Consider the following 72,089-nt stretch of genomic DNA (forward strand, 5'->3'; position numbering starts at 1 on the left):
CTGAGTAAGTTAAACAATAGAAATTTATTTCTCACAGTTCTAGAGACTGAAAAGACTGAGATCAAGATGCAGGCATATTCAGCTCTTTGTAAGGACTCACTTCCTGGCATACAGATAACCACCTTCTTGAGGAATCCTCACATGATGGAGAGAAAAGCTCTCCTGTCTCTTTTTCATCCTATAAGGGAACTAATCCCATTATGGAGTGTACTAGCCCATTCTCACACTACTATGCAGAAATACCTGAGACTGGTATTCGTAAAGAAAAGAGGTTTCAGTGGCTCACAGTTCCACAGTTCTATGCTCACAGGTGTGGCAGCATCTGCTTCGGGGGAGACCTCAGGAAACTTACAGTCGTGGTGAGAGGCACAGTGGGAGCAGGCATCTTCACATAGCCAGAGAAAGAAAAAGAGAGAGAAGCTGGAGGTGCTACACTCCTTGAAACAGCTAGATCTTGTGAGAACTCACTCACTCACTCACTATCAGGAGAATAGGACCAAGAATATGGTGCTATGCCATTCATGTAGGATCCACACCATGATCCAGTCACCTCTGACCAGGCCCCAGCTCCAACACTGAGAAGTATATTTCAATATAAGGTTGGGGCAGGGACACAGATCCAACCCATATCCCAGGTGTACCACCCTTGTGACCTCATCTAAACTTAATTTGCTTCCAAAGGCCCCATGTTTGAATACCATTACACTGAGGATTAGGGCTTCAGCATATGAATTTTGGGGGACACAGGCATCCAGTACGTAACAGAGCCTAAGGCTGAGAGAGTCCTGTGCTGCTGTTGCTGTGAGGGAAAAAAAGACAGCAGGGTGGCTGGGTTTGAAATTCCATCTCCACGTTTCCATAACCCACATACATCAATATTTCAAATCCAAGTCTCATTTACCTCCCTTCTTCATAGATGTGACAGGCTAAACAAAATGTCTCTTTAAGAATAAAAAAGGCATATATGTATTGCCTAGCTTATGATAAAAACATACGAGTTTGCAAAGAGCAATACAGAAGTAAAGCCATAAATACTATATTTGTGTTTAAATGTAACATCCGATTAAGAAAAATTTCTATAATACTAATTTTTAAGCTGTTGTATGTTAAAATACGAAAACTCCATATTGCTTTTACTATAGGGAAAAGAAGAAACTTACCCATGGAACAAAACTGGGTAACTAAAATTAGAGTAAGTAGTGATTAGTGATCCAATCTGTTCAAAAGCTTATTATACTTTCTTACTCTGTTTCTTTAAATCTTTCTTTCAATTTTATTCTGACCTGCATTTATTAAACAATTATGAGTAATCATAATTGATTAATATTTATGAATTAACTAACATTATAGTAATCATAATTGTTTAATATGTATGAATTAACTAACAATTATCATATATGAATATACTAATTTTATAAAGATGGGGTGATGAGGCTAAATTGTGAACTATATTTTTGTTTAGCAAATAGAGTTGTATGGAATTATTTTAGTTCTCTGTGCTTGGACTAAATCCTGAGTGGGTTTCATTATTTCAGTTAAGAAATAAAAGCTGTGCATCATATGCACATGTTTGCAAGTACTCACATCAAGAACCTGATTCCTGGGAGAAAATAATCGTGGCAATTTTCTACCTTTAAACTCAAGCATTTGATGGCAAACATCACACATAAATTGTGTGAGATTTTAAACTATATTTATTATTTGCAATTTAAAAATTGATAATGTTTTGTTTAACTGTATTTGGGAAGCACATTTATATTAATTTTCTTAAAAAAATTAATGGGTCTATATCAAATAATAATTAAAACCTGTTTTAATTAAAGACTGCCCCCTCTTTGTCTCTAAACATGAAAATAATTAGATAATGATTATAGTGCTTATATGATCATCTTGTTTAATAAGCATAATAATCTTGAGAAAAAGGTGATGTACCCATTTTGCACCTGCCAAAACAAATAGTAAAAGAGGTTAATTAACATGGCCCTGCTTAAACAGATGGTAAACAGCTGGGATTTAAACCTAGGCCCCAGTAGTCCCAATCATGGTAAACATATGATGTTGCCCCTCTGGTTTAGGTAGTTATTATTCAAAAGAGAGAACTATTTGTTTTTATGCCTTTAAACATTTTGTTTTTTAAAACTGTAGGACATACCCATTTTGGAATCAAATAAATAATACACTCCAAATCTTACTTTCCATAAAATGCTCATATAAGCAATTAGGAATTTCAAAAATTCTAATTTCATAAAACAGCTTATATGGTTTGGCTCAGTGTCCTCACCAAAATATCATGCCTAATTATAATCTCCATGTGTCAGAGGAAGGACCTGGTGGGAGGTGCTGGATCATGGGGGCAGATTTCCCCAAAGCTGTTCTTGTGATAGTGAGTAGGTTCTCACGAGGTCTGATGGTTTAAAAGTGTGGCACTTCCCCCCTCACTCTCCTTCTCCTGCAGCCTTTTGAAAATGGTGCTTGATTCTCCTTCACTTTCTGTCATGATTGTAAGTTTCCTGAGGCCTCCCCAGCAATGCAGAACTGTGAGTCAATTAAACCCCTTTTCTTTATAAATTACCCAGTCTCAGGTAGTTCTTTATAGTACTGTGATAGTAGACCAATACAATGGCTAATTTCAAATCCATTCAATTTTGCTGTCCCCAGTATTAACTGTATAACTGACTCATAGGAGGAAGTAGATTCAAATTAAGCAGAAAATTTTTCCTGACCCCTTTGTATGCAGGAACTGGAGTGCACGGGCACTAGAACTAGCCAGCACTTTGGTGCCAGCAGAGGTGGACTCCACTCACTCTATCCTCTTGTGCTCAACCCCTCATGGGAGGGAGCACACAGGTGAGTGGGTGCAGGAGCCAGGGAGAGTGCTTTTGGGTGCTGGCAGGAGCAAAACTCCATGCAGGCCCCACAGCAGCATCTAGGGAGGAGTACTCATGATCTCCAAAGCTCCCTAAGTAGTATTGCCGTCAGTGCTCTTTTAGGTTTGCCATTCAAAGACGGCTCAAGAATTAACAACTCAGTGGAGGATCAGTGTGACAGCCTTTTGCATCCATACTTTTGGTACCCAAGCTCTTGTTGGATATCCAGGAACAATCAGGTCACACAAATGAATTGAAGGGTGGTGAATGTGGAGAATTTTATTGCTGATGAAAGTGGCTCTTGGTGGGAAAGGGAGTTAGAAAGGGGCTGGAGCAGGTAAGTGATCTTCCCCTGGAGTTTGGCCAGCACATTCCCTTCAAAAGCCACACCACAAAGCCATCCCTCTGAAATCAAGCTGCCTCTCTTTGATGTCCAACTGTACTCTCCAACATCCAGCTGCTTTTCCTCTTTTCTTCCTCTCCTCCTTCTGCTGGCAGAGCCTGGGGTTTTTATGGGCACAGGATGAGGGATGGGGCAGGCCATGGGTGGTTTTGGAAAAGGCAACATTCAAGTGGGAAAACAGGGATACAAAATTCTCAATTTGGGCCATGATTCCAGGTGTGAGGGTGGAGTTCTTTCCCAAGGACCCACCCTCTTCTGCCCAGAATTTCCCTGCCTCCTCTCTCTATGATATACATCTCAACAATCTGTTTTGGATTTTTTTAACACCATGTATAAGGCAGTATGTATGCTGATAGTGACAATGACTTTGCTCCCTATGAAGATGTAAGGGAAGTCATTAAGACACTAGCATAGGGAGTTTAATGGGAGTGTCAGATAGTGATAGTAGAAGTAATAAGAGCAGACAACCAATGGCAATTGTGATAAGAGGTAAGCGGGGCAAGAGGATATTAAAAGGAGGTGAAGAAAAAAGGAAAAATGCAGGAGAAGAAACATTTCAATCTCTAGTGGCCTAAGGCAGGAAGTGGTTAAATATGAGGCCACATAAAATTTCTTCATTTTCTTCTATACTTACTGGCGTTTTCTAATCCAAAGTAACTGGTTAAGCACCTTTACTCTAGGGCAGTGGTTTCCAAACCCGGTTGCTGCACAGTATTATCTGGGAATATAATGCTAAAAAATGTTAATACCTAGGATGTACGCCTCACATTTTGATTTAGTCCAATTTGGGATGAAGCAGAGAAATCCACTTTCTGATTATAATTAGGAATTTAATTTTTCTTCCAATGGCATAGGGAGCTTCAATTGTATGTTTAATAATTTGGTGACTGAGAAAGCCATCATTTTATTAACCCAAGATACTGTATTTTACGGCCTATAATCAAAAAACTCTATCCAGGCTATATTGTGATAGTAGAGCAAATTTGAGGTATTGTTTGCAGATTAAAGTTATAATTTAATGCTTACAAATTTGATATATAAATGGTTTGGGTTTAATTACATTAACTACATTTGTTAAATGTGGCAAATAATATTGACTACCAACAGGCATTTCTCTCCCTTTTCTACTTTGCTAACAGGACCTCAGTTTTGTTATGTATGATGTGATAGTGTTGTCAGGGAAGTTAGATGCTGGGGTTGATCCATGAATCAACCAATTATGTAGACCAATTACAGTATTCCTATTCCCTTTTTCCAGTGACTGGCTTACAGTTGTGCTTCTGGCCAATGAGATTAAAGAAGAAATCTTCCAGGGTTTCTGGAAAAGATTTTCCTCTATGATAAAAAGCTGGGGTTCTACAAGGATTTCATTTACTGGTTTTAGATGCTGTTTTGTGAGTCTCATCATGCCTAGAGTTTGTGATGCTTGCAACTGCTGCCACCTTCTTGAAATTATGGAATTAAAAGCAGCCAATACAATGGAGGCACAAAGAAGAAAAATTAAATGAGCTATGGTTCTTGTGGATATCTTTTGTCTTATTAACCAGCCCTGCTTCTGCTTATCTCTGAACACTTTATGAGGATAGATCACATATGTTTTCATTGTTCAAGTCACTGTTAAAAAGGTATTATTTTATTGCACCTGATACATTGATTTATGCCTTTTCCTTTCTAGCAAGATGTTTTTTACTTAATTCTGGCTCATAGTTTTCAAGCTGGAGGGTACTGCTCTGATTACTCCTGTGCCACATGAGTTCCTTTGTCTTTCTTTTAGCATTTCAGCATTATCATGCTCACCTTACAGCACATTTTCCCCCAAGGGTCTCAATGCTTTCAACTGATGATTTCAGCAAGGTTATTTAAATTTTTGTCAAGAGGAGTAGATTTTTAAAAATAAGATTCCTGGTGTTTTCCATATGTGCTGATTAAATGAGCAGCAGACTAAGGTAAGTTTATTAAAAACAACAAGAATTTTAGCATGGAAGAAAAAGGCCAACAGTAGGGAGCACCACAAAATTAAAATTACAACTTAGCCAAGCTGTGCTGTCAAAATCCAGTGATTTCTGTCTCTTAACTCCAGTGTGGGAAAGTGAGGAAGCTGAAGTGGAAAATATTATTTCTGGGGTCTGGAGACCAAAAGAGGCAAAGTAATTCCTGGCTAGAGGAAATTAGTTCTGTTCAGCAGGATCTGTATGCAAGCTTCTAGGGGCAGCAAGAGAGGGAGAGACCACAGAGCTGATTAAAAAGATCCATCATTCTGTATTCATGAAGCTTACTGTTGTAGGGAGAAACACGAGTGTATGATCAGTGAAACTCAAGATAAAAATGTAGCCAATTCTTAAACAGTACCAGCTTTAGTACAAACCTGTGTTCTGCCATGAAGAACCTTGAGACCTTATCAAAGATAATTCATTTCAGGCCTTCAGTTGCATTCCAAATTAGAGGACATAATGAAGAGTGATAATGGGGAGTCTTTAATATAATAACACATGTAGATCTCTTAGCATATTCCCTGGCCCATAATAAATGGCAATACACGTCATATATTTAAAGTAAAAAAAATCATAAACTATATGTGTATTTATCTAACTAGAAATAAAGAAGGAGAATGGCTATTTGAGTTTCATAAATGATTGAATAATTGATTATTGGGGGCTTAAAACACTGATGAAAGGGGTCAAAATTGTGTCATACTGCTTAATTCCATAAAGATAAAAAGCAAAACCAGAAAAAAAGAAAAGGATGGTAAGTCAGGTAGATATTAATGTATTAGTAAAGATTTTGTGCAATTAAAGTACAAGGTGTTGTAAGGCTTATGATATTTTTATCTTCATCATAAAGTTTCTAATTTTTTCTCTTACGGCAGAATATTTTATAGACAATACTCTTGAATCAGTAATTATTTTTGCTCCCTCGGGGAAATTTGACAATGTCTGGAAACACTTTTAGTTGTCATAACTGGCCAGAATTTGCCACTGCTGTCTAGAGGGTAGAGACCAGAAATGCTACTAAACATTCTACCATAAACCAGAAAGCCTCACTACTACCCTCATCAAAGAATTACCTGGCCCCAAATATCAACAGTGTCACTGCTAAGAAACTCTGTTTCTTTTTCATTGTAGATTCAAGATGTACACGTGCAGGTTTGTTCCATGCATATATTGCATAATGCTGGGGTTTGGGCTTCTAGTGACCCCACTACTGAAATGATGAACATAGTACCCAATAGGTAGTTTTTCCAACCCTTGCCTTCCCCACTCGCACCACTACCTTTTTTGGAGTTCCTAGTGTCTCTTGAAGAAACTCATTTTAAATTAATCCAGTTTTTTTAAATAATAAGTGTTACTGAGATAGGAGTGTGTCTGCATGTGTTTATGTGTGCACAAGCAGGTGTTCGAATGCAAGAATAGAGGTATTCCACAAATATATAAATCTTCTACAAGCAAGCAAAGAGAAAGAGGAAAAAAGGAGCTTTGATAATCGTTCAGTGTCATCTAGACTACAAGCCCATTATTTGCATAGGATTATGTATTGTATTTAAATGGCAGATTCAGAGCTAAAATCCAGAGTTTTCAACTGCTAAATCAAGGCATACTTCCTGAAATTATCTCCTAAATATCAGTATTAAGATTAGCTATTTTTGTTTCATTAGAGTCATGATAAACACATTCAATGTTTCTAAGATTTCATGAATACAATAATGATATTTCTTATATTATGTTGTTTCATATCAGAAGCCATTGTTTCCATTTATGCATATTTTTATTGACTTTGGGATTCCCCATAAGATATAAATACATTTACAAATGTTCTAGAATCTAGCCACTGTTTAATTTATAATGTAAATGACACAAGCATATAATTTTAAGCATAACAAAACTTTTTTTTTGTTCTTCCTACTCGTGTAACAAAAGATTTTGTGCTAATTCTTTGTACCTTACTTATTGACTGTGTTTGCAAGTATGGTCATTCTGAAAGAGAGTAGGTATTTTTTGTAACTGTGCAAGTTCTGACTCAGAAACAAAATTTATCAGTAGAGGTAATATAACCTTGGCCTTCTTTTAAAATATGTATTTGTGTAAAGTATGTTTCTTCAAACAATACAAAAGGGTAAGAAAGTGCCTATGCTGTACAGTAATACACAGCTTTATTAATTCAAGCTGTTTGTACTGCAGGGAAAGAACGCCTACTCCTGAACTCCTCTGCATTCTCCTCTTGAACCAAAGCAAAGAATTACAGAGGCAGAGCTAGTGATGCTGCAGCCTCTTAGTGAGACCATGTTTCTCATGGGCTTCCAGGGCTGCAGTCAGCTGTGACTGTGAGAAATTGAATACAAGCTTTGAATATCGGTCTCCCTTTCCCTGTCTGTTAGCAAAGATTACAAACCATGCAGAGCCAACAGGAGCAGAGTCATAAGGGCATTCTTGAATGCCCACAGATTTGGCTATTTATTAAACTCTTTGATAATGGGGTCTCCATCACTGGAAATATTCAATATGGAGTAATGTGTTTTTAAAGGGAATCAATCATTGCATAAGTAGCAGTCATAGAAAATATCTAGCATTTCTTCCATGACTGACATTTTTAATCAGGGTTTTACTCAACATACCTTCCATATTATGTATAAGAAAACAAATATCACTAGCAAAAATACACAGACATAGAGAAAACAAAATGCACCTAAACATTTTATTTTTAAAAAATGGCTAATGTGAATGCTTACAATTGTTTTGTAACAATGAATTATATAAATTTTTCTTATTTATCTTAAATATTAACATGTTGAATAAATTGCTATTGTTCAGGCTAGAATTATATATATGCAAATCATGTTTTATCTTACATTCCCTCTATTTTTTGATGCTTTGTGCCATGGCAGGCACTGCCCTTCAAAAGAAGTTCATGTCCTCATCCCTGCAATCTTTGAAAATTTTATATTACATGACAAAGGGGAATTTAAGTAGCAGATGGAATTAAGGTTAATAATTGTGCGACCTTGAAATGGGGAGATTATCCTGGATTAGTTGAGTGAGCCCAACTTAATCACGTGTTCTTAATTGTGGAAGAGGCAGGCAAAAGTGTCAGAGGGATGCTATGTGAGAAAGACTCAATCAGCCATTGTTCACTTTGAAGATGCAATAGGGCAACAAGCCAAGAGATGTGAGCAGCATCTGGTAACTGGAAAAGGCAAGAAAACAAACTCTTTGTAGAGCCTTCAGAAAGGAACATAGCACTGCCAAGTCCTTGTTTTTAGCCAGGTGAGCCCTATTTCAGACATCTGACCTACAGAACTGTGAGATAATAAATTTGTGTTCTTTTAAGCAATTAAGTATATTTTACTTTATAACAGCAGCAATGGGCAACTAATACAGTGCTAAATAAAAACCTCAACCCTGTTGAATCTGTTTGGTTGTATTTTTGGTTGCAAGTAAAATACAACTCAAACTAACTGAGGCAGAAGCTCAGAAAGGACAAATGCTCGTGCGATTTGGGAATAACTGGAATCATGAATTCAACAAACATCCGTGAGCTTTTCTCTCCTATAGTCTCTACTTCTCTATGTGTTGTCTTCATTATTTCAAGCAGCCTTTCCGGACACGTGATCACAGTCAGCAGGCAGATCCCAGAGACAAAGCACCTTAGCTTCATCTCTAATTAGGATTTTCAACTGAAAAAGAAAAACCCCAGTTAAGAGCCCAAATGGATCACTATATTCTCTTGTCCAGGTGGCCAATCTATCACTTCAAGCCTTTCAATAGAAAAACAAGAATGGATGGAGTGAGGGGAGTTTCCTAAAAGAATGTTGGTGTTTTACAATAAGGGAAGTGGTGCCTGCAGATAAAAGTAGAATCTACAACACAGGGTTTCGTGTATCCTCAATACACAGAATGGAAATCAGATCAATACTGCCTTCCAAATTGTAACAATGATAGAGAGAAACCAGTGATTACATAAACTAGTAGAAATAAGAAAAGAAATATATACGTTAGTTCCAGGCACCCAAATTATCTTTGAAGATTGATTTCAGTGTTGGAAGAAATAAAAGTAATTGGAAAGTCAAGCTTTAACACTTTGAGCTTTAGGCTATTATAGGTTTTGTGTTTCGAAGTATTTCATATAAAGAGTAGCTAGATTTTTGGAAACATTAGGTTACCTACCATAATGGTTTCAGGAATGATTGCAAAGAAGCAAATGTAATTTAGACAGTCTAATGTGCTCCATTCCATTACCAAAATGAATTTCATTAGATTTACATTTGATTACCTTCAGTTTTAGCTTAAATTTTTATTACATGAACTATTCCAATGGTTGGGTCTTCTAAAAATATTAGAATTGTGCATTTAAAAATATTGTTTTTCAAGACCTTATTTTGAAGTCCTCTGTCCCTCTGGCAGCTGTTCTACTTATCTGTCAAACAACCCTCAGGGTATTACAACTCTTTAGTATATTGATAGGTAAAGAAAGATCATCTCTTTTAGTAGATTTTTAAAGTTCTTTTTAAGTTCTTTGGAAACCCAATATTAATTTATGCAACATTAAACCACAAATAAAATTGAGAAAGTCTCATTTAATGACAATTTAAAAGTCTACATATTATTTTGTTAAGATCTTTAGGAAAACATAATAAACTATAATTCCTTTTACAAAATTCTGAAAGTGCTCACTATTTCAGATATAAAGTAGCTCTCCAGAAATTTCAAATGAGTTTTACAAGAAATTATTGTTGAAAAGTAAATGTCACATGTCTTTAGCACAAATCAGTTTTCATGACCAATAATTATATATTCATCTTGTTCATTTTCAGTTTTTTATTTATAAGCATATATCTAGAAGCTTCATGTTAACTCCCCTAAATCAATGGAATATTTTAGCTTTATCTAATGTTTGACTTTTATGTCACAAAATTAATTATGAGCTTCATAATTTTTTCATGATAAAACAATATCAGCTTGGAAAATCAGAATATTTTCTGGTAATCAATCAAAATCTTGCCTAGATATAGTTTGGACTCTTTGAAAGACTAACACTTAACACCAATGTACTGCCAAATTTAAATATCAGAGTTCTAAGAGAGTTCAAGGGCAAAGTTGATACCTCTGCAGTAAGAAGAACTGAAGAAAAACATGGCTGGGCACGGCGGTTCACACCTGTAAACCCAGCACTTTGGGAGGCTGAGGCGGGTGGATCACGAGGTCAGGAGATCGAGACCATCCTGACCAACATGGTAAAACCCTGTCTCTACTAAAAATACAAAAATTAGCTGGGCATGGTGGTGCGAGCCTGTAGTCCCAGCTACTCAGGAGGCTGAGGCAGCAGAATCACTTGAACCAGGGAGGCAGAGGTTGTAGTGAGCCAAGATAGCACCACTGCACTCCAGCCTGGCAACAGAGCAAGACTCAGTCTCAAGAAAAAAAAAAGGGAAAAAGAAAAAGAAAAGAAAAACATAAAGGTATTCGTTGCTTTATTAATATTGTGAAGAAATGCACATTAGATATATGTGGGGACATTTTCTAAAGAGACATATTATTTTATCTAGTGCTATTTTATGGACACAGGAGCAATTTATTCAGAATTAAATAAAGCCTCTCTTCAATAGAACTGTCAAGTTGGTGTACTGTTTGTCAAGTAGTAAGCAGTATGATTTGAACCACAGGGATTGTGGGTGTGAATAATTGGACACTGGATCCTCAGAAATTTTTTTAAAATAGGCTGAGTGTGGTGGCTCACACTTGTAATCCCAGCAACTTGGGAGACTGGGGCAGGAGGACCGCTTGAGGCCAGGAATTTGAGACCAGACTAGGCAACATAGTGAAACCTGGTCTCTATGAAAATATAAATTAAAATATTAGCCAGGTGTAGTGATACATTCCTGTAGTCATAACTACTTGGGAGAATCATTTGAGCCCAGGAATTCAGGGCTGCAGTGAGCTATGATCAAGACAATGCATTCTAGTCCTCCAGCCTGGGTTACAGAGCAAGACACTATCTCAAATAAATAAATAAATAGATAGATAATAAAATAGATAGCCTATGAAAGTAATATTTTATCTATACAACATAAAAAATTACTTCCTTCTTAAAAACTTCAAATCAAAAGCCAATAGCTTTTTCCCAGTTGCTAAATTTGAAGAAATTCATAGACTCAGAACCCCATTAACTAAAGGCAGGTTTGATTTTCTTAAGCAGTTGTTATGAAAATATGGTCCTTTGTTCAAGAACATTAGCATCACTTGGAAATGGACTAGAGAAATTCTCGTGAAATATTACACCCCCGACTACATCAGCAACTCAGAGTTTGGGCCCAGTAATCTTTTTAAAATCCCTTTAGGTGATCTTGAAGTGTGCTACAGTTTGAGAACCACTGTTCTTAAGGATGAACAATGTGATTTACAAAACCTGCCCTAAAGAGAACTGTGCCCATTTGTCAGGATGACTATATACTAGGAAATTAATATACACACATCTTGGGAAGATGTTTAGATATTGGTTCTAACTAGTTCTTTTTGGTCAGAAAGGGAGTTTACAAAGCTGAGATCATAAAGTTTGGGCTCAGGTTTATCTTTCAAAAGGCCCAGGAATTCCACAAATACTATGCGAAACTATTTCTTGAGTTATTGAAGGAAAAGTTAAAATAGATACATTTGTCAAATGGCATAATCTATAGCTTGGTTCTCTGACTCTTAAAGTGAGGGCTATTATTCCTGAAGGATCCAGTGGAAACTGGTATGGATGAGACCATCCACGCATACTAAAATGTTAAACCAAAGAAATGCCACATTTCTGGAAATTTTCGGAGATCTGTGAGACTGTTAAAGATTTGAAAGATGCAAAAGTGATGTTCTTATCACACTGCTCTTTTACATGATCTGTTTGGTAAAAAATCAGATGACTCCTACAGTGAGATCCTAACTATAACCATCTTTGAGGCCAGAGATATGGCATCCTTGCTAAAGTAATTCAACACTGTTCCTGGCACCTAGTAGCTATTGGGATCTGTCAAATTTATTATTTTCGTGCCAGTCAAAAATTATATCACAAACAGTGGTAGGGATAGAAATCCACCTTAATCCTCATTTCCCAGGAATAGTTCAACTATATTGTTGTCTATCTCACTATTGTACCTAATAACATTTTACTACTTTTTTTAACTTTTTTATTTTTTACATTGACAGATAATGATGTATGTATTTACCTTGTACAACATGACGCATTATCTAACATGGTTGTTACTTTTGTGGTAACATAACTTTTTATTCACTCTCTTATTTTTCAATATGAAAAATTATTAACTATAATTACCAGGTTATAAAATAAATCTCTTGAAATTATTTCTCTTGTTAATTATATTTATTTTTCTTTGAGCATCATCTCTTCACTCCCACTACCAAACATTCCAGCCACTGAGATCAACTTGTTTGTATTCTCCAAATATGTGAGATCATGCATGATTTATGTTTCTGCAACTGACTCATTTCATAAATTCCTCCAACTTCATCCATTTTGACATAAACAACAAGATTTTCTTATTTTTTATGGCTTAATAGTACACAGTATTTCATTGTGTATACATCCTACATTATCCGTTCATTCATTTATGGAAAATTAGATTAATTTCGTCTACTTGCAATTGTGAATAGTGCTGCAATAAACATATGTATAAGTCCTACTACTAATAGTGGGATTGATGTATTATATGGTAGTTCTAATATTAATTTTTTGAGGAAAGTCCATACTATTTTTCATAATGGCTGTACTAATTTACATTCCCACCAACAATGTGCAAAGATGTTTTTCCCACATCCTCACCAATACTTGATTTTTGTCTTTTCGATGATAGGCATTCTAATAAATATAAGGATATCTCATTGCAGCTGTGACTTCCGTTACCCTGATGATTAATGATGCTGAGCATTTATTCATATACTTGTTGTGCATTTATGTGTCTTTTTTTGAGAAATATCTTTTTAGGTCCTAACCCGTGTTTTAATCAGATTACTTGTTTTCTTGCTATTAATTTGTTTGAATTACTTATATATTTTGGATATTAACTGCTTATCAGTTGTAGAGTTTGCTAAAATTTTCTCCCATTCTGTAGATTGTCTCTTCACTCGGTTGTTTTCTTTGCTAGGCTGAAGGTATTTAGTTTGATGTAATACCATTTATTTACTTTTGCTTTTGTTGCCTGTGTTTTTAGGGTTGTATTAAAAAAATCATTGCCCAGCAAACATCATGGAGCTTTTCCTCTATGTATTCTTCTAGCATTTTATCATTTTAGGCTTTACATTACATTTTTAAACCATTTCAGTTTATTTTTGTATATGGTGTGAGATAGGGGTCTAATTTCATTCTTCTGCATGAGTATATCCAGTTTCTCTAAAACAATTTATTAAAGAGATTGTCCTGTCTCCATTGTGTATTCTTGGCTCCTTTGCCAAAAATCAGTTAGTTGAAGATATGTGGATTTATTTCTAGGCTTTTTATTCTGTTTTGTTGTTCTCAGTGGCTTTCTCACCTATGGCAGTTGTCCTCACACATTTTGGCCCTGGAGCACATAAGGCAAATGGGAGAGCCCCTAGCAAGAGCCAGAGAAAGAGTCCTTTGCATATTGCAAAAGCCTTAGGCAGAGGAGAGGAAGACCCAGCAATGCCTAGACTTCACTGGCTGCTACTCTGTGTCCGTTTTTATATCAGTACCATGCTGGTTTAGTTACTGCATTTTTGTAGTATATTTTGAAGACAGGTACTATAATGTCTCCATCTTTGTTCTTTATGTTCAGATTATTTTTGGCTGTTCAGGGTATTTTGTGGTTCTATACAAATTGCAGAATTGTTGTTTCCATTTCTGAGAAGAATGTCCTTGGTACTTTGAGAGAGATTTTATTGAATCTGTAGATTGCTTTGGGTGGTATGGACATTTTAACAATATTAATTATTCCAATCCATAAACAATGTATATCTTTCCATTTATTTGTGTCTTAATTACTTTTATCCATGTTTTATAGTTTTTAGTGCAGAGATCTTCCATCTCATTAGTTAAATTTATTCCTATCTATCATTTTAGTTATCATAAATATAATTTTTGTGAATTTCTTTTCATATAGTCCACTGTCATATAGAAACACTACTGATTTTTACATATGTATTTTGTATCCTGCAACTTTACCAAAATCACTTTTTGGTTTTAACAGATTTTTGATGAAGTCTTTAGAGTTTTCTATTCATATTATCATCTTGCCAGCAAACAGGGACAATTTAACATGTTCCTTTAAAATTGAGTGACTTTGTGAAAGGAAAATAAAATCTTGGGACCCCAATTCACTATAAAGAAGGAAAAAATTAAGCTGAAAGCTGAGTCAAGCAAGAAACTGCCTTTTGTTCCTAAGCAGAGAGCTATATATAAAAGGTTAAATATCTCCACAGGTAGTTACCCTATGATCAGCTTATCTTATGTAAAGTGCTGATTTATTGAGCACTAAACACTAGATGGATATATAATTGGTTATTCCCCTACTTGTTCCTTTTCCCTTATAACATGTAAATTACTACACATTTCCTCTTTCCCTTCCAGCCTACTTTTCCTCTTTAAATATTGAGGCCCTCAAAATCATCTTTGGAGAGAGGCACAGATCTCTTTCCTGGGCATGTCCTTAACCTTGGCTAAATAAACTTCTCAATTGATTGAGACTTGCCTCCAGTTCTTTTTGCTTTACAACTCTTATTTCTTCCTCTTGCTTACCTTTTCTGGCTAAGACCTCCAGTACCATATAGCATAGAAGTGGTGAGAGTGGGCATCTTTGTCTCATTCTGGATCTTAAAAGAAAAGCTTTCAACTTTTTCTCATTGAATATGATGTTATATGCGGATTTGTCATATATGATCTTTATTATCTTGAGGTACATTCCTTCTATATGTAATTTGTTGAGAGGTTATTGAAAGAGTGTTGAATTTTATCAAATGTGATTTTTGCATCTATTAAAATGATCATATGATTTTTGTCCTTCAGTGTGTTAATGAGATGTATTACATATGTTGTTTTACAAATATTGAACAATTCCTTGCATACCTGAAATTCATACATTGTGATCTTATGTGAATGGTCTTTTTATGTCCTTCCAAATTTGTTTTGGCAATATTCTGTTGAAGATTGTTGCATCTATGTTCATTAGCAACATTGACCTGTGTATTACTCTGCTTTCATGCTGCTGATAAAGACATACTTGAGGCTGGGCAACTTACAGAAGAAAGAGGTTTATTGGACTTACAGTTCCATGTGGCTGGGGAGGCCTCACAATCATGGCAGAAGATGAAAGGCATGTCTCCCATGGTGGCAGACAAGAGAAGAAAACTTGTGCATGAAAACTCCCCTTTTTTTAAAACATCAAAACTTGTGAGACTCATTCACTATCATGAGAACAGCCCAGTAAAGACCCACCCCCATAATTCAATCACCTCCCTCTGGGTTCCTCCCATGACACTTGGGAATTGTGGGAGTTACAATTTAAGATGAGATTTGGGTGGACACAGCCAAACCATATCATTCCACCCCTGGCCATCCCAAATGTCATGTCTTCACATTTCAAAACCTGTCATGCCTTCCCAACAGTCCCCCCGAAGTTTTAACTCATTTCAGCATTAACTCAAAAGTCCACAGTCCAAAGTCTCATCAGAAACAAGGCAAGTCCCTTCCACCTATAAGCCTGTCAAATCAAAAGCAATTTAGTTACTTCCTAGATATACCAGGGGTACAGGCATTGGGTAAATACAGATATTCCAAGGGGAAAATTGGCCAAAACAAAGGGTCTACAGGCTCCATGCAAGTCCAAAATCCAGCACATCAGCCAAATCTCAAAGGTCCAAAATGTTCTCCTTTGACTCCAGGTCTCAAATCTAGGTCACACTAATTTAAGAGGTGAGCCCCCACAGCCTTGGGAAGCTCCACCCCTGTGGCTTTTCAGGGTGTAGCCCTCCTCCAGGCTGCTTTCACAGGCTGGTGTTGAGTGTCTGTGGCTTTTCCAGGTGCATGGTGCAAGCTTCTGGTAGATCTAACATTCTGGGGTCTGGAGGATAGTGGCCCTCTTCTCACAGCTCCACTAGGCAGCACTCCAGTAGAGACTCTGTGTGGGGACTCTGATCCCACATAATCCTTCTGCACTGCCCTAGCAGAGGTTTTCCATAATGGCCCCACCCCTGAAGCAAACTTCTGTGTGGGCATCCAGGCATTTCCATAAATCCTCTGAAATCTAGGCAGAGGTTCCCAAACCTCAATTCTTGATTTCTGTGCACCCAAAGGCTCAACACCACATGGAAGCTGCCAAGGCTTTGGGCTTGCACCCCCTGAAATCATGGCCCGAGCTCTATGTTGGCCCCTTTCAGCCATGGCTGGAGCAGCTGAGACACCGGGCACCAAGTCCCTAGGCTTCACACAGCACAGGGACCCTGGACCTAGCCCAGGAAACTACTTTTTCCTCCTAGCCCTCTAGGCCTGTGATTGGAGGGGCTGCCTTGAAGACCACTGACATGCCCTGGAGACATTCTCCCCATTATCTTGGGGATTAACATTTGGCTACTCATTGTTCATGCAAATTTCTGCAGCTGGCTTGAATTTCTCCTATGAAAATGGGATTTTCTTTTCCATTCCATTGTCAGGCTGCAAATTTTCTGAACTTTTATGCTTTGCTTTCCTTACAAAACTGAATGTCTTTAACAACACCCAAGTCACCTGTTGAATGCTTTGCTGCTTAGAAATTTTTTTCACCAGATACTCTAAATCATCTCTCTCAAATTTAAAGTTCCACAAATCTCTAGGGCAGAGGCAAAATGCCAACAGTCTCTTTGCTAAAACATAACAAGAGTCACCTTTGCTCCAGTTCCCAACAAGTTCCTCATTTCCATCTGAGACCACCTCAGCCTGGGCCTCACTCCCAGTATCAATTTACTGTATTAGTCTCTTTCACCCCGCTGATAAAGACATACCCAGGACTGGGTAATTTACAAAAGAAAGAGATTTATTGGACTTACAATTCCACATGACTGGGGAGGCCTCACAATCATGGCATAAAGTAAAAGGCATGTCTCACATAGTGGCAGACAAGAGAAGAGAGCTTCTGTAGAGAAACTCCCATTTTTAAAACCACCTCATGAGGCTTATTCAATATCACAAGAATGGTGAAGGAAAGACCCACCCCCATAATTTAATCACCTCCCACCAGGTTCCTCCCATTATGTGTGGGAATTGTGGAAGTTACAATTCAAGATGATATTTGAGTGGGGACACAGCCAAACCATATTTTTGGCAATGTCTTTGTCTGGCTTTGGTGTCAAGGTGATGCTAGTCTTGTAAAATGAGTTTGGACACATTCCTACCTTTTATATATATATTTTGGAAGACCTTTAGAAAAATTGTTATTTGCTCTTTAAATATTTGATAGAATTCAGCAGTGAAGCCACCAGGCGCTGGGCTTTTTTTTTTTTTTTTTAGGAAACTCCTTTTATTACTTATCCAATCTTCTCACTCATTATTGATGTATTAAGATTTTATATTTCTCTCTAATTCAGTCCTGATAGGTTTTATTTTCTATAAATGTATCTCTTCCAGGTTATTCAAATTTTTGACATATTATTAAAAATAGTCTCATAACCTTTCATATTTCTGTCATATTAGCTGTAATATCTCCTTTGTATTTCTGATGTTAGCTAGGCCAGCTAAAGTTTTGTCAATTTTGTTTATTTTTCAAAAGCCAACTGTTAGTTTCATTGATATTTTCTATTTTTTTCTGTTCTCTATTTCTTTTTTTTTTCTGTGATCTTTTTGTTTTGTTTTGTTTTGTTTTTTTGAGACAGAGTCTCACTCTGTAACCCAGCCTGGAGTGCAATGGCACAATCTAGGCTCACTGCAACCTCCATCTCCTGAGTTCAAGCAATTCCTCTGTCTCAGCCTCCAGAGTAGCTGGGATTACAGGCACCAGCCACCATACCAGGCTAATGTTTTGTATCTTTAGTAGAGACAGGGTTTCACCATGTTTGCCAGGCTGGTCACAAACTCCTGACCTTGTGATCTGCCCGCCTCGGCCTCCCAAAGTGCTGGGATTACAGATGTGAGCCACCGCACCTGGCCCTTGCTGTGATCTTTATTAATTTCTTTCTTTTACTAACTTTGGGCTTAGTTTGTTCTTTTTTTTCTAGTTTCTTGAGGTGCACCATTAGATTGTTTCTTTGAGATCTTTTTTTCTTTTTTGATGTAGGTGTTTATGGCTATAAACTTCCCACTTAGAACTGTTTTTGCTGTATTTCTTAGGTTTGTGTATGTTGTGTTTCCATTTTCATTTGTCTCAAGAACCTTTAAAATTTTCCTTTTAACTTCTTCATTGACCCATTGGTTGTTCAAGAGCCCATCATTTATTTTCTGGGTTTTTTGAATTTCCAGTGTTCCTATTTGGGATTAATTAATACAAAATTATTAATTTTTAGTTTTGTACCATGGTGGTCGAAAAGATACTTAATGTATTTTCAATCTTTACAATTCTTTTAAAACTCTTACACCTGTTTTATATCCTAACACATGATCTTTCCTGGAGAATGCTCCATGTGCTGTTGAAAAAAATACAAATTCTGTAGTGGTTGGATAGAATGTTCTGTATATGTAGTTGAAGTCTGATTTTCTTGTATTGATTTTTTTATCTGGATGATCTGTCCACTACTGGAAGTGGGGTGTTGAAGTCTCCTACTATAATTGTATTTTAGTCTATCTTTCTCTTCAGTCCTATTTGTGTTTTCTTTATATATTAGGTTCTGATGAGTTCACATATATTTATAATTATTATATCCACTTGATGAATGGACCTCTTTATATCTTTATATAATGATGCTTTTGGGTTTTTTTTTACAATGTTTGACTTAAAGCCTATTTTATCTAATACATATAGCTATCCTGATCTCTTTTGATATCTACTTGCATGAAATATCTTTTATCATCTCTTCACTTTCAGTCTATGTGTGTCCCTATAGGCATATATGCTCTTGTAAGCAGCATACAGTTATTTTATTGCTATCTTTAAAATTCATTCAGTTTCTCTATGTCTTTTGATTGGTGAATTTAATCTATTTACATTCAAGATTATTGCTAATAGATAAGGACTTGCTACTGCCATTTTATCTATTATTTCTATTTCTTTTGTATATTTTACTATTCTTTCTACTTTTCTGTCTTTCTTTGTAGATAAGTGATTTTCTCTAGTGGTATGTTTTGATTCAACATTGTGTGTGTGTGTGTATCTACTACAGGTTTTTGTTTTGTGGTTACCATGAGTCTTAAAATAAACATCTTATAGTAATAACATGCTTTTTTCAGCTAATAATAACTTAACTTTGATTGAAAAAAACACTACACTTTTACTTCATTCCTCCCAACATTTTGAAATTTTGATATTACATTTTACATCTTTTTATATTGTATATCCCTAAAAAATACTGTAACTAATAGTATTTTAACAGTTTTGTCTTGTAGTATTAATACAAAAGATATAAGTAATTTATATACTATGATTTCAGTGTTAGATAATTCTGTATTTGCCTGTGTACTTTATCAGTGAGTTTTATACTTTAAGATGTTTTTGTGTTTCTCATTAGCAACCTTTTCTTACAACTCAAATAACTCCCTTTAGCATTTCTTGTAAGATGATTTTGGTTGTGATAAATTCTCTCAACTTAAGTTTCATAGTAAATTATTTCTCTCTCCTTAATTTCTGAAGAGTATAATATTCTTGGTTGGTATTTACCTTCAGCACTTCTGAATATATTATTCCACTCTCTCCAGGCCTATAAGGTTTTGGCTGAGAAATCATCAGCTACTCATATTGAAACTCCCTTATATGTTATCTTTTGTTTTGCTGCCTTCCAGATCCTCTCTTTGTCTTTGATGTTTGACAGTTTGATTATAGGTCATTTCTTAGAGTACTCTTATTTGGATGGAATAGGATTAGAGAACTTTGACCTTTCTATATCTGGATAGTTACACCTTTCTCCAGGTTTGGAAAATTTTCTGCAACTGTTTCTTTAGATAAGCTTTCTATACCTTTGTCTATTTCTTCTTCAACTTCTATGACTCAAAAAAAAAATTACTCTTTTATGCTGCCCCATTAATCCTGTAAGATTTCTTTATTATTATTATTTTTTCTTTTTTTCTCTTGTCTCCTCTGACTATATTCTCAAACATCCTTTCTTCAGGTTCACAGATATTTTTCTTGTACTTGATAAATTTTGCTATTGATGCTCTCTATTGCACTTTGCATTTCATTTATTGTATTTCTTAGGCCCAACATTTTTGGGATTTTAGTTATTATCACAACCTCTCTATTAAAGTTCTCATTCTGGTCACATTGTTTTCCTTATTTTGGTTAATTTTTTTCTGTGTATTTTCTTGAAGTTTGCTAAGCTTCCTAATAATATTTATTTTGAATTCTTTTTCAAGATGTTAATACATCTCTGTCTCTAACTCAGTTACTTGTACTTTACTTTGCTGGTTTAGTGATATCGTATTTCCCTAATTGTTCTTGATCCTCATGGTTATCCATCAGTGTTTGCATATTTGAAGAAGCAGATACTTATTCCAGTCTCCACAAACTAGCCTTGTCTGCGGCAGATTAGAAACTTAGGACGGATTCAGTCAGCATGGTGCCACCTGAGCCTGGGATTCACTAAGGCAGGCGTGATGCTGGGACACTAAGTCATGAAGCTGGGAGCCACTAAGAGCTGCCTGTTGCTTAGGGCTGTCTGGGGCCCAGGGCCACTGACATTGGTTCAGCAATGGTACAGATCAGAGGCTGAGTTCTCAAAAAATGCCTGGCACCTGGGGCTGTGTGATCCCACCTGGCACCAAGTCAGTTCTAAACAGTTAGTCCATTTGTACTCACCTGAAATGTAGGGTCATGAGTGTCTGCCCAGTGCTGGGTTTTACTGTGGTGGGCCTAGTGTTGAGTCCAAGACAAAGTCCTATGCTTCCTTCTCTCTCTCTCTCACAAGTGGATGGTATCTCTTCCCATGCTGTGCTCCCTATGGTTGGGGGAGGGGTGACACATACGATGTCATACTGTTCTTCTTACTCTCTTCAATGCATATTTTCTTAATATTGTGCTATAATCAGGTACTGTGATCTCTTATCTGTGTTCCTTCGCTATTGGGAAAGTATTTTTGCATGTAGACAGTTGTTTAAGTTGATTTTTATGCAGAGCAATGATTGCTGGAGAGTCTTCTCTGCCATCTTTCTTCAATTCCCATCACAAATTCCAATAACCTGCTTTTAGCACTTTTGCTTCCAACCCAGTCAAACCTGATCTCTGCTGTTCCAGGTTTATTGGCTCCCAAAATGGTCCTATTAAACTTGAAATTGAAAAGACTTCCTGGATACTTTGGACACTTCTGTCTCACTGACAAAAGGAAAATGTATGCAAGGGTCTTTCTTTGCTTCTTTGCTGGTTAGAGTAAATGGCCTTAAAAAAAAAGGCTAAATATATCAGATAGCTTCCTGACCAGTTAAAGAAATAAGAACTGTGGATTCTATGCATAATTTTATTAGGTAGCTATTTATAGCCACATTTATTATCAATTATGAGTATTGCTTTTTTCTTTTTTCTCTTTTCTTATTATTTTAGATAAAACTTATTAGAAATTACTGATTTTATAAGTTCATAGATTATGAAAATGAAAGAAGATACATCTGGGCCTTGTGCTAGAGATCTTGAGTTTCTTGCAATGACTAATGGAGTTTTGCTGTTCTCATTATTGATTGGGGAGAGAAGAAGAAAAAGAAGAAAGAAGAAGAAGGAGGAGGAAGAGAAGGAGGAGAAAAGGAGAAGAGGAGAAGGAAAAAGGAGAAGGAGGGGAAAGAAAAGGGCAAGCTGATTATATCTATTTTTATTTGATAAATAGTTGACTCATGTCAAATGAAAGAATATTGTTTCTTTCTTTTTCTTTTTCTTTTTCTTTTTTTTTTTAGATGGAATCTCACTCTGTCCCCAGGCTGGAGTGCAGTGGCACAATCTCGGCTCACTGCAACCTCTGCCTCCTGGGTTCAAGCGATTCTCCTGCGTCAGCCTCCCGAGTAGCTGGGACTACAGGCATGTGCCACCAATCCCAGCTAATTTTATTTTTTATTTTTAGTACAGATGGGCTTTTACCATGTTGGTCAAGATGGTCTCGATCTCTTGACCTCGTGATCCACCCGCCTTGGCCTCCCAAAGTGCTGGGATTACAGGCCTGAGCCACTGTGTGCCAGGGCAGAATACTGTTTCTTAATGTGAGTAAAATGATGAGCATAGATACCAAAGAGTAAAAGAGGAGAGAGCATTTCCATTGTTAGACTTTGGCTCCTCTCTTCCCTAATCTGCTTGTTATAATGGAGAGGGAGATGTTTTCAACTACTGAATATTTTATTTCCCAGACTCCAGTATCAACTTAATTTTTACTGGAGGATGTCAGCAAAATATTGAAGGCCAATGTATCCCATTTCCCTTTTTACATCAGCTAACTTTTCTGGCAGCCTTTATTTGTCCTTTATAATTTCAACTCCCACTCTCATCAGCAGATTAAGCTTCTTTCAGTTGATCAAGACTTCTGGGACACAGAAACACCATTATTTTCATTTGCCTCTCATGAAGGGGCAAAACTAGTAGGGTCTTGTGTCTTTTTTCTTCTGGATTATTTTATCAGCTCTTATATAGCTCTCAAGCTCTTCACCACCTATTTAAATGCAGAAATTCCCTCTGTGACAATTTTTTAAAAATTGTTTAGCTAGACAATGACTGATATAAAACTTGAGAAAAATGGCCATTTCCCTATAATGCAACAGCTTTGGGAAATTTCAGTACAGGATTTATTTTGTTTTGTTTCTTTTTCAACTTTTATTTTTAGGATGAGGGGGTTGTTTTGTGCAGGTTTGCTACATAAGTAAATTGTGTGTCACTGGAGTTTGGTGTACAAATGATTTCATCACGCAGGTAGTGAGCATAGTACCCAATAGGTATCTTTTCCACCCTCACCCTTCTCCCACCCTTCTCTCTCAAGTAGACCCCTGTGTCTGTTGTTCTTTTTGTGTGTGTCCATCTGTACTCAATGTTTAGCTTCCACTTATAAGTGAGATCGTGTGGCATTTGTATTTCAGATAAGAAAAGGTTAACCAATATAGACACAGACATACTTTAAAAGGGATTTGGGTACCATTAAATCTTTAGTGGCAGTTCTTTGTGCTTCTTCATGTAACTGCTGCCTTCATTCTGGTGATAGTTATTTGAGGGGTACAGGTAAACCTTCTGATTGGGACAAGAATTAGTACATAATACCTTTCTATTTTAAATTCATATATAAGTTCACAGTAAGAAAATTTATGAGCTTTACCGATTGTTATAGCTTTATTAGATACATTTCTAAAATTTATCTAATAGTATTTTCCTTTAGGATAGGAACTCAATCTGCTCTTATGATAGTTGATACATATACTTATTTGGATTATTTTCTTATCCCCTGTGTGTAATGCCATATTAGTTTGCCAGAGTCATCATATAAAAGTTCCACAAGCTGAATGGCTTAAACAACAGAAATTTATTTTCTCACAGTTCTTGAGGCTGGAAGTCTGAGATCAAGGTTTCGGCAGGGTTGGTTCCTTATGCGAGACTGTGAAAGAAGAATGTTTCAGGCCCTTCTCCTTGACTTTATGTAAACCCTGTCTCCTCCCTGTGTCTTCACGTGTTCTTCCCCGCGTGAGTGTGTCTCTTGATGCCTAAACTTGCAATTCTCATAAAGACATCAGTTGTACTGAATTAGAATTAGGGCCCACCCTAATGACCTCATTTTACCATAATTACCCTTTTTTTTTTTTTTTTTTTTTTTTTTGAGACGGTGTCTCTCTCTGTCGCCCAGGCTGGAGTACCCAGGCTGCAGTGATCTCGGCTCACTGCAAGCACCGCCTCCAGGGTTCACGCCATTCTCCTGTCTCAGCCTCCCAAGTAGCTGGGACCACAGGCACCCACCACCACGCCCAGCTAATTTTTTTTTTTTTTTTGGTATTTTTAGTAGAGATGGGATTTTACCGTGTTAGCCAGGATGGTCTCAATCTCCTGACCTCATGATCTGCCCGCCTCGGCCTCCCAAAGTGCTGGGATTGCAGGCGTGAGCCACCGCACCCAGCCCATAATTACCTCTTAAAGATTGTATCTTCAGATACAGTCACATTCTAAGTACTCAAAATTTGTATTTCAATATATGAATTTTGGGGAAACATAATTCAGTCCATAAAAAATGGAGTCAGCAATTGTTCCAGAGTCATATCCCTTTCCATAGAAAAGACACATAATCTGGGATTATGTTATCTAGCCTACCTTTTCCTTACCTATATGTGTGGCCTTATTACTAGTCCTTAGCAAAGAATGCTATGAGAAAGGCAAGTATCACTCCTGTCCAAGGTTTTAAGGAATCATCGGTACCTCCTTTGTTTCCTTTTTCTCTTCTGAGATTTTCATAGTTAGAATGAAGAGGCCCTAACCTAGGGGAATTGGAGCCCCCAAAAAAGAGCTAGAGGAAATTATGCATTGCATGGAGAAAAACCAGCCAATCTACAAGCAGATATATTAGCATTGAATGTTATAAGGCTATCATATAGACTTGCCTGTAGTCTGCTATGCCTCAAAAATGTTGGGATTTAATATCAGATAGCTTTCACCTAATTCATAAATATGTAGAACAAATGATTGGGGGAGCAGTGGTCTCATTAGTTTAGCAGGTATGTTGCACAAGATTAGGGATTAGCAACTTCAGATTTAAAAGTTGAAGACCTTTATTACTTAGTGGCAAAATATCTGAGAAAACTATAGCTATCTGTAATAATTCTGAAGACAAACCATGTCCTACTTAAGTCTGTAGCTTTAGGGAAGAAGTTGGAAAAGGTAACAAGGTTCATGTTTGTTAACTTTTATTTAATGTTTCAGAAAGGTGTTATTAAGAAAGAGAAAAGAGTCTCCAAAGTCTATTATTCTATACTCTATGACCATGTGTATGCATTATTTAGCTCCCATTTATAAATGAGAATATGTAGTGAAATTAAAAATAAAATTAAAAAGATAATAATTGACTAATTCAGAACAGAGGTAGAAAAAAATAGTGGTGAGAAATTTGAAGCCACACAGTTTTGGGAAAGCCTAAAGCTTCCAGTTACTAAACAGTAAGAGGTATTACTAGAAAAGGGATTTGCATGGCAAAGATCCACTAAGATATCTTAAAGAGAGCATATCAATCTTTTGGTAAATATTAAATTAGGAAACTTTTCTTCCCATCCATGCTAATTATTTCAGTTTGCATGAGAATTAAAAAAAGCCAGACTTGAAATTTAAACTAGAAGAAAATTTTGGTATGTTTACTCACATGTAATTGACTAATAGCAACTGGATCAGAAGTCTATTAAGCTCTGCAGAGAATAAAAATTGGCAAAGAAAAAAAGAAACAAAAACCTCATCTAAATGTCCTGCAGTTCTAGAACCTTCCTAGGTACCTAAATCTTTGGAACAGAAGGAAGTACCCCTCTCCCACACAGGATATATTCCTCAGTGCCCAATTCAGAAGTAATCATCAAGGATATTGTGACACGAAGAAACTCCTAAAGATTGGAATCAAATGCCTACAAAGAATGCCAGAGATCCTGAGGCTAATCAAATAAATCCCTCCTTTCTTAGCACAGGGACTCAGAAGGAGTTCATTATTGCCAGGGACCAGTATGTATGTATGACTACTGTATGTCTCTTATTCTTCTATTTTAACATAGGCTATTTTTACCAAGATTATGTTGTCCTTAGTTTACCATTGCACATTGTGGGAGTTGGGTAAGGGGCAGGTCATTTATTTTTAGTGTATAAGTTTCCAAACCATGTGATACCAAATTTGATCATAAATAGTATGCTCTAACTGAAATACTGCACTTTGAGATATAGGAGTACCTGGGATAGACATTGGTTTTCTTTTTCGAGGTAACAAGAGAATATAGTGTGTGAGTTTAAATAAGACTGCAAATGATTTTTTATTGACCAGGAGGACAGACTGTGGAAGAAATGCTGATTGTTCCTCTTTAAATTCATCTCCTCTCTATTCTGAAAACATAGCTAGATTATATCTCTCAGGATTCCTTGCAGTTAGGGGAGACCATGTTGCAGCGTTTCTGCAATGGAATTTTGGCGGAAGTGATAAGTACAGCTTCCAGGTCTTGTGCAAACGTCTTCTATGCAATCGTATCCAGTATCTCTCTCATTCCACCAATTGGATGTGGATTTACAGAGCTTCTGTCAGCTGGGTCCTTGGTTTTTTATTATTTTTATAGCAATGCCAGTCCCCGTTCCCCTTACTGATCAGAAATAACCATATCGTACTTTGATATGAGTAAGATGTAACTTTGATTTTGTTAAGCTACTGAAATGCAGACATTCACTACAAGCAGAGTAGGTAGCATAGCTTCTCTATTAGGCTCCACTCATTTTAGTTCAATGCCCACTTTTACCAGTATAAAAGTAGTGTTCTGGGAAAAAAGTATTCATTTCTTGAATATTATTCATTTTTATAATTTTCTTCTAAGAATTTTCATTTCATTGATCAAAATTCACAGTCTTCAATGTGAATTTTTGTGACTAATGATGGTTTTAAGTTATAAGAAAATGTAAATGGAAAACTTAGGAAGGAGGAACAGGTAAATGAGATAAGAAATGTGGACAACAAATTCTGGGTTTATTTAGGGTTCACGTGGTCACTAGCTATAGGTTATGGTAGCAACAGAGTAAATTCAATCTACTCAACAACTCATTTAAGAAGTTATCCTTACATTATACTGTATCTGAGGATGAAATGACTAGATATGAAGTAGTAACTGTCTACATTGTATTTTCCTGACTGCCTTTTATAGGCAATATAGTGCACACATTTCCTTAAATAAATAGATGGAACATATTAAGGTTAGGAATAGGACTCATTTCTCTCTAGGTGTATTCAGCTTAGCATATTTCTGGCAGGTGGATAAATATAGTAAGTGTTCAGTAATGACAACATATTAGAAAGGCATTCTGCTTTATTTTTCAGTAAGCCTATCCTCCAGTGATTTTTATGTTAGACTATCTTCAATACTTCTTTCACCAATATTTTGAAACTGGTTTGCCTTTGCAAACTGATTTCTCCATTGTCAAAGTACTATTTAAGGGATTGAGTAGCTGGGAAAATAAATTTTAAGTCTAATACTTATTCCTTTACCTGTAATGCAGGATCCTGGTCTTATTGAATTCTCTTTATTCGTGGTATGCTTCATTATGTGTCTGAACTGTGGGTATAAAAATTAGATCTTCTTACATTTGAAGACATTACTTTCCTTTTCTCCTATTCTCTCCATCTTTTATTATTTTCTCGTTACCTGAGCAATATACAGGTTTTGCTGCGTGTTACCAATGCTTTTCCTCTGTGGGATATCGCTAATGATGCTGCAACAGAGGTGTTGTCATTCTCACAGTAACACAAGAGAGCTGTGTGGTCTGGAGAGACGCAATGTACAGAAACGAGTTGGAAGCCACTGGAAAGTAAGGAGAAGGTCACATCAACCAATGCAAATGTTACATTTTCCAAAGGAGAACCAGGAGTATGTCCTTATGTGCTACCTAACAGAGACTTAAGAGAAATATTTCTTCAAATATTAATTCATATTCATCTTTTTTCTCCAATGTGGTAACCCAGAGATGAAGAAACAATACTACATTTGTTTTCTTTACCTTGGTAGTAAACTAAAATATTAATTCATTCATATGTTTTTAGTTAAAGTATTTATGAAATATATTACTCTTTTGTCATAGATCCACAGGCAATCAGATTTTTCATTTTAAAGATTAAAATAGGCCGAGCACGGTGGCTCACGACTGTAATCCCAGCACTTTGGGAGGCCGAGGCGGGCGGATCATGTCAGGAGATGGAGACCATCCTGGATAACACGGTGAAACCCCGTCTCTACTAAAAATACAAAAAATTAGCTGGGTGTGGTGGCGGGTGCCTGTAGTCCCAGCTACTCGAGAGGCTGAGGCAGGAGAATGGCGTGAACCCGGAAGGCGGAGCTTGCAGTGAGCCGAGATCGCGCCACTGCACTCCAGCCTGGGCGACAGCGAGACTCCGTCTCAAAAAAAAAAAAAAAAAAAAAAAAAGATTTAAATATTGGTTAATTCATGTTTAATGATAACGTGCACATGGAATATATCACTATTTGTCATAGATCCATATGTAATATATTTTATTTTTGATTTTGAAGATGAAAATATTGAGGCTAGAAAAGTTGTTTAACTGTGCCAAGACAACAGCCTGAGTTAGAGGTAGACAGAGAATTGGAAGGCAAGTCTTTGGCATTTGTGTTTACTAGTGTGTGCATCCAGAAAACTTATTTAAAATCTATTTAGTGCCAGGGGCAGTGGCTCACACCTGTAATCCCAGCACTTTGGGAGGCCAACGTGGGTGGATCACTTGAGGTTAGGAGTTTGAGAACAGCCTGGACAACATGGTGAAACCCCATCTCTACTAAAAATATAAAAATTAGCCGGGCGTGGTGGCATGCCCCTGTGGTCCCAGCTACTCAGGATGCTGAGGCAGGAGAATAGCTTGAACCTGGGAGGCAGAGCTTGCAGAGAGCTGAGATCGCGTCCTACTGCCCTCCAGCCTGGGCAACAGAGTGAGACTGCATCTCAAAAATAAAAAATAAAAAAATAATAAAATTAAAAAAAATATATATATATATTTAAGCGATGACTACAAAAAAGCTCAAAAAGCTCATTTCAAATGTGACTTCTTTCAGTGGTATTTTTTCTTCTTTCTAATATTAATGCAATCAAATGTACCATAACAATACTTGCCTTTTCTCTGCAAATAACAAAATGTTGTCCGAATGAGTGTAGCATAAATCTCTATTCAAAGAGTATATGCCAACACAAAGGCATTCATACAATGAAAAAATTCTCTGGAGCATAGGTTGACATAGCAAAGATTATATGGAAGTAGAAATTGCCTGAATGAAACAGCTTTAGGATTTTGCAAAATGAAGTATTTTTGGTTATTTTTATATTGTGTTTGTATATAAGTGTTTATTATATTTTACACATTTCTATTTGCAATCAGTAAATGTGGCTGAATTATAATCAAGACTTTGACATTCACTGACAAGATTTGTTTAAAAGTGTGACTTTATACTGTTATTTAGCCTAAGAAATTTAGGTATCCATTGTTTTATTTTGAACAAAACTAGATTTAAGTGAAGCAGCTCTGAATTGAAAGAACTAAAACACTGCTAACGTTTTTCCTTTCCACATATTTACTTATCATCGATGAAGAAACACATTTAAACTTAGAGAATCTAATACTAACAACAATAAAATCTTATCTTCTCAGAGGCACAATCAATTCACCTTGTTAACTTTTTCTAAGACCAACAGTAAATTTCAATAAGGTTCTATTTTGTTTCCTCTAAACTAAAAGCAAATAGGTTTTCAAATTTTATTCATGGATGTTGAGAGAATCATACAAAAAAATCCTGTAATTTGCATGTAGAATACACAAAGCAGTTACATAAAATTTTAAAGGAAAATAACACTAAGCCATAGTTCTTAGTTTATTTAGACTTTATATTTTCAAAGTTTTAGTGGGAAGAATAGGGAAAACAGAAAAGTTACCATAAAGATAAGATCTTTAAATTTAGTGTGCATGGAGGTAAGCATGAGGCCGCTATTAGTTTCTTCTCATGCTGCTAATAAAGACATACCCAAGAATGGGTAATTTATAAAGAGATTTAATTGACTCAGAGTTCAGCATGGCTGGGTAAGTCTCAGGAAACTTACAATTATTGCAGAAGGTGAAGCAAACATGTCCTTCTTCACATAATGGCAGGACGGAGAAGTGCCAAGCAAATGGGGAAAAGCCCCTTATAAACCATCAGATCTTGTGAGAACTTGCTCACTATCACAAGAACAGCATGAGGGTAACCACCCCCATGATTCAATGAACTCCTACAACACCTGGAGATTATGGGAACTACAATTCATGATGAGATTTGGGTGGGGACACAGCCAAACCATATCAAGGTCCTTTGACATATGTTGACATACAGTATTTCTAAGAATTATTTTCAGAGGTTATTCTGCATATTTATAAATAACAACATCCATTTTCAGTGAGAAGAGCTCAATTACTCTGAAGGATGATCTTTTTAATTTCAGTGAAAGAATATATAAGAGGATATTCCCCATGTATTCAATAGTGCCGTTATGTTTTATTTGTTATCATCTATATAATGCAAAAAGAATAACATGCAAAGTTTATTTTTACCTTCTACTGCAATTTATTATATTCCTTTATGTAGATGGTTTCCAACAATCTTCTAGGTCTTCCGACAATGTGTACCTTCAAGTCTAGCTCAATATTAATGTTGTAAAGAAATGGTTATGGAAGACAAATAGAAATATCAACTTGGAAAATGAATTTTAAAATCATGAAGTGAGGAAGAGGGAAATGAATGAGGTAGGCCTCCCCAGGATCATGCTACCATTTTGTTTATCTCTATCCATGTCAAATAAAGCCCACTTTCCAAATCCTTCATTGCTTTACTTGTAATTTTTTGTCTTCAATATTTTCTTCAAAGGATCAAAGCCAATGCATGTCTGCTTTGCCTGCAAGATAAATTTACCCTCACTTGTCTGGAAGGATTTGCATTTTTAAAAACTTGTGCAATGTAAGAATTATTTCATTTGGCTTGGGAGAATTGAAGATGAACTGGCTGTAAACCAGACGACCATTCCTTTGAATTTTTCATCTTGTTGATGAAAAATATAGTCAAAATACAAGATGATACGTAAAGCAAAAAAGTTCCTTATGAACTTTTTATATTTGGTTAAATATAAACTAAAACAAAGATTCAAGCAATGCAGCCTAAATGAGTATTACATACATGGATTCTGAAGCCAGTCCTCCATGGTTTAAATCTTTATTTTGCCACCTGCTAGCTCTGTACCGTGAAATAATTTGCATAATATTTGTCTACCTCAGTTTCCTCACATGCAAAATAAAAATAATAATATGACTAAAGTACAAATTGAATATGGAAAATCATAAGCACTGTTTAGATGTAAGCTGTGTGTCTTCAAAAATAATGTCCTGCATAATATGTTAATGTAAATTATGCAAAACATATTAAATTATATTAAGCACAAGAAGCATTTTAATTAGTTGTAATTAAGACATGCATCAGTGTAAACCTATGTGATATTTAATATACTGTATGTTCCAGTACAAATTGAGATAAAAAATAATTAAATGTATGGTTTACTGTCCAACATTTAAAAATCATATTTTTTTATATTATATAATTATGTTTTTCTTAGTTTTTCCCAACTCAAATGATTATCATCTTAATTCAGGTGAAACAGTTTGAGTTTTCAGGACAAGCATTTACAGAAATTACAAAACTCTCTTGAATGGCAACTTACTTTTTCCTTCTTAATTAGGAATGCTGCTCCCTTGTCTATGAATAGCTTCTTACCTCTGTGCATGTCAGCTTAAAAATCTCCTCAAAGAGACCTTTTTATGACCTTAGCTGAGCAACTATCATTCTTTGGTTTTGTTTAAAATGCTTTTAACACTGAAATCATCATATACATTCCACTGCACATTTGTTTTTTATGTTTACCACTATAAGCATATGGCAGTTTTGATCTTTCATCCTTCTATTCCCAGGGGCTAGCATAATGCCAAGCACAGAGTAAATGCTCAACAAATATTTGTTGAATGAATGAATACTCTCAGCTAATTATGATTGCTATTCTTAAATTGCAACATTTGGTTTTGGCTGTTTGCTTCTCTTAGATTCCATCCAGAAAAATATTTTATCTTATATACAGCATTTTTATCTAAGACTGAACTGCCATTTCTCTCTTCCTCTTTGGTATTTTTTGGGTTGTTGTTGTTTTGTTTTACTGCACTGAACTTAGGTTCAGTGCTGCTGATCTAAGTTAATTGATGTTCCTACTTCCGAATGACCTAGAATTCAAAATAATTTATATGTAGTAGAGAAAAGCCTTTTATTTTTATCCAGAAGAATAAAAGTTAGATACAAAAACAGAATGCTCGTTTTATGGAAAAACTAGAAAATAGTTTTTTAAAAATATAACACTATCTGCATTCTTATGACAGCTTTCATTAATCTTAAAAACCTCTGCCAATGGCTGCCACTTTTTATTGAACTGTTGCCTATTATAACTCAATGTTTAATTATATACATTTTACCAAGTGATGGTTAATCAATCTATAACTGTATATGAGTTCCATGCCTAAACAACAACAATAATGATCTGTTCTATTGTTTCTACAGTTTTCTAAGTATTTCATTAGGGAAAAATATTGTCTTTTAATGTGCTTCTGTGGCTTTCCTTCTATTGCTTATTTTTACTTAACTAGATGCAATATGCATATCTAATTACCATCACTAAGCACAAGGTCAATCCAAGGTTGTCTTCATTCTCTTCATCTATATCTATTTATATGCCACCTTTTCAGACATCCATGCTAATACACAGAAGTAGTGATGCAGAGACATTATGTATTAATTTGCTAGGGATGTCATAACAACGTACCACAAACTGGATAGATTAAACAACAAAACATCATCTCACAGTTCTGGAGGCTAGATCAAGGTGTTTTCAGGCTTGGTTGCTTCTGAGAAATATGATGGAGAATCTGTTATATGCCTCTCTCCCGGCTTCTGATAATTTTTTAGAAATCTTTGATGTTCCTGGGCTTGTAGTTACATCATCTCATCTCTTCTTTCATGTTATTATGGCATTCTCTTTGTGTACATGTTTGTCTCTTCAAATTTCTCATTTTCATAAGGCCATCAGTCATATTGGATTAACAGCTTACCCTACTCCAATGAAACCTCACCTTATTACATCTATAACGACCCTATTTCCAAACAAATTCATATTTTGCAATATTGGAGGTTAGAACTTTATCATATGAATTTTTAGGTGAAACAATTTAACCCATAAAACATTGTGCAATTCTATAACTGATATGTAAATATAGGACACTCAGATTGACTTTATCTGATAAAAGGATGCTCTTTAAAGAGTGCAAAAATGTTAAACAGTCATCAGTCATTTAATCAGACTGATCAAAAATCAGTATGTTTTTGGCTAAAATGCTTTTCTGTCTTCAAATAAATAAAAAACCTTAACACTGCCTACTTACCTTTTGGACACAGTCTTTTTAAGTTATACATTTGTTTATGGGTTGACATATATCTATGACACACAGGCTTATATTTCCCACTCCTTTTTCCTACTCTGTAGCTGTAAGGAAGGAAAATGTCAGAAGCTTCATGTTGTTGGTATAATTGTACTATGAAGTCATTCTTTACATTTTCATAATTAATATTTCTTATTTATAATCCTCTTACACTACCACTTTTGTTTCCGTTTTTAACTTCTGCTCCTCCAGTTTTAACTTTATTTTCCTTCTGATTTTTTTCTTCCCAGTGGCATGTACTGCTATGTAAATTCAATTAGTAAATAGTATGTGGCTACACAACTCAAGAGGTAAGAAACTCTTAAAACCTAATTATAATGCACTTATCATATACACACAAAAAATAAAAATTTTAATTAAAAAAACATAACTGTGACATATTACTCTCAGGTAACTGTTAGCAGTAGCTGGCCTTTAAAAAAAGACTCATAAGCAAGACTTTGATAATTCATTTACCTTAATCATATACAAAATAGTCAAGAAGATGGCTGGCCTTGACATGTGAAAATCATTGATTTAATGAAGCTAGAAAACGTCTCTTTTTAATGTTATGAATTCTTTATTCAAATAAAGAACTAGAGTTGTGTGTTTCAATACTAAAGAAAAAACCTCTGTAATTTACTAAAAATGAAAAAAATAGTGATGAAATCACTCAAGCACTTAGAAACCAGATGTCTAAAAAGTTATAGATTTATGAAATATGCTATATTTTAGAAGAAATAGGCCCTAATCTCTTGCTTGAAAACAATATACTGTACAGTTACACTGTGTTTTTTTTCCTACCTGTGCGAATATAACCTATCAAGTTAATCAACTGGCAATGCTTTGTGATATGGTTTGGCTCTGTGTCTTCACCCAAATCTCATCTCGAGTTGCAATCCTCATAATCCCCATGTGTCTAGAGAGGAACCTGGAGGGAAGTGATTGGATCGTGGGGGCGGTTACCCCCATGCTATTCTGGTGATAGTGATGAGTTCTCATGAGATCTGGGGGTTTTATAAGGGTTTCTTCCCTCTTCATTCCTCACTCTTCTCTCTCCTGCCACCATGTGAAGAAGGTTGTTGCTCTCCCCTTCGCCTTCTCCCATGATTGTAAGTTTCCTAAAGCCTCCCCAGCCGTGTAGAACTATGAGTCAATTAAACCTCTTTCCTCTATAAATTGCCCAGTCTCGGGTAATATCTTTATAGCAGGGTGAAAACAGACTAATACACTTTGGTAAAGATCGGTAAAATGAGAATCTGCACTTCTGTTAATATATCTGTTCACCAATTTTTTTTTTCCTTTGGAACACCATAGGGATAGTTAATACATAACAATCAACATTCTTTAGGTTAACAGTGGTAAGTTACGTGGTAGTTTAATTTGAAGTCTCCAACCTTTTTAGATTTTAAGCACTATTTTATAAGTGCACTTAATGAAGTCAACAATCATCAAATAGAGAACCGAAATGTCAGCATGGACTAAATCTGAAAAATTGCTCATTATTCACTGTCAAAGTAGCTTATGAACTTTTAATAGATAAGCCCTCAAAATCTGAGAATAAAATAATTAGAACAGATGAGACTGGTCTAAGTGATGGGGTGATGTATTTCAATTCTATGCCTTTATAATTTTATAAAATAATATATATAAATTTCAAAATAATCTGTTTATAATAAGGTCTTTGACCTTTAGTATTTGTATCTTTTATTATCTATGCTTATTTATGTCACCAATTTATAGATCAAGATGAGTCAGTCTTTTGTCTTTTCAGAACTAAAGGTATAATATTAAGTGTAAATATTGAAACCTTTACAGAAGACAGGTGTTATTTATTAAATATGCTTATTTTTCAAATTTTCTGCTCCTTTTCAACTCTGTATAACCTTTCATTTACCCCTGCTGATGCTCTGATGTTCCAGGGGTCACACCTGTTCTTAAGGAAGTGTGGGAGGGAGTGGGTTGGGAATTTGAGAGAAACACCTGGGTGAACTTTGCTGTAAGGGATCTTTATATGTTGCTCAGTCTTTTCACCTCCTGCCCCATTGCCTTCTCTGTTGACAACAGCAGCATGCCTCTTGCTGCCCCATGGGTTAGAATTCTTCCTTACAGGCAAAATAACAGCAAACAGCTCTACTCTAAGAATACTGAGCAGTTTTTGCTTTCAATAAAAAGCTCAACACTAAGAATACAAACATAAGGAAGGGATTTTGTTATAAAATGATACATAAACATTGAAACATAAAGTATGCATTTTTAGGAGAAGGAACATCAAGGATTTATTCTTAGCATCCGAAGTAGTATAATCTTCAGCATGTTATTTAAGATATTGGAACTCATTATCTTTATACATAAAATGCTGTTCAACTAGATGATGTATTGTATCCAGTTCCTCTAGTCTGTTTCTAACTCCATGGCATTTCAAGATGTGTGGGCAGTTATTAGTTTCCAAGTGATGATTCTTCATCCCACCTTCCCCAAAACAAAACTCAATGGCTTTACCATTAAAACTCTGCTGCCTTTGATACTAAAGCCATTGGAGGAGTATGGTATAATATTGCTACAGAACTGAAGGTGAGGAATTGATTTCAAAAAATAAGTAGTGGTGAATTGATTAAGCTTAAGTAAACAGATGCTAAGGAACCAAAATACCTGCTTGTATGATGATACCTGCTTTAACACTTTAACACTTTCCCTCTTCTCTGGTACTCTGTCTGACATTTTGTCAATTAGATATGCACTGGAGTTACCCAAACTTTTCATTTAAATACATCCATTAAAAATGATTTTAATACTAAAGTGGGAAGAATGTTTAATGTAACTGTTTTCTTGATCTTATGAAATAGATGGAATAAAGGCTATGAACAATGGTTTTACCACCAACTAACCATCTGTCCAGTGTGTATAATGTGCCAGTGTTTACTAAGCTGTGTGTATCATCTCACTAAAAACTCACAAAGGTCATATGGAGTAGAAATAATTATCCCCATTTTACAGATGGTCAGATAGCTAAGCCAAAGATCATCATGTTTATATAGTTAATCGGTGGCCACAAGAGCTAATAAATAAAACAAATGATATTCAAATAAAAGTATAACTCTAAATCTTATGTTTTGGCTGCTATTAAATGTTAATATATTCAGATAGCAAGGGTTTACAATACTGCAGGAAGTTTGAACAATATCATATTTATTTAATATGATATATATTTTTTCTTGAATTGAATTCTTGAATTTTAGCCTGATTACATAAACATAGTTTCTACATCATTAGAGTCTTTCTAAACATAATTTAATTGATGCCTGTATTAGCTTTCTGTTGCTTCTGTAACAAATGGTCACAAATTTAGTGGCTTAAAACAATACAACTTTCTTATCTTACAGTTTTGAGAGTCAGAAATTCGTGTTGCTGAGATAAAGTGAAGATGTTGGCAGGGCTGCATTTATTTCTGGCGGCTCTGGAGAGAATGTCTTTCCTTGCCTATTCCATCTTCTAGAGATGGCCTGCATTGCTTGCCTCATTATCACTTCCCTCATCTTGAAATCCAGTGGGTTAAGTCCTTCTCATATTGCATTACCCTGACTTACACTGCTGTCTCCATCTTCCACTTTTAAAAACGCTTGTGAATACATGGAGGTCACCTGGAGAAAATATAAAATTTTAGCATCCGATGATTAACAGCCTTAATTCTGTCTGCAACTTTAATCCCCCTTTGCCATGAAACCTAATATGGTCATAGGTTCTGGCAATTAGGACATGGGCATATTTGGAGAGTGGGGTGTTATTCTGCCTTCCACAATGGCTAAAATGATATTTTCAACCTCTATCCTAATAATTTATACTGCCATTGTCCTATGTCTGAATAAATTTTATTAATGTTGAGATTGTTACCTTATGATATATACCTAAAAGAAGATAAAATTTCAAACACATATACATACGTTATATATTACTTGCCTGACACAAATTTCCCATTTCTTGAGGTCATAATTGTGTCTCATAGGTTAGTCTTTAGAACATGTTGTAATTTTTAATTTTGATGTATTTTTCAAGATCTCTGTAAATTTGTAAATATATTTATGTTGATTTGCTACAAGAGAGCTTAAATACTAAGTGCACATAGTTATAATGAACTTAGATTTGTAAGAATACCATATTTCCCAATCCCAATGGATTGGCCATTGATGGTGTTTTCCATTCTGGTTTCGTAGTCCTGCTTTTTGATGTTGTATGCATTTTACTTTCCAAGTGTCTTCATGGGCATGTTAGTTAAAAGCTAATAGACGCTTATTAGTTGTTACTAACCACCCTGTACTCTGAAATGTGTCCTAATTCAGAACAGGAAAATTTATTTGTGTTTTTGAATTGTGTACAACATGTAGCTCATTCAAATTAAGTATATCCTGTTATAAATGAGAGTTAAACATGGCATAATGTTCATCTTACCTGAACTGCCTACTTTTGGTTCCAGAATCAAGTCAACTGTAGTAGTAGTCAGGTGAAGTCCATGCAGACATATTCCTACTCTGTAATAATAACTCAGAGATTTATTAGCTTTATGTTTTGTGAACAAAATACAAATATTAGTTTTAAATCATAAACTCCCAACAAGGAATAAAATATATGTATTTATTTATCTGATATGTTATTGATCATGAAAACTAAATTTTTGATGAGAATTGCCATTAACATTCAGTTGTAATTTACCAAAACACATGAAAGGCATTTGGCTAACATATTTTTTGTTATTGTTCTGGTTTATTCATATTTCTCTTCTTGATTTGTTTTTGTTCTGTTGATCTTGTGTTCTTGTACAACACTAATGAGATTTGGGATATCACTTTCCTATATGAGTATTCTTATTACTCTTTAATTAAAATTTAGATTTCTATATCTACATTGCTTAAAATTCACTTTGAGTTTGTATCTTCAGAAATTATTCTCTTAGGAGAATAAACTTCTCTCTAATATGAGCTGCAAAGTCATTGCCTCTAGTTACTCATTAGTAGAAAAGAATTCCTTATTCACATTGTCTTGACGTTGCCTGTGTATCTCTGAATCTTCTCTACCAGCTGGATCCGTGCTCTACATGCATTTTGTTGCTAGTAATTGTCTTGCAAATTCATCGCCTTTTAGAAGAAAGAGTAACTTTGTTGAAAATTCGTTCTTTTTGTTTAAATGTGTTCATTCTGACTATTCTTTGGAAACTACCAATCTTATTGACAAAATGCTGCAGCTAAAAATGAAAAGTTAGTGTCCACCATCAGGGCTGCAATATGCCGTTGTTCCAACTGTAACACTCTGTAACACAAAGGGGAACTACTGGACACACAGACATCATTGTTTATATATTTATTGGAACAATTTTTGGGATGGCATTCATGTATCTTTGTACCAAAATCAATATTTTCTGACAATGATTTGATATATGGAAGTGTCTTAGGGAAGATATATTTTTTGAAATTTTTGATCGAAGAATCATATGAGTTAACATTGGCCCTCACTATTATAGCAAGGATGTTGGGACTGCATTTATTCAAATACATTTAGGCAGAAAGCACAACAAAGTAGTTGAGAGCATGGTCTCATTTGGAATCAGAAAGACTGGGTTCAAATAATGTTTCTTTTTGTTTGTTTGTTTTGTTTTCCCTACAGTTATGTAACCTTGGAATATATATTTAACCATTGAGAAATTTGGTTTTCTCATCTGGAAAAATGGGAACAGATAAGAAAATTGTTATAAGGCAAGACAAAATCAATGGATCATGAAATATGGGCATATGTTGGTAAAAATGGGAGGTAAGTATATGCTGCTAGGCCAGCAACCTGGGAGACTAAGGGAAAGAGTTGCATTTTGAATGTGTATCATGTGCATGCATATCATATTTAAATAAATAAATAAATAAAAATAGCATCATTTTTAAATGATGCTGTAGGTAGAATACTTATCAAAGTGGTTAGCATGCAGTAAACATGCAATGGCAACTCCTAGACATGCATCCATGGCAATTAGAAACATTGACCCAAATGGCCAGAACTGCTGGATGATTAGAGAAATAGGATTTGATAACTGAAAACTACGGGGAGAAGTCTCAGAAGCGGAGGCTTTGAGTGCATTCTATAGAATGAGGTATTATAGATATGAGTAAAGTCCACTGCTTCCTCTGATCTTTTTCCTCTGACCTAAAGACCTTTGATATTTTGGTGCCCAGAAAAAAAAAAGTAGAAAATACATCTACCTAACACCAGTTTAATCTCAAACGATCCACAGAAGTTTTTGAGACAGAATACCTGATTGAGAGCAGATGTGGAAGTCTGGAAAAATAAACTGAATGAGTCATAACTTGGATGTGACTATTGTGTATAAAACTACATCTTTCAAGCATTTTGTTGCTTTAAGTTTTTAGTGTTTTAATATTATGCACTTTTTAATCCTCTTTTCTCAAAGCAGTTTCCATGGATCATCAGAGATGGGATGTAGCCCAGGAAAAATGTTTAGTCACAGCCTAATGTGGGTCTCGGGGAACCTTTATAATTAAACATGTAGGAATATTTGTGTGGCATGTTGGATTTTCCACAAGCAGCTGGGTTTGAGATGGATTTGGGGCATAAAATATTTATTAAGGATTGGCACCTGTGAAATAAAAGCGGGAGAAAAGGATTGAGCAGAGGGAGAAATTAAATAGTGATGTAGCTCTGACAAAGCTTTAACCAGCCAAGTAGGTAGCTGTGAATTGAGTGCTGCCCGACAGTTTCTCCAGATTGGGTTAAAATGGCTGGGCCTTTATAACCCACCTTGCTCATTCAGTGGATATAAGCAGCTCACTCTCTCCTTTTCAACCCCACACACGAAGGCCTCAGGCAAAGGCAGTTAAGTTAGACTTGAAGAAGCTGATAACTGGATACTGATGACTGCACTTCAGCAGCCAGGCATCAAGTGTGGATGGATGCTGTGGGAACACATCTCTGTGACTTTCACTCTCATATTAGAATTCTAAAATGACTTTGATAAACAAAAACTCAACCAAATGCTGTACTTCCACAAGTCTTGAGTGTTTATTTCAATTGTTCATTATCCTCATGGAAACCTTATTCATTTTCATTTGTAAACCCAAGAAAGATATCATAATAATAAAGATATAATAATAATAATAAACTATGTATGTTTTTAAATACCTGCCAGGTGTGTGTGATCCATGTTTTCAACCCAATATTTAGACAGACACTCCAGAATGTCTCTTTATTTCTCTTGATAAAATTGTTTCTCATTTTTTGCAGTTTCTCTTTTATTTCCTTTTATTATATAGATATATAATCTTGATCCCATACTTTTTCGAGTAAAACTAAGAAAGGTAATGCACTTTTATTTAAGTATATTTGAAAGAATAACAGAATTTACTATATAGAAAAAATCTATAGTAATATGATCAATTATCCTGGTCCAGAGAAATGTTTTAAGTTTATAAACTTGAAATCTAAGGCTAAAATAAGCTCTTTAAAATTATATGCATTAGGTTTTATATTTGAATAAATTATTTTTAAATAACATGTGAAGAGCTTATTTTTCAGAATGAGAGCCTGTTTCCCTGGAGGAAGAGAGAAGTTCTCTTTTTTCATATTTTAATAAACAAAAGTTTACACCTAACATTGGCAGCAAATATCCCCAGTGATATGGTTTGGTTTTGTCCCCACCCTAATCTCATCTTGAATTATAGTCCACATAATCCCCACATGTTGTGGGAGGGACCCCATGGGAGGTAATTGAATCATGCGGGTGGTTTACCCCATGCTGTTCTCCTGATAGTGAGTGAGTTATCCTGAGATCTGATGTTTTTTCTAAGCATCTGGCATTTCCCCTGCTGGCACTCCTTTCTCCTGCTGCCCTGTGAAGAGGTGCCTTCCGCCATGATTGTAAGTTTTCTGAGGCCTCCCCAGTCATGCAGAACTGTGAGTCAATTAGACCCTTTTCTTTATAAATTAACCAATTTCAGCTGTTTCTTCATAGAAGCATGAGAATGGACTAATACAGTAAATTGGTACCGGGATAGTGGAGAGAGGATGATATGGTTAGGCCTTGTGTCCCCACCTAAATCTCATCTTGAACTGTAATTCCTATAAACCCCGAAATCCCCACATGTCAATGGAAAGACCAGGTATAGATAATTGAATCACGGGAATGGTTTCCCCTATGCTGTTCTTGTGATAATGAGTGAGTTCTCACAAGATCTGATGGTTTTATAAGGGGTTCTTTTCCCTGTGCTCAGCACTTCTCCTTCCTGCCACCTTGCTTTCACTTTGCCTTCTGCCATGATTATAAATTTCCTGAGGCCTCCCTAGCCATAGTGAATTATGAGTCTATTAAACCTTTTTCCTTCAGAAATTATCCAGTCTTGGGCAGTTTTCTTAGCAGTATGAAAATAGGCTAATACAGTACATTGGTACCAGGTGTAGGGCACTGCTGTAAAGATACTCAAAAATGTGGAAGTGACTTTGGAACTAGGTAATAGGCACAGATTGGAACAGTTCCAAAAGCTCAGAAGAAGACAGGAAAATATGGGAATGCTTGGAACTTCCTACAGACTTGGAGGACTCAGAACACAGGAAGATGTGGGAAAGTTTGGAACTGCCTAGAAACCTGTTGAATGGCTTTGACCAAAATGCTGATAGTGATATGGACAATGAAGTACATGCAAAGGTGGTCTCAGATGGAGATGAGGAAGTTATTGGGAACTGGAGCAAAGGTCACTCTTGCTAAGCTTTAGCAAAGAGACTGGTGGCATTTTGCTCCTACCCTAGAGATCTTTGGAAACTTGAACTTGAGAGAAACTGAAATTGGAATTTATGTTTAAAAGGGAAGCAGAACATAAGTGTTTGGAAAATTCGCAGCCTGACAATGCAATAGAAGATAAAAATTTATTTTCTGGGGAGTAATTCAAGCCCACTGCAGAAATTTCCATAAGTAAGGAGGAGCCAAATGTTAATTACCAAGACAATGGGGAAAATGTCTCCAGGGCATGTCAGAGGTCTTCATGGCAGACCCTCCCATCACAGGCCCAGAGACTTAGGAGGGAAAAATGGTTTCCTGTGCTGGGCCAAGGGCCCTTCTGCTGTGTGCAGCCTCAGGACTTGGTGCCCTCGTCCCAGCCCCTCCAGCCATGGCAAAAAGGGGCGAAGGTACAGCTCAGGCTGTTGCTTCAGAGGGTGCCAGCCCCAAGCCTTGTCAGCTTCAATGTGGTGTTGGTCCTGTGCACAGAAGACAAGAATTGAGGTTTGGAAAACTCTATCTAGATTTCAGAGGATGTATGGAAATGCCTGGATGTCCAGGCAGAATTTTGTTGCAGGGGTGGGACCCTCATGGGGAACCTCTGCTAGCACAGTGCAAAAGGGAAATGTGGGGTCGGAGCCCTTACAGAGAGTCCCTACTAGGGCACTGCCTAGTGGAGCTGTGAGAAGAGGGCCACCATCCTCCAGACCCTAGAAGAGTAGATCCACTGACAGCTTGCAACCTGCACCTGGAAAAGCCACAGATAATTAATGCCAGCCTGTGATAGCTGCCTGCTGGGAGGGGGCCAGTACCCTGCAAAGCCATAGGGGCAGAGCTGCCCAAGTCCATGGGAGCCCACTTCTTGCATCAGCATGACCTGGATGTGGGGCATGAAGGCAAAGGAGATCATTTGGGAACTTTAAGGTTTAATGACTGCGCTCTTGGATTTTGGACTTGCATGGGGCCTGTAGCCCCTTTGTTTTGGCCAATTTCTCTCATTTGGAACAGGTGTATTTACCCAATGCCTGTACCCCTATTCTGTCTGGGAAGTAACTAACTTGCTTTTGATTTTACAAGCTCATAGGTGGAAGGGACTTGCCTTGTCTCAGATGAGACTTTGGACTTGGACTTTTGGATTAATGCTGGAATGAGTTAAGACTTTGGCGGATTGTCGAGGAGACATGATTGTATTTTGAAATGTGAGGATCTGAGATTTGAGAGAGGCCAGAAGTGGAATTATATGGTTTGGCTGTGTCCCCACCCAAATCTCATCTTGAATTATGATCCCCATGATCCCCACATGTTGGGGGAGGGAACCAGTTGGAGGTAATTGAATCATGGGGGCATTTTCCCCCATGCTGTTCTTGTGATAGTGAGTCCTCATGAGATCTTATGGTTTTATAAGCATCTGATATTTCCCCTGCTGGCACTCCTTCTCTCTTCTGCTGCTCTGTGATAGGTTTCTTCCACCATGATTGTATGTTTCCTGGGGCCTCCCCAGCCATGCAGAACTGTGAATCAATTAAACCTCTTTTCTTTGTAAATTACACAGTCTTGGTTATTTCTTCATAGCAGTATGAGAACCGACTAATACACCTAGTTGAGCATATATAGTTTATTTTTGGGGGAAAAAAGAAAAAAAGAAAAAAAAGATAATTGACTGCTCAGATGGTGACAGCTTTTTCTTTGGCTTTCTTCAGTAACATTTCTGACATTTCTTTGACCATTCCAAAACTTCATGAGACCCTTCAGTCAGGAGTTTCACAGGAGTAGGCAAGCATGAAATTAATTTCCCAAAATGAAGTAGCTTACAGGTGCCAGAAGATCCCATAACTCAGTAATACTGGTAAATCCCTAAATTAGTTATTTCGCTTCTTGGGTTTTTGTTGCTATCGTTGTTATTGCTCTTGTGATTTAACTGGGTGAATTTCTTCAATTTTTGGTTTCTTATATCAAAAGAGTGGATTACATATTTTTAGAACAAGGAAACCACTGTTTATCGGTGTGTGTGCATGTATGTGTGTGTTTTAATTTTCTGGCAAAAATCCTTCTCAGTAAGACCTACTTATTCAGGTATATACCTATTTTTTAATGTTACTAAGGGATATTGTCCCTTCATATTGCATTCAAAATTGTTCTAATCCTTTCATTATAATCCTGCAGGAAGGGTAGTATGCAGAGTTGTTGCCCTATAGCTGTAATTCCTATTCTGAGGAATATAAATTCTGATCTCTGTATAAAATCTTGAAGGAATTCCACAAGAAGGATTGTACTATGCTATACCGGTTTCTCATTTACAGATAAAAGTATCAGATTAACTATGTTAAAAATATGTAATTTTTAGTAATGCAATCATTTAAACCTAAATTTTAGTATATGTTTATTGACCTAAATATAATATTTTATCTTAGCTCTTGCTAAGTAACTGTCACCAATTATTTTAAATGAGTCACAATCAAGTATTTAGAATAGTGAGTGTGTGCGTGTGTGTGTGTGTGTGTGTGTATAGAGGATTCTCTATTGATTTGGGGCCATGATGGATAATTTGGAGGTCATTTGTTAAGATTCTTCCTGTGAGTTTCATCTCTCATCTTCATTTACATATTATCAGCTATAAAACACTGACAGATATTTTGCATAATGTAGTGAATTATTGTGGCCACAAATCAGAAATTAAAACAAATTGTGAATATAAGACTTTCTGAACTAATCATGTGTAATGACTCACTCTTCTATTCTGATTAAGCACTAACAGTTTCCTTTGTCAGCATGAAAGGATATGAAACCTCAGAGATAAATGGTAACCCAGTCTAAGTCCATCTCTCAAAGAGACCAATGGGCCATCAACCCATCCTCTGTTCATTTCTCTAAAACCTTAGTATATAATTGGGATGGACATTGAGTTGGAACAGTCTTTACATTTATACCAAGACCAGTGGAATAAAAAGAAAATGGAAGATCCAAGTGGAAGCCCTAATACTACACTTCCTCCACCTAGATCTAGGTAATAAATCAGAAGCAATATTGTATTTAGACAGATGGCAGAAGTTAGTGCCATTCTTATAGATTTATAAGATGCAGTGTTAATGGTCCGTCATATCCCAGTTTCCTATATAAAGAATAAGTTATTGTACCTTGCATCTGCTACTACAAAGAAATAGGTAACAGTACTTGGCATATTTCTGTGAATTCTGAAGACTGCACATGCTACATGCAGGAATATGGCTCCAATCTATTTATTAGTGCCTTGAAGAGTTGTCGGTTCTGAGTAGCGTGAAGCGGAAGAAAGGATTCTGCAAGAGATTCAAGACATTTGCGGCCCTGCCAATTAAACCATATGGCCCAGGAGATCTCAAGTTGCTGGAACTGTCCATATTAAATAGGAATGCTTTTTCGTGTGCCGTGCAAGTTTAGTCTCCTATGAAGAACAGGACCATAGTTTCCGTAAGTTTGTACCATGTTTTCTAAGGAAGTCCATACCATCAGCAGCAGAAAACTGTTCCTTATGTGAAAAGCACCTCCTGATATGCTACTGGACTCTAGTAGAGACTGAATGTCTAGATATGAGACAACAAGTAACTACAGTTAGAGTTGGTCATGTGCTGGGTACTGAGTATAGCAGACCAGTCATGTCCAAGTCTTTGGAAAAAAGCATTAACTCACTGTATAAAGCAAACAGTGCATAGATATTTGGTCCTGCAACGATTAAGTGTACACAAGTTAGTTTAACAAACAAGTGGCTTGTGCACCCATATCACCAGCCTCTGTTACAAGTCTCCCCAAAATCAGATTATATTATGGTCTGTGATGTCTTATGTATGACCAGATAATTGAAAAAGGAGAAGAAAGAAAGGTCTGGTCTGGTTTAGAGATAGCTTGGCTCAATACTATGCTACAGGAGAAAAAGTATCTGTTGCTGCCCAAAGCATTACTTAGAGGTGGCCCTGCAAGACCATGTTGAAGAAAAAAATCCCAGTATATAGAGTTCTGAGCAACACACCTGCGCATAAACTTGATATAGCTGTAGAATAGCTTGAGGCAATTCCTAAGCTGTAACTGTCTTGGCTGGTTAGTCAGGAGCCAGGAAGGAAGAGTAATAGAAATCAGAGGCAATGTATCCTGGAAAGGAAACAAGTGGATGGTCTACAGGAGTGCGCACAGACTGTAAAAATGTTTTATTTCTCATCAGCACCCACCAGGGAGAATCTCTCCCACAGAATACCCTACAAACCATCCAGTAGAGTTCAGCCAGCCACTGTCCTCAGCCATCCCAGGACTGAAAAATAAACTGATAATGTTATAGCTATTATAATAAGGGATGAAAATTTGGCATGGTCTGATGGGAAGCATTTCTCTTACCAAGGCTTCTTCTGTAGCATTTACCTCTGTTTATTGTTTCAAATACTTGGCGACAAGTTAATTGTGTTAAATCCCTTCCTTACTGGGGTCAGGAATTCATTTTGACTTAGATTAAGACTTTATATAGGTTTATCTTTGCCTTTTTTGCCTTCAGGCTTTAGTATTACAATAATATCCAAGGGTTCATAAAATGCCTCATTTATCATTATATGATCCCATATAACATTGTCTTTCATAGGAAAACGTTCTTTTCAAAGGAAAACATTCTACTTAAAAAGAGATGCAACAGTTGACCAATTACTATGGTTATATATTTGAAGCAGTCAGCCCTGGAGAATCCACCAGCTTTAGGAAGGTACCCTGCAGTTTAGACTGATGTTCTTCAAGTCTGTTATTTCATGGCGATCTGTCCCATATAAGTATAACATACATGTCCAGGGCACAATAAAAGGATGTAGCAATGGCCCCCTATTGCCATAAGTCCTACTGGGAAATTTTTAATTCCCATTCACAATATTAGTATTTGCTGGGCTAGAATCCATTTCCCAAGGAGGATATTTGTAGGAGGAAACAAAATAAGATTTTACCTAGAAGTAAAATTATACCTGTCACCTGAATTTCTTTTTTTTTTTTTAGATGGAGTCTCACACTGTTCACTGTCTCCCGGACTGGAGCGCAGTGGCAAGATCTTGGCTCACTGCAACCTCCTCCTTCCAGGTTCAAGCGATTCTCCTACCTCAGCCTCCTGAATAGCTGGGATTACAGGCACCCGCCACCATGCCCGGCTAATTTTTTGTATTTTTAGTAGATACAGGCTTGTCTTGAACGCCTGACCTCATGATCCACCTGCCTTGGCCTCCCAAAGTGCTGGGATTACAGGCGTGAGCCGCTGTGCCTGGCCTGTCACCTGAATTTCTAATACCTGCAGAAAAGTAGGTGAAGAAGGGTGTCACTATACTGGCAATAATGACCCTGCTTATCATAAGGAGATAATCATAATGAGGGCAAGGTTATGCCTGAAGTTCCGAGAATTCACTGGGGTAAATCTTGATGTTTCCACGCTTGTTGATCATTGTAAATGTGCAATTGTAGTGACTAAAGTTAGACAAGAGATAGTGTTGGGGCAAGCAACAAGGAGCAGCTAAAGTGGTAGGCAAGCGTATGGGGAATCAAGAATGGATAGTGGAGGAAGGAGACTGGGAATCATCAGTTGCAACTTCAGAACATTGTATCAATGCAGACTCTTGTTCTATTTACTGCACTATAACTGGTTGAAGATTGTTGTAAAAGGTTGGTTGCAAGTCAGTTTTTTTCCTCACTTCCTCTTTCCTTACTTCCATCCCTCCCTTCCTCAATTCTTTTCTTCCGATGTATATAGAGTTCCTTCCCTCCCTGTCTCACTCTTATGTTCTTTCTTCCTTTATTGTTAATTGTGAATAGTTACTACCTTGGAAGAATCAATAATAGGATGAACTGAATTTATTTATTTATTTATTTTTGAGACAGAGTCTCGCTCTGTCACCCAGGCTGAAGTGCAATGGCACAATCCTGGCTCACTGCAACCTCTGTCTCCCAGGTTCAAGCAATTCTTCCACCTCAGCCTCCCAAGTAGCTGGGATTACACGTGCACGCCACCACACCCAGCTAATTTTTTTGTATTTTTGTAGAGACAGGGTTTCACCATGTTGGCCAAATGGTCTTGAATTCCTGACCTTGTGATCCGCCCGCCTCGGCCTCCCAAAGTGCTGGGATTACAGGCGTGAGCCACCGTGCCCGGCCAAGATGAACTGAATTTAATACGAGGTATGTACATGTTCTGTGCAGTGTAGCAGGTGATGTCAATGTCCTTTTGGTAACTATCATCTTTATCATTCCAACTGCCATCACTGGCATGCTACTGCTCGGGGTTTTTCTTGCTGCTAGAGACCGCTTTTCCACTTTGCCACCACTATGACACACTGGGAGTGCTGGGATCTTGCAGACACGTTGAAATAGCTCGGAAGCAATGACAGATGGGAGTTGGTATATAAATAGCCTGCTTTCTTGCTGCTCAGGCGGGATAATTTGGAATCAGGTGTCTTAGGCCAGCTGCTAGTTTCCCCAGTGGAATTAAGTTCAAATTGCTAACTTTATAATACTTACTTTATAGGGTACCTTCTTTTTGCTTTCTGGTTCCATTTCTTCACAAGTGTTCTCTTTACTTTAAAAGTAAACCGTTAACATTCAGTTGGTTGTCTCTAGTTCTAGGTCTTGAAAAACTTCAATGAAGACATTACCTTTCTGTAGGGTCCGGCCCTATGGGGCTTAACGGATGTTCTCCCCATGTGCAGAGACGAGAGATTGTAATAAATAAAGACACAAGACAAAGAGATAAAGAGAAAGCAGCTGGGCCCGGGAGACCACTACCATCAAGACACGGAGACCGGTAGTGGCCCCGAACGACTGGGCGCACTGATATTTATTGCGTACAAGACAAGGGGGGCAGGATAAGGAGGGCGAATCTTCTAAGTGATTGACAAGGTGAAGCAAGTCACGTGATCACAGGACAGGGGGCCCTTCCCTTTTAGGTAGCCGAATCAGAGAGAGAAGGCAGCATACATCAGCGTTTTCTTCTATGCACTTATAAGAAAGATCAAAGACTTTAACACTTTCACTATTTCTTCTACCGCTATCTACTACGAACTTCAAAGAGGAACCAGGAGTACCGGAGGAACATGAAAGTGGACAAGCAGCGTGACTATTGAAGCACAGCACCGCAGGGAGGGGTTTAGGCCTCCGGATGACTGTGGGCAGGCCTGGATAATATCCAGCCTCGCACAAGAATTTGGTGGAGCAAAGTGTTCCCTGACTCCTCCAAGGAAAGGAGACTCCCTTTCACGGTCTGCTAAGTAATGGGTGTCTTCCCAGACACTGGCATTACCGCTTGACCAAGGAGCCCTCAAGCGGCTCTTATGCCGTCGTGAGAGAGGGCTCACCTCTTGCCTTCTAGGTCACTTCTCACAATGTCCTTTCAGCACCTGACCCTATACCCGCCGGTTATTCCTAGATTATATTAGTAATGCAACAAAGAGTACTATTAAAAGTTAATAATTAATAATGTTTATACTAATGATTGATAATTGTCCATGATCTTCTCTATATTTAATTTGTATTATGACTATTCTTATTCTAACTATTTTCTTTATTATACTGAAACAGTTTGTGCTTTCAGTCTCTTGCCTCGGCACCTAGGTAATCTTTCGCCCGCCCCTTCCTGGCATTCAACTTGGATGAAGCTTTCTCTTTATCCCAGGCTTTGTCATTCTTTGTGCTAGTCTCTGCTGAGGCATCTGCATTGATTTCTAGTTCCTGGTTGCACAACCCAACATACTCCTGAAACCTCCCTACTTTCCAGCCAGAAGGTTCTGTGGTTACAGTAACTCTTGTGTCCATCCACACCACTTTCAATCATATGGGAATATCTTTCAGCAACCTTGGGCTCACAGGCTTCCTACAGGTGGCTCAGTCCTGGTTATTCATGTACTTATGCTCAGCCTCTACTTTTTGTGAAATTGCTGCCTATCAAAAAACTTTCTGCCTGGAAATGTACCACTGGTACCCCCTGATTTCATAACCCCAAGCTGAATTTCTACCCTTACCCTCCTCTTCATGCCAGGATTTAACCCTAAATGTTTCCAGTAATATTCCCTCTACTTTGGTCTAGAAAGTAAGTTCGTTTTCTAGTCTTCTTAGTAGAAAACAGTATTTCAGCAAGTACACTTGCAAACTTAAGGCATCTTAGTCTTTTTTAATGTCTAAAGCCAACAATTAATTTCTCTAATTTCTCATGACAATTCTGCTGTGGCTTCATTATCTAACAAGAATGTTATGGTCTAGCCTGAGAGAAGAGAAGAAAATAAATTACACACATGTATACATGAACATAGTAGTTAATATTTTTAATTATTATTCCTCCCACATGTGCAATGAAAGTAGTCTAAACCAAGCAATAATCATGATATGAGTTCAGAGTGAGAGATCACAAGAGATCAAATGTTAGATGACTTTTAGGTTAGCAAGGGTAGAGTGTTGTTAAATACAATTAAGATAAAAAGAAAATACTCACCAGACTTTTACCACATGGCATGAAAAGGGCATGTGTATGTATATGTGTGATGGGAGTGGGGGTGTAAGTAGGGGGCAGGTGTCATGGAGCTATAGAGTAACACATAAAAACTTACACATAGTCATAGAAATCGATCAGATACTAATAATTAACTGTTTCCACATGACTTTATGCCAAAATTTCTTTAAAATATACTTTTTATATAATGGCTTTTGAAAAAATGTATCCCTAATAATTTAGACCCATTACCTCTTATCATGTTAGTTCCATTATTTCCTTCAGGATATTTACCTCTTCGTATATTTATATATGAATATAATGCTATATTATTCTTCTATATAACAATATAATAGAATAAATAATATATAATTATATAATATATAATTAAGCTTATATCATGTATAGCCTAACTAGTTATAGAGGTATATCTAACTAGTATGCCTAATATATAATAATCACAACAGTATATTTAATATATAATAATCATGTATGTTACACATCTTTATTCATCAAATAATGTCCTATGTTATATATTTTATATTGCTAATTTAATTATTTAAAATATAAAATATATTGTTAATTCTGTAAGAATTAAAGAATTCTTAAGATTTTAAGAATATATTTTACATATTCCTAAATATATCATTTCTATTCCTATGATACACGTATACATATATATGTATATATCATTGGAGAAACATATATATAAAATATATATATACCCTAATATAATTATTTAATCAGAAATAAAAAGTTTTTTTTTGTTGTTGCCCATGTTTTATTTGAGCAACACTCCAACTGGCTTATTCTGCATGATAGACTCTTAATATGCCTTAGTTAATAACTGAAGTCTAATCTCCAAATCTGCTAGCATCTTTATTTCTGTCAATCTTCAGAATTTACAGCAATATCTGTCCAAAAGGACAGGTAGATGATTGTTGCTGAAATGAACCAGACTCTGTCACAACTGAATGCTTCAGCTAGTTTAAGGTGAGGAGAAATATAGGATGTTACATTAAGATACAGGGAAAAAAGCTGAGAACCTATTGTATTGCATACATCTTGCTTTTCAACATGCATGACAAGAAAACACAGGCACATTAAAGGCAGACCTGGGATGGCAAAGGTGATTTCTATATACATCTGTTTCTCAGTTTTGCAAGCAAAAAAATGCATCTCAATATGTCATTACTTTGTTTTAAAAGCTGAATTAATTTGCTACTAATCACTAGTTTAACAATAAGACTTTTTGCATACCAGTGTTTCTCTTTCATAATTCTAAAAGTGAAAATTAATTAACTAATTTTTATCAATATTTTCTTGGTAAAACAAAACTTGAAAAAGAATAGCTACCTCTTTTACTGAAATATATTTTTCAAAGGTAATTGCTAAAAAAATGAAAGATGCAATAGGAAAATAAGAACTCTGTAAAGTTATATATATATGTTAGTAAAGATAGTAGATGAAATTGTCTAGACCCTTCCAAGGAATAAGTAAAAGGATGTAAGGAAATAACTATTGCTACCTAACATCTACTGAGAGGTTTTCATGTGCCAGGCATGTAGTTGATCACAATAATCAGGTTAGTTTTAGTTTTCTAATAAATGAACAAAACCACAGCAAAAAAAAAGTACAAATCAAATGCATACTTCTACCATTTTACAGATTGAATCATGCAAATTACATAGCAAGTTAGTGGTCTATTCTTATTTAAACCCAGGTATTTCTAATCCAGAACTTAAACTGCAAGTTACTGTACTTTTTGTGCAACTGTGAATAAATGTGCAAATACACAGATCATCTTGTGTGTTATCAGATTTCTTTATGCAGTAAAGAGGAGAATCTGCCTTTCTGAGATGGAAGAAAATATATACTTGTAGCCTTAGGTAGAAGCACAGTTAGTCTCTCGAGCCTGCCAGAAGCCTGTCATCAGACTTAGTCAGAGTTTTTCTGCCAGACGATGCTTTATGATACATTGGCAGATGGAATGGTGCTCCACAAAACTCTATTTCTCCTAGATACAATCTTAAGTGGAAGATGAGGTGTTTTCACCATAGGAGACATGTAACACTCCATAAGGACTAGTTGTACGTACCCCTTCTGGTGAATGCACCTCTCTTTGAAGTCCCCTGCTATTAAATTCAATGTGCATAGTATGTTCCTTGAAACTACAAAGCTAATTAATGTCAACTGATACCATGTATGTAGGCTGCCCTGAGGATTCTCTCTCACTTTACAGAAAAGAACTCTCGGATAGTTCTTTTGAACATTCTTCCATTTATTATTTAACAAATATAAATTAAGAACTTCACACAGATTTTTGCCAGCAGTATTTCAGGAACTGGGGCTGGAGAAATAAACAAAACCACAACCTTTCCCTTGTGGAGTTTTTATTTGAGGGTAAAGAGAGAAGGCTGGTAGGAAATGAGATTAAAGGAATAGCTAAGGACCCTAGTAAAGATTTGAATTTTACTGGAACTCAGATGGAAAGCCACTGGAGGCTTTTGAGCAGGGAAATGATCAAACTTAACACATGTTTTAAAAGAATTATTCTAGCTGCTATGTGAGGAAGGGACACATACTTCTGTTCGTGTGTCCAAATTAATTAATTTGGCCTTAGATAAATAGTTTCTGGATTTCTCCTGAGAACCTTTTCGTGAAGCATTGTAATACCACATGCAATGTGAACAAAGTTTCAGGATTATGACCCTTGCATTTCAGTCTTAAGAATCCCAGCATACAACAGTGTTAAGCAGGCACTGATATTTGAAGATTGCATTCTCAAGAAAGACACATATTTTAGTCCAGTCTATTTGCAATTCTAACAAGATAGATTATCTATTTTGTACTTCTGCAGATTGCAAGCAGTACTTTTGGAGAGATTGTACTCTCCAAAATTGAAATAGACATGATAAATTTGAATCCAAAGGTAACAAATTGCTTGTTTTGGCTTTGGAATTTTGTGTGTGTGTAATTCAAATGGCTTCTGCACTTTTTATATTATACGCCATCATATAATTCTGTTCTTGTTCTAGGAACAACATTCCTTTTCCTGACACATAGTATGTGTTCATTAAATATATTTTAATAAAAGAATAAATGTTGACCATGTATCAATCCACAATCGTACACTGAATGCTCTCTATACATCAGGCAATATGCTAAATCTCAGAGGTTTACATATTGAAAGAACACATGATCCCTGCCTTTAAGGAGTCTGCAAGCTAATTTGGTTTTATATTAATGTCATGACTATTTATATGGCATAAATAATAATTGGCATTTACCGAATGTTCGTTCAGTGCCAGGCACTGTTCTCTGTGCCATCCATATTATTTTCTCTCTTGTCCTTGGAGCATAGATAAAAAGATAATAATGTTATTACCTTCATTGTTCAAATAAAGAAACTGAACCTTGGAAAGTTTAAATAATTTGACGAACATCCTTGAACTGAGAAATGAACCCAGACAGTCTGACTTGGCTTCTTAACAATTAAGTAATAACTGTCTCTAAGTAGGTGGAGGTGTCAGACTGTAACTGGTATTAACCTTCAGAAAAGGAGAAGACATTTTGTTGTTGAATTCTCAGGGAAAAGTTCACAGAGAAGGTAGGTCAATGAAGCAATAGTAGAGAGACAGAAAGCCATCGATCCCAGAGACATGTCATCAGTGACAAAGTTGAAACAGTAAAAAAAAACAAACAAAAAAAACAAAAAAAACTAAGATGTGTGGAAAAACTAGAGGTTACAGCTTTAAAATTTCAATTAAGTTTGGGTATATATAATGTGTGTCCCTTTGTGTACATATTTTTATTCTTTAATTTTGATTTTAAAATCAGAGATATGCCTTACCCAAATTTTAAAATTTACCTGCATTAAGTTGTTTAGCTGATATAATTTTATGTATTCATCTATTTTTTAAGATGTCAATTTTTGCAAATTTTGCAGAAATAGTCAAGAACTGGAAGTTGGAAAGAATTTGCAAATTTACACTAACCCACCAGATGTGCATGGGAAGGGATGGTGAGGAAGGGAATAAGGGGAGGATAGAAAATGAGAGGGGAGAAAAGAAGGAGAAATGGAGAGATGAAGCAGCAGCAGTTGGACAATGGGGAGATGGGGTGAACTAAATTATCACAGCTAATGTTAGAAAAGAAACAGCTACAAAAGGAAAGGATACTCTCTATTAACATAAATTCAGGTAATGTGTATTATCTGTTTAAAGTATAGCTGGCTCTATCTCAAACTATTTTTATAGCATAGTACATTGACACATAGAAAGGGGAAAATATGTGTGTGTGTATGTGTGTGTATATATTTCTACAGCTGTGCCCCAAAACTCTTCTCATTGTGTGCCACCATGGAGGGCTTGTCTCCCTGCTGCCTAGTGCTCTTTTTCCTCTTTTTTCCCTCTCTAGTCTTTTCCCTATGCCTTCCAATCTCCTATAGAGTAAGAAGACTAAGCCCAATATATTGCATGCTGTGAAGATTTTAAATGACAAGATAAATGCCAGGGAAGTCTACGAGTACTGGCAGGGTATTTCCAGAGCTCAGGGTTTAAATGCTTTAACCTTTAGATGCAAGTAGCTCTTTATCTCTGATTGACATGTGTTCTTTAGTCTTGCTGGTGTCTTCCAGTTCTTTAGCAAGCACTTTATATTTGTTCCTAAAAATATATATGATATCATTTTAGTGCATATCATCTTTTTAATGCAAATTCCTGTTTCAATTTGGAGCAAGACTTACAGAGAGGAAAGCATTGAGAAGTGAAGGCACAGCAACAGCTTTTCATAATTTTAATATTTCCTATTTCATTACGGCTTTCAAAATCTTTTTCTGTTTACACTAACTTTCATTTGTTATTTGCTAATAATTATTATATCTGTTACAAATTATATTTTCTGATAGTAATAGTCACTAAACTACAAAGTATTAAACATTGCATACTTTCTTCCCTCATATAAGAGAATGCCAGAGGTAAGCTGTTGACGGTTGGTTTGGTAGCTCTGTGCAATCAACGGTTGGCTTGGTAGATCTGTGCAATCAACTAGGAACAAAGCTTCTTGTCTTCTTTGTGGTCTGTCGTCCAAAATGTGTCATTGTTACCCACAAGCTTACAAAATGGTTGCTGCAGCACCATCTGTGGTATAGAATTTCCAGATAGGACATAGAGGAAAGAGGGGAAAGCAAAACAAGGCCTGTGAAGGAAAACCTGTCCCAGATTTCATTGGTGAGGTTTCCCAGCAGAACCATGCATCACTTTTAGTTACATCTCTAGAATTAAATATTCAGCCATACCAACCTGCAAGAGAAACTTAAAAACTATAATTTATTTAATGGACATATTGCCATCTTGAATAAAATTATAAATATTTCACTAAGAAAGAAAAGGAGAATAAAAATAGCATAGGCATCTGCCACTCCCTGCCATAATCATGTAACTTTTTATTCTGAATCTGGTATCTTGATTATCTAAGCTGAAAGTGACATTGGAGATAACTTTCTAATATTAGAAATGAGTCCATTTATTGCTAACATTTAATAAGTACTCACTGTGATAAACAACTTGCAAAAGGCTTTATGTGCAACATATTATTTCATCTTCGTACTATGCTGATGAAGTGGCATAACTACTATCTAGCTATGGTTTTGATTAAGGCTTAAACTTAACACTAAGCCTTAGCTTCCACATAGGGTCCTGGAGGTAGTAAGTATGTAATATTTGTCAGACTTTAAGGTCAACATCAGTAAGGATTGTGTACTCAATATGCACCATACGAAGAACAGTGAGTGTTAGATGCTCAGTTAAAATTTTTGATTAATAAATAGAAGTTCACAGTGCTGGCAAGAATTGAAGCAGGTATATCTGAATCCAGAGCTTGGGCTTTAGACTACACTGCATTGCCTTATTTTTTTTTTGTCAAAATGTCTTCTTTTTTAAAATTTATTCATTACTTTACATTTTTCATAGTACTTTTTTCTCCCAAATAGTTTGAAAATCTCATGAAATTAGGATATTTTTATTGCAAATGAATGAAACCCAATTTATATCAGCTTAAACAAAAGGGGAACCTATTGTAGACATACTGGGATTTGGCAAGGAATCCAAGTATGTGGATACTCTTGGACCTTGGGAAAAACTAGCAACAACTATGCCACAGTAAGCACTTTCTGGTTCATGTATTTGTTCATTTCTGCTCACTTAGGGACTCCTCTTTCACTCTGCATTTTGTCATTTTATGCTCTTTGGCCCACAAAGCAGGGAACAACACAGTGTCACCCAAACTGGGTATGTTGTATCTTCAGGAATTAGAAAGAAACAGAGTCTCTTGGATCTCAGAACTCTGAGTGGCTAAATTTGTGTGAAGTGTCTGCCTCTGTATGAATACATGGAGAGGAAGAGGGCTATGATCATCACTTTGTGTCAACATAAGCACCATTGGACACTATGGTTTCCAGTTATTCAATCAAACATCAATTTATGTGTTGCTGTGCTGTGAAGATGTTTCATAGACACGATTAAAGTCCATAACCAGTTAACTTTAAGGGATATTATCATAGATTATCTGGATGGGCTTTGTATAATTGACAAACCACTGCTGATTCTCCTCAGGACATATCCCCGCCACCCCAATTTGCTTCTACACTAAAACTAGGATCAAGTCCCAGAAGGCCACAAAAGGTGAGTTACAAAGAATAACCCAAGAGGTTGTGCACTACAACCTCTTTTTGAGGAAGAATACTTATATATTGCTGTATTGCTAAAGTATAATGTTACTATTTCTCCAAATCTTTCTCAGAAAGGATTAATGTCCATTTACCAGGGGTATTACACTGGGGAAAGGGGGATAATAAGACTATTTGTGGATTGCTGGGTACTGTCTTTGAACTGAAAAACATTTCTAAAGACACAAAATATTATTGTGGTCTACCAGTCAGAGAAGGTGTTTGCAGAGGTCAAATGATCCATAGAGTTTTAGCCCAGATCCATCTCATAGTTGGTCCAGTAGGTTATCAAACACATTCTGTGGTTATTTCCTCAGTTCTGGAATGCATAATCAAAATAGACATACTCAGGCCTGGCAGAATCTGCACATTTGTTCTCCAGCTATGAAGTGATGGCTATTTTGGTGGGAAGGCCAAGTGGAAGATACTAGAACTGCCTCTACCCAGGAAAATAGTAAGCCAAAAGCAATACTATATTCTGTGTGGGATTGCCGAGATTGGTGCCACTATCAAGGATTTAAAGAATGCAGGGGTGATGATGCCCGCCGCATTCCCATTCAGCTGACCAATTTGCCCTGTGCAGAAAAACAGATGATTCTTGGAGAATGGCAGACTATCATAAATTTAATCAGATGGTGACCCCAATTGCATCTATTCTTCCACATGTGGTTTCACTGCTTGACCAAATCAGCACATTTGTTAAAATTGATATTGAGCTATTCATCTGACAAATGCCCTTTTCTAACCACCTATTAGTAAGGGCTGCTGGAAGTACTGCTTTTTGTTGGTAGGTCTTAGCAATACAGCGTCACCATCCTACCTTGGCTGGTTGTTAACTTTCCATCCCTGAATCATAATTTAGTCTACAGGTAGTTTGATTGCCTGTTCCTCTCCACAAGATATCATGCTGATTAATTATATTGATATTATGCTGATTGGGGTTGGGGAGCAGGAATTAGATACTATATTGTTATACTAAATATCAAGTATAGAAACTATACCTGATTTCTGTGTGTCAGAGTGCAGAAAATAAACCCAACAAAATTCAGAGACCTGCCACCTTACTTATAGTTTCAGGGATCCAGTAATATGGGGCATGTTGAAATATCCCTTCTAAGATGCATGATAAGTAGCTACAGCTGGTCTTTGCAACAACAAAGAAGTGCAACACCTAAAGAACCCCTTTGGAAAAAGAAGGCAACATTTTCCTCATTTGGATATGCTAATATAACTGATTTACCAAGTGACAGTTATGAGAAGAGCCTAGAATAAAAGAAAGCGCTGCAACAGGTCTGGAATGCTATTCAAGCTGCTCAGTCACTTGGGCCATTTAGTCCAAATAAGACTGGAAGTTTGATGCCTTTCACCAGCCTCTGTAAGCTAATTATAGTGTCACTCTTCAGTTGTTGGAGCAAAGTCCTCCATCCTCTACAGAAAACTACCCTCCATTTGACAAACAGTTTTTGGTTTACTATTAGGACTTAGTAGACACACTGAATGCTTACTGATGGACCACCAAAGTGCTAGTTGACCTGATCCTCATGTGAATGCTCACAAAATGGTGACCTCAGCAGAAGATTTTACTAACAAAGTGGATAGGATTACCAATTTTGTAGATATCATTCAGTGTCTTTCCCCAACTATTCTTGTCCATGTTGGATAATCTCATAAACATAATTAACATGGTGGCAGGGATGGAGGTGTCTCTTGGACTCGACAATTATAAACTGAGTGTTGTCTGACCCTTTAAACTATAAATGTGGACATGCAAGGCAGTACTCCATCATCAGTGGAAGTGATACATGTGATATCAGGCTTCAGCAGGTCCTGAAGGCTCAAGTAAATTGCATGAAGTGGCCCAAAAGGCCCTGGGCCCTTCTTTGCCTATGTTACTTTTACTCTTTGAGGCCCACACAAATGACTCCTCAGACAACTGTATGAACAGTTGACTGAGGAAGAGATAACTTGGGCCTGCTTTAGAGATAGTTCTACATGATATCCAGGATACCTGACAGTGGACAGCTGTAGTACTATAGCCTCATTCTGAGACATTCTAGAAAGACAATAGTGAAATAAATTATTATCAGTTGGCAGAGTTTTGAGAAGCACACCTATTTGTTCATTTTGCCTGGAAAAAGAAATGATCAGAGGCACATTAATAGCAATCCACGGGCATGGCTAATGGTTTGGCCATATGATCACGACTTGGAAGGAAAATAATTGAAAAATTAGTGACAAGGAAGTCTTAGGAAGAAGGAAGTGGCTATTCCTCTAAGAATAGGCAAAGAATGAGAAGATATTTGTGTCCCATATGAATACTTATCAAATGATGACCTCAGCAAAGGAATATTTTAATAAGCAAGTAGATACAATTACCCATTCTATGAATATAAGCAGCTTCTTTTCCTAGCCACTCTTGTCATTCACCAATGGCCTAATGAACAAATTGACCATGATATCAAAGATGGAGTGTATACACATGCTTAGCAACGTGGGCTTCCATTATGAATACTAACCTGACTACAGCTATTGCTCATTGTCCACTCTTTTAGAAGAGATTAAATCTAGGTCTCCTAGAATAAAACTAGATCCCGAAAATGGTCAGCCAGCTACCTAATGGCAGATTTATTACATTGGACAACCTTCATTAAGAATAGATAGTTTTTGCCCCGGATCTGGATGTGCCTTTCCTGAACTCAGTACTTCTGCCAAACTACCACCCATGAACTTATGGAATTTCCTCAATAGGTTCCTGGAAACTGCAAATTTAAGTGAAATAACTTACAACAGATCCTCAAATAACACTGTTCACTTCAATGTCATTTCACTACAATGTTGATGAGGAAGAAATTAATTTTGCTATGCACTGTTTCACTTAAAGTCACAGTTTCAAAGAACCTATCAACAATATTCAGTGAGGACTTACTGTACTCCACACAACATTGCTTCTCATCAAAGAATTCACTTAACAGCAATGGGCCCATGCTCATCGAATTACTGGTATTGATGGCATATTTCCCATCATCCTGAAATGAACAATAGCATGGACTTCTGGAAACTTAGTTTTAGTGCCATATAGGTGACAATACCTTGCAGGACTAGAGCAATGTCTTCCAGAAGACTGTATATCATCTAAATTAACATCCACTATATTATTTCTTCCATAGCCAGGACTCATTGGTCCAAGAATCAAGGGGATGGAAACAGGAGTGATCCTGATCACTATTTCACCAAGTAATCCACTAGAAAAAAAAATGTAGTTCCCGTTCCTATTTGTTTAGGCTGTACTGGTCTACAGGTTGCTACAGGCTGTTACAAAGATAGAAAGGAATGCATCTACAGGGAGATGCAACAATAATTGAACTACACTGGACAATTCCACTGGCCACCCTGGACTCCACAGGCCTCTGAATCTACAGGCAAAAGAGTTACTATACTCTTTGGGGCAACTGATCTTGATTACCAAGGGAGAATTGGGTGGCTACAACATGACAAGAGTGAGAAAGACCATGTTGGGAACACAGCATTCCTTAGGGTATCACTTAGTACTATAATGTCCTGTGATTAAAGTCAATGGAAAACTACAACCACTTAATTCAGGCAGGACTGCTAATGGGCCAAGCCCTTGAGGAATGAGAACAATGACCAGTGAGGTGCTGAGGTGTGTTTTTTTGTTTGTTTGTTTGTTTGTTTGTTTGAGAGACAAGGTCTATTCTGTCACCCAGGCTGGAGTGTGGTGGCATGATCAGAGGTCCCTACAGCCTCCGAATCCTGGGCTCAAGTGATTCTCCTCCCTCCACCTCCTGAGTAGCTGTGACTACAGGTGCATGCCACATTGCTGGGCTAATTTGTAACTTTTTTAGTAGAGATGGGGGCCTTGCAATGTTTACTAGGCTGGTCCCAAACTCCTGGCCTCAAGTGATCCTCCTGCCTAAGTCTCCCAAAGTGCTGGAATTACAGGCATGGACCACCATGCCTAGCCCAGGTGCTTCTTGAGGGCAAAGGACATATGGAATTTGTAAGAAAGTAGCTAACTATAAATACCAATTATGATCATGTGACCACTTCCAGAACTAGGAATGTAATAATTATTCACATTATTATGCATATTTGTTTCTTATTTTGCTATGAATATGTTTATATATATATATGGATATGGAATATATATACACAACCACACACATATCAGATTTTGTGTTCTTTGATCCCTTTAACCCTTACCTAAAGTAAGATGTATTATTAATACTTAACCTTTTATCAAAATATTAATCTAAAGGATATTAAAGGAGAAGTGTCAACCTCACCTCAAGGCTTTGCATCCTCTCCTGCTGAAAGGGTAAGCCTGTTTTCAAATTTGTGCAAGATAGTTGTATCATGTTTTGTTAAGGTATGACTTTGTTATGCTAAGTTAGAAACAGAGTTTGGTTTAAGAAGATGTGTATGGGTGCCAAGTTGACAAGGTGGGGACTCTAATGGTCAGTTTTACATTTCAACTCACTAAGCTATTGACCTAAGTATTCGAACAGACATTAATCTAGGTGTTGTAGTAAAGGCATTTTGTAGATGTGGTTAAACCCCACAGTCAGTTGAATTTAAGTAAGTGAGATTATCCAAATGAATCTGCATGAGTCTCTTCCCATCAGTTGAAAGGACTTAAAAGCAAAAGTGAAGTTTTCCTGGAGAAAAAATTCCAACTGTGGACATCAGCTTCAGCTCCTGCCCAAGAGTTCCAAACTGCCCTTTCTATGGCAAGTCCTATGAATTTCGGACTTGCTTTACCATCCCCCAGAAGCAAGTAAGAGATTTCCTTGAAACAACTGTCTTCATGTACATCTCCTACTGCCCTGCTTCTCTGGTTGTACTTGACAATCTGTTACATACATTTTACATAATAAATGCTGCAGTGGGAACCAAGGCATAGAAAGGAACAGGGATCAAATTGAGAATTGAGTGAGTGGGGGTGTGGTTTAGGGTTAGAGTGGAGGGATCATGAAAAGATGTATCTAGGTCTATGGTTTATAGATTTCTTTTCTGACATATATACTGAGCCTGTGAATTAGTATCTTCATGCACTACGATAAAGAAATACCTGAAACTGTGTAATTTATAAAGAAAAGAGGTTAAATTTGTTCATGTTTCCGCAGGGTCTACCGGAAGCATGGCTGGGGAGGACTCAGGAAATTTTACAATCATGGCAGGAGGCAAAGGGGAATCAGGCATGTCTTACATGTCTTACATGGCCAGAGCAGAAGGAAGAGAGGAGTGAGACGTGCTACAAACTTTAAAAAAAAAAAAAAATGGCTGGGCACAGTGGCCATGCCTATAATCCCAACACTTTGGGAGGTTGAGGCAGGTGGATCACGAGGTCAGGAGTTCAAGATCAGCCTGACCAACATGGTGAAACCCATCTCCACTAAAAATACAAAAATTAGCTGGGAGTGGTGGCAGGCGCTGTAGTCCCAGCTACTTGGGAGGCTGAGGCAGAAGAATCGCTTGAACCCGGGAGGCAGAGGTGCAGTGAGCCAAGATTGTGCCACTGTACTCCAGCCTGGACGACAGAGTGAGGCTCCGTCTCAAAAAAAAAAATAAAATCTCATGAGAACTCACTATCAGGAGAATAGCAAGTGGAGAAATCTGCCACCATGATCCAATCACCTCCCATCGGGCCCCTTCTCCAACACTGGAAATGTAATTCGACATGAGATTTGAGTGGAGACACAAATCCAAACCATATCAGCCTGCAATCAATATTCATGATGCTTTGTATTATGTAGAAAATTCCACATAAGCAGCATGATCTTTTTCACTATCTCTACATATATTTATTTATTTATCTATAATATTCTCAAATTATCCACATTGTTTAATTTAGCAGAGTAAGAATAATGCTGAAAGGTTAAAAAAATTTTTTTCTGATTCTCATAATCTCAGAATTTTTAGTTTTTCAGCTGATCAGTTAAAATGCAACTGCAGTCTCTGTAAGTACCTAGGAAATACTCTAGAAATTTTTTTTTAAATACATACTTAAGTTGGGACTGCATGTCTCTCTAAGTCTACATTGTCTCTGTTTTAGATTCTGAGCATTTCAATATATATTGTAACCACTTCCCTGTTATTTTCTACGGTTTGTATTCTTCATGTATTCCTTTTATCTTTACTTTTGCTGAAACAAAATTGCTGCTGAATTGTCCATTAACTCTTCTTAGCAACTGCACTTTCTTAAGAAAAAAAAACTCATGCTAGCTCAAGGCAAAATGAACAGATATTGCCAGTATTTTAGAAGCTCCATTACATAACAAATAAGGGAAGAATATTAGGTTTAAAGAAAATTAAAGCACTAACAATACAAGGTCTTTCTTAAGAATATTTCTGCTAAAAATTAATCTGTTCTAAAATACAGAATGAGTTTGCTATACTGATGAAGCTCTTCCTTATAATTAAACATCAACAAGACAATTAAAATATATTATCCGTGTTTTAGGTCTCTCTTTAGGAGGATAATCGGGGGAAAAACACACACACACATACAATGAGGTAAGAAAAAGAAATAAGACTAGGAGTAAAGATGGGGTAAAATAAGCAAGAAAGAGGAGAAAGTTCTGGACAGAAAATATTGTCGAAATGATAATATTCAATGTGTGTTAACTCAATGCATAATTCAGCCTGCCTCACAATAGACTATCTGATTCACGGGAGTCATTTTGAATGTTATCTTCTCAAACAGCAATTTTGCCTTTTGGAAAACTAATTTCAAATAGGCTAGGATTCCTCTGCAGACTGTCAACAATGATAGCAGGTAACAAAAGAAAAAAAAAGAAATAGTTGCCAGGAGGGAGGGAAAATGAATGGAAGGAAAGAAGGAAGGAAGGAAGAAAGGAAAGATGTACTTTATGAAGTTTGATATACTCTTGTGCCACATATCTTGCATGTGTATTACTAATTTTTAAAATGGTTTTTAAAAGGTTAACATTTTAGAGGTGTATATTTAGATCCATGATAATGTTTATACCTTTAAATTCAATAATATATTTATTTGAATATTAAGCTAAAAAACTATTAAACACTTAGAAAAATATATGTTCATTAAGCTATACATTACTGCAAACTTATTTTGAAGAGGGGAAATTAAAAGAAATGTAGTTAGGACAGTTAGTAAATTGTAGCCCACTAATTAATGAGTAGTAGTATTCCCCTACTAAAATGATTATTAGATGCTCTATGCCTGTGGGAATGAATATAATGAAGATCTGAAAGCAACTGTTGTGTTTGAGTAGTGGAATTGTAAGTAATATTTCAATAATTATCTTTTTTGTATAATGTATGGAAATGAAGACGAAGATTTGGCCTATGACTTTTTTTTCAAAATTTTAATTTCCCTAAAACAATTGTTTGTTTTTAAATGACATTTTTCTCTAACCTCTCTCTTCTACACCTGTATTTCTCTTTTATTTTAATCACACCCTTTCTTCTCATGGCTCATTTGTCCATTCCCACTGTTTTTATATTGATTGTATTTATTCTCAGACTCTAATTCATTACCTACCTCAACTCTCATTTTGTAACATATATTTATTTATATCTAAAGGATATTGTTGGGGAGGAAAGAAAAACATCTTGGGAGGAGGGAAAAAAGGGTAGTAAAGAGAGAAAAAGAGAGAATAGAATGCTGTAATGTAGGTGCTTGAAGACACAAAATTGAATTCAGATGGACATAGTCCTTTTCCAAAATGATGTTTTAGTCCCATAAGGGAAGATAGACATTAAAAATAATAATAAAATAATTGTACACATACTTATATGGAAAAATCCATGAAAATGAGTATACTTTAATACACACACACACACACACCAAAAAGATATAATTTAGGTTTGGAGTTCAAAGAAGGTGGTATCCACAAACATCTGACATTAGGATCAATTATAAAGAATATAGTAATTATCCAAGTTGAAAGAAAGTGATTGTTAAGGGCTAAGGCTTCTTGTGTGGCAAAGATATAAAAAGAAAAAAAGGAAATAAGTGAGATCTATGGGAGCTTAGCATATACGAGAAAATTCGAAGATTGTGGTTGTGTTCAGAGCATATGAGAAAGGAGTGTAGAGTTGATGTATGATGGGGTCAGAAATTTAGACATGACTTTTTTTGTCATCATAAGAACTTAGGATATTTATTCTAAAAGCAAAGAAACCACAGAAGTATTTAATGCTAGGCAACAACAACAGACCAAACTCATGTAGTAAAAGGAATGTCTGGATGCTTTGTAGAGAATCATCTGGAAGTAGCCAAGGGTGAATATGAAAGCTATTGCAAAAGACAAAGCAAAAAATCAGAGTAGCTTAGACTACGGTGCAGACATGAAGACAGAGAGATTTTGTATTAAGAATATATTTCAAATATAATTCATAGGACTTGGTGATTAACTAATGTGGAAGCAAAAAATGTCAGATAAAGACTGAAAAACTCATAACATTTGAAGTTTTGGTTAATGAACGCAAATAAAAAGGAGGCGTCTGGGAAGAAGTGCCAGAGATACAGAAATAAATTTTTAATGGGTAATCACGAAGAAGACAGGTATAAATTATGTGTAACTCAAATGTTTCTGTTTACTTTTTCCTTCTGATAGGATGATCCCAGCTAACTTACAGAATTTGGTTTTATTTTCTGTCCTGTGTTTATAGAGATCGGACTTTCTTCACTGCTTCTTCCTCCCACCAGGGACTCCTCACAAAACTCCTTGTAGGGAGCTATTGTCCTGACTTATGTGAAAGCAGAAAGAGATTAGAATACATCAGGCTTCCATTCTTCTTGTCACACTCTATCTCAGATAGCCTTCATGAAAACGGTATTCCAGAATGCAAAGTTTTGCTTTGAACGGCCAGGGAAATCTCAAGATGAAGCTAAAACACAGGAAGTAGTAGCGATTAGTTTACTTTGACTTTGACATTGCAAAGCACTGAAGAAAATTTTCTAGGCTTAAGCTATAGGATCCTGTGTGATGCCTGGGAACTTTTCTCCACAGGAGAACTGACTCTCCTGGCTGGTACCCCCATTCACATGTAGACTTCCTTCTTCCTGGCTCTCAGTTCTAAAGCCTCACTCCATTCCCACCCTCAAAACTAATACCTCCTTTATATTTTCCCTATCCTTTCCTGCAGCCTTCAAACAGGGGATGGCTTCAGTCCATGAGTTAGCAAGCAAAACTCCATTTCTAGGTAATTCTCTTTACATTTAGGAGATCGTGGCTTCTTATTTCTCTTACTACAAATCCTAATCAGAAACATAAGTCTAAAAATTAGCATTTCCTTTAGAAAAAAAATGCATGCTATGCTTTTAAATTCATTTGCAGCCATTTAGAGCCAAGGAAAATTAGGTTATATTCTGCTACTTTGGGGGGACTAAAGACATCAAGCAATTAACTGAAAACATTTGATAGCTGCTTCTGTTTTGTTTTGTTTGTTTTTATGGTTTTTTTTTTTTTTTTTTTTTTTTTGGAGGGGGGTTTCACTCTGTCACCTAGGCTGGAGTGCAGTGGCGCGGTCTCAGCTCATTGCAACCTATGCCTCCTGGGTTCAAGCAATCCTCCCACCTCTGCTTCCTGAGTAGCTGGGATCTTGGGTGCATGCCAGCATGCCCAGCTAATTTTGTGTATTTTTGGTAGAGACAGGGTTTCGCCATGTTGCCCAGGCTGTTCTCGAATTGCTGAGCTCAAGTGATCCACCTGCCTCAGTCTCGCAAAGTGCTGGGATTACAGGGTTGAACCATCACGCCCAGCCTGTTTTGTATTCTGGATGTTCATCATATTATATAGTTTTTATTTAAAGCGTTTCTCGATTAGAAATAAGGAAGACTAACAAAGATCTATTCTAATGAGTTATTGCTAATCTTGTATACTAAATTCAATACCGTGAACACTAAATCTTTTTCACTGGGTGGAACGTCTTGTTAAACTGACCTGAAGATATTTCAGCAGTGGGGAGCGGTACATTCCAGACTAGAGTGGATTGAGAGTGTTGATGAGAGATGGGGAAGTGGAAACAGGCAAAACAGTCTGCATATATCACACGTAGAAATGAGGTGAATTAAAGAGTTAAAATGGCTGTTGGATGGTGAAATCTCAATTTTAGGTGGGAGTATTAATTTTTAGAAGTCACTTTATCATATATGAATGAAGATGAAAATAATAAAATTTAAAGGCAGAGATAATGTCATAGAAATATGGGCTAATCAAGGCTAGAGAAACTGGGGGAAGTGAAAGGGGAAAAGATGGGATTCAGCTCACAAAGGAAAAGATTGCCTTGATAAGAGGAGGAACACAATCTTGACTAAAATGTATATGAAATTAAAGATGATGGGTACTGCAGAGATAGATTTGGATAATGTGTGCCAGAAATTGGAAATAATTTTTGCTTTATGTCTTTTACCTTCTCAGTGAAATATGAAATGCCAAGTGTTCAAAATGGACAAAATTTGAAAAAGTCATTGCAGATATTACTCAAGAAAGCTGATTAGATTAATGCAACAGGATACTAAGGGATGATTACTGAGGACCAAGTGGAGGTTAGTGAAAATGAATTATCATCTTTAACAGTCTGCAGGCTATTTGTGTGAGATTCTCCCGCAGTCTGCATCTACCCTAGGCAATGTAGAGAGGAGGAAAATGTATTAATGATTAATGCTAGTGTAGGAGTGAGTTTCAGTCGTGCCAACAAATAATTATACATACTGCTATAACACATTTTAATCTACTCTAACACATTTATATAACAATGTCATGTATGAAGTTTTTGTTTTGTTTTGTTTTAGAGATGGAGTCTCACTCTGTCGCTCAAGCTGGAGTGCAGTGGCATGATCTCCCTTCCTGCAACCTCCACCTCCTGGGTTCAAGTGATTCTCCTGCCTCAGCCTCCTGAGCAGCTGGGATTACAGGCATGCACCACCACACCCGGGTAATTTTTGTATTTTTAGTAGAGACGGGGTTTCACCATATTGGCCAGGCTGGTCTCAAACTCCTGACCTCAGGTAATCCACCCAGCTTGGCCTCCCAAAGTGCTGGGATTACAGGAATGAGCCACCACGCCTGGCCTGAAGTTTTAAAATAAGATAAAATATGTGTTTGCTTCATCAAACAGCTCTGAGGCTTAACACTGATAGCATCTCTTTGGAACCTCTTCATGAGTTTGGAAAGTGTCCATCTTGTGATTTCTCAGCATACACTTTGTATCATTGCTTCTATATTTTAAAATCTAGTTATTGGCAACTATTTCACTATAAACAATTGTATGTAGTGGTTTAATATAAACTTGCAATGCACAAGGACATATATGCTGTAAATAAAATTGCATTCTCTTGTTACAATTTTTATTCTTGAACATAGGTATAAACTAGTATGAACAATATAACAAATCCTACCATATTATAATCCTCACCCACAATGCAAAACTATTTGTAAAAACCTAAAGTAGTGTCATTATATGTATGATTCGATACAAATCAATTATTTTAACATGGTTGTAAAGTGCAAAATAATTTTCCTAATTCTGACAAATATATATTTCTCTTTAGATGATATCTATATGTATTTCCAGCAAAACAAGTAAGATACTGGCTCTATCTCCTGAATATAACTACATTCCCTAAAATTAGGATGGACACTCTCGTATGTTTTCATATTATTTTAGTGTTCGTGTGTGTGTCTGTGTGTGTGTGTGTTTTGCTTGTTGTGTTTGCTTTATTTTGTATATGCAAAATAATGACTGGGGGACATTGATAAAAAGTGATTCTTTTGTTGGAAGCAGAAGGCAGTTAGGATAGAAACGATCTTTATACACAGGTGATTTTAATAAAATATATATCTCCCTCTGCTACTGAGCCTTAATATGTTTATTCTCTTCCTACTTCTGTTTGTCATCTCCTAACTAAAAATGTTGTTTTAAAGGCAGCACATTTTTTCTATATTTTGAGGCAAATAACCCTTATTACATATTCCACCTGCTTTGTAGAGTCTTCCTAAATAGGAAAAAATTGACTGTTGATCTAGAAGGATCACTTCTCACCAGAAATAATTTTAGACAGCGGAAATATGGCAGTTACGTGTAAGTTATGTGTCCCTTCCCTGGAGCTGACTTCACAGCTTTAACATTCAGAGAAGGAAGGAAACTGTAGCTGCAACCCTCGGGCTAACTGTCACTGTTTTTTAATGTCATGATCTGGAAGTTCAGGAGGGTCATCTGAAAATGGTTCTTGGGCTAATCCTAAGAAATGGCTAGAGGATGTATAAAAATTGATGCTGTGGCTGATAATAGATCCTCATTGCCAGAGGATTTAAAGGCTGCTTGGAGAAGTTAGATGAGAATATTTTTTCAGAATGTTCATTGCTAGTAATTTTAGTAACTGGAAAATGCCTGGGTATTTGTGGTAAACATGGACTCTTTAATCATGCTCTGAGCATAAACAAATATAACCATCCAAATAATAGTAGGATTATATAGTTCAGTGCTTTTAAAAAGTATATTATGACCTATGATGTTTTCACTTATTGCACATTTTTCTATGAATTGGCACTATTACATCTTTTGGATTCTTGTCTTGTTTTGGTTCTCAGTCCACGTAACTTTATTATTACCTATATTATTATAAGGTAAATTATTTTCAGAAGAAAATATATTTCAACTTACTTTACAGCTAAGGTATTTTTTAAAATAAAAATTCAGAATATTCGATACTATGTAAGATGCTTGAATGTATTAAAAACTGAATTGTGAGAGCTTTATAAACTCTATTCACTTGAAAACTTCAAAAGATGTTGCTGTTAATTGTAATTTAAAAATGGCAGAGTAAGGAATATGATTCAACAAAATTTTAAAGATCAGATGGTTTACATAGGCTTTTGTCAAAATGCTTATTACCTAATTGGTATTACAAAAGAATAGGGGGATAAAAAGGTATGATTTGGATTTCTTTTTTTTTTTTTGGATTTTGATCTGAGATTTTAACCCAGTTTGGGCAGAAAATTTCTCCCTTAAAAAATTTTATAAACGTTTTCTAAAATATTTCTTCCCAAAGAGTCACATCCTAAAATACTCATTGTGAGCCATGATTTAATAAACCAAAAGAATAATTTATGAAAGTATAGAAGAATGATTTTTCCAAAACATTTAGTAAAGGTCAGTATTTGTGAAATAATAGCTCTTCATATTGAAAACAGTTGATTAAAGAGAAAAGCAGAATGTAAGTAATTATCAAATGTAACTCAAAATAATAAGATAAAATTTAAAAATCACTTGAAGTACTTACCATATATTAGAATTTATGTTGTGAAGTTTACATGTTATTTTTAATATTTGAATATTTCAAATATTATTCATAGTTTTCTCAAGAATGAGCAGAGGATATATTGTTGTTAAATTTGTTCCTTGTCACATAGCTAAGAATGTGAAGAAATTGAGATTTCAGCCCCCACATGTTGAACTTGCAAGTTAATTCCAACACAAACATATTTTTTCTTGGCTCTAAATGGAAGCTTTTCTGATTGAGTAACTTATGAATAGTATTTTCCAAATAATAAATTACTATATTAGTTTTATAGAAAACATACAAATATAGTAAGATAATTTCACCTGTAATCTGAAAATTCTCTGTTATAGTGTATATTTATAACCTGTGTGCTCTGTGGTGTGGTGTATATATAGGTATGCATGAACGAGTGTGTCTCTGTGCATGTGTAAGTGTATAACATAAACATTATTCATACATTGAAAATATATGTCATCTCTTCTTTCCTTTATTGTGATGTCATTGAATATGTTCAAAGAAAAACAGAAGAATTCATTTACAGATAATATTTTTAATAAATAGAGCAATTCTTAAATTTGAACTGTATCAGTTGAGTTTTGTGAAAATGAATGATAATAGTGTGTCTATTATCAACATTAGAAAATGAATTCTCTACTTTGAAATTTTTTATCTCCCTGTTCTTCAATACACTTGTTACTTTAAATGATCTTATCCATTTTACTTACTATATAATAAACCATCTATCAATTCTTATAAACAGAGCATTTCTCAAATGATAAAAACTAATTTTTTTTTATAACAACATGGGTTCTCCTTTTGGTCACTGGTAGTCACTGGCTTTATCAGAATTAATACTTTATATAATAGCTGCTCAATTTGTCAAAAAAAAAAACAAATTAATGTTGATCTCATTTTCCTTAACATGTTAAACCCAAGTACATATATATTGCAAGAAAAATTATCTCTGTTTAGAAGGAACATTAATCTGAAAGAAAATAGTTCTTTATTAAGTATTTATGCTTTATAGCAAGCATTGAAAATTGCCTGGAAACCTTTTCTGTGTGCATTAGTGCCTGTAAAAATTATCTTGCATGTACCATTTAAGTATAAATAGACAAGACCATGTAAATTATACCTTACAACTACACCCTCTGTAATCTCCATACGGTAAAACTGGAAAGGTCAGAATATTATTTAACGTTTTAAAATTTATATGAAAATAAACTGAATCTTAGCTTCCCATTTGGCCTTGACAGGTA

At 36.2% G+C, this 72,089-nt stretch overlaps 1 long non-coding RNA gene across 1 annotated transcript; it reads right to left on the minus strand.

Moving 5' to 3' along the window:
• Positions 1-12,528: 12,528 nt before the first annotated feature.
• LOC129393652 (uncharacterized) lies at positions 12,529-51,246 on the minus strand. Its single transcript, XR_008620676.2, has 2 exons — positions 38,034-51,246; positions 12,529-37,228 (listed from the first exon to the last, which is right to left on the minus strand). It is a non-coding gene; the product is annotated as an uncharacterized LOC129393652 (long non-coding RNA).
• Between the last annotated feature and the right edge of the window lie 20,843 nt (positions 51,247-72,089).

This window comes from Pan paniscus, chromosome 14 (genome assembly GCF_029289425.2).
Source record: "Pan paniscus chromosome 14, NHGRI_mPanPan1-v2.0_pri, whole genome shotgun sequence".
Lineage (NCBI taxonomy): Eukaryota > Metazoa > Chordata > Mammalia > Primates > Hominidae > Pan > Pan paniscus.